The sequence below is a fragment of the Artemia franciscana genome, chromosome 16 (assembly GCF_032884065.1).
Source record: "Artemia franciscana chromosome 16, ASM3288406v1, whole genome shotgun sequence".
In the NCBI taxonomy this organism is placed as follows: Eukaryota; Metazoa; Arthropoda; class Branchiopoda; order Anostraca; family Artemiidae; genus Artemia; species Artemia franciscana.
Window position 1 is genome coordinate 25,374,562 of NC_088878.1, and position 72,089 is coordinate 25,446,650.

The 72,089-nt window shown below is 34.1% G+C and overlaps 3 protein-coding genes and 1 long non-coding RNA gene across 4 annotated transcripts in view; 3 read left to right on the forward strand and 1 right to left on the reverse strand.

Moving 5' to 3' along the window:
- The first annotated feature begins 257 nt into the window (after nucleotides 1-257).
- LOC136037268 (glycogenin-1-like) lies at nucleotides 258-39,264 on the forward strand. Its single transcript, XM_065719903.1, has 7 exons — nucleotides 258-572; nucleotides 6,408-6,582; nucleotides 9,541-9,703; nucleotides 18,076-18,202; nucleotides 22,006-22,159; nucleotides 28,118-28,537; nucleotides 35,923-39,264. The coding sequence occupies exons 1-7, from the start codon at nucleotides 433-435 to the stop codon at nucleotides 36,145-36,147; spliced, it is 1,404 nt and encodes a 467-aa protein (XP_065575975.1). The 5' UTR covers nucleotides 258-432; the 3' UTR covers nucleotides 36,148-39,264.
- Nucleotides 39,265-39,459: 195 nt separating this feature from the next.
- On the forward strand, nucleotides 39,460-42,543 carry LOC136037269 (ras-related protein Rab-18-like). The gene has a single exon (XM_065719904.1). It carries the CDS (start codon nucleotides 40,969-40,971, stop codon nucleotides 42,031-42,033), a length of 1,065 nt encoding a protein of 354 aa, XP_065575976.1. The 5' UTR covers nucleotides 39,460-40,968; the 3' UTR covers nucleotides 42,034-42,543.
- A 20,233-nt stretch (nucleotides 42,544-62,776) lies between these two features.
- The window catches only part of LOC136037272 (transcription initiation factor TFIID subunit 9-like), an 18,098-nt gene continuing 8,785 nt past the window's right edge, over nucleotides 62,777-72,089 (reverse strand). The window contains exons 3-4 of the mRNA XM_065719907.1: nucleotides 68,271-68,402; nucleotides 62,777-63,161 (exon numbers count right to left, since the gene is read on the reverse strand). Coding sequence (XP_065575979.1) covers nucleotides 62,829-63,161; nucleotides 68,271-68,402 — 465 coding nt within the window. The 3' untranslated portion in view covers nucleotides 62,777-62,828. The remainder of the gene's footprint in view (nucleotides 63,162-68,270; nucleotides 68,403-72,089) is intronic.
- On the forward strand, nucleotides 68,761-70,382 carry LOC136037270 (uncharacterized). Its single transcript, XR_010619898.1, has 2 exons — nucleotides 68,761-70,052; nucleotides 70,146-70,382. It is a non-coding gene; the product is annotated as an uncharacterized LOC136037270 (long non-coding RNA).

Below are 72,089 nucleotides of genomic sequence, written 5' to 3' on the forward strand. Positions count from 1 at the left end.
GCAGTAAAAAAAAAGTCCTGCAGAATGCTTTTTAATTGCGATTTTCGTTATTCAATTTTGGCAAAATTCAAAGAGTATATCAGAGCCAAAACCTTATCTGAAATATCGACGTATCGAACTAAAATACCGATACGACAAAATGTCGGTCAGTCAAAATATCGCCCGTGTAGCAATCATAAAAGACCCAAAGGTCAGCATTTTGTTATGATACTTAAATATTACTGCATACATTAGTTCTAATACTGACACTAAGATATTGGAATCTGACTTTTATTTTGAGATTATTTTTTAAATCCTATAAAATTTGAAATTATTATTTCTTGTACATATTAGTGCGCATCATCATTAAACGCTTACTATATAGAATAAAGCCCTTTGAACAAGTTCACTACATTCCTTGGCTATTTAACAGAATTCAATTATAAAGCTATAATGGCTGAAGGATGGGTAACCTTAGCTACAAATGAAACCTACTGTGTTGGGGCTCTAGTCCTAGCAAATTCTTTAAAAAGGGTTGCCACGCGAGGGCAACTTGCTATCCTTATTACTCCAGATGTATCCCAACTTATGAGGTAGGCTAGGTTTATGTTCATTATCAATTTTCTTTGTTATGTTAACAGAATTACAATGCATGCATCAAACTAACAAATGGTCAGTAAAACAGAAAAACTGTGTTTCTCTATTCATATCCTCTTTTAGGGTCACTTCAAATATTTTTTTGGGGGGAGGGGGATTCAAAACTGCAAACACCCCTGTCCCCAAGGACACAGTGTTTATTGGAATTATGTATTTGAAACTTAGGGTAAAGTTCTAGACAAGCTACTGTTGGCTCTCTTGGAAAGAGGTTAGGCCTAAGTAAGAAAAAATAATTTCTGTAATGAATTCAGGGCCAAAAATACACTCAAGGGAGGTATTGCCAAGCTATTATGTTAATTTCTGATTTCTAAGTCTTGGAAATTTGCCTACTAGCAAGGTATATACCCAGGCCTATTGAATTTGGCAAAACAATATAATCCCTTAATTTTCAGTTTCCTAGTTTTCAATTCTCAGTTTCTTTTAGTTTTGAAAATACAATTCCTGTTACTTGAGAACTTTAAGCCATATGAATGGATTTTCTTCTAAATTTAAGAAATGTATTTGCAGATTTTTGAAACCTCTCATATTGGGATTAAACATAGCTGTGAAACTAAAAGTACTTTTTTGTAGCCTACTTCCTTTAACCAGAGGATTTATTTTGCAAGAATTTGCTTTTATAAAACAAATGTATAAAGGTCAGTGCTCCCCAGTGGGAAAAGGAGTGGAGATAGGTACTTCAAAACACCTACCCTTGGCACACTTTTGTACATGTCCATTATTCATAAAACCCAAGAATTTGGTTTGCTATATCAGACAATAATTGGTTTGTTGATGTCTGATCTAAGTATTTAGTTGGTGTTTTGATAACATTACTTTTTTGCATACAGCCAAAATTACACATATCCTATCTATCTTCCAAGCATCTCAGTTGTTTCAACCCTGTATCTATAGATTAAATCAACTTGGGCACCTATAATTCAGTCTATAGATCCATCCCTGAAAGTTTCATTTTCCTAACCTAAGCCCTTTCCAAGATAGCAAAAAGAAGCTTGTCTAGAATTTTACCAAAACTTAGTATCAAAGTTAAGTGGACTCAAACCAAAATTTAGAGAAAATTTTTTTCTAAGTGAAGACATTTAGGCTGTAGATGCGTTTTCTTTTCAGTTCTCTAAGCCTGAAAAGTTGGGAAACAGCAAAGACAGAGGCATGAAAACATCAAGGCACAGTTTATTCCTAGAAATTTCATTCTCCTGGCCCAACTACTTCAGAATATTACAAAAGGTCAAAAGCCTCTTGTCTAGAATTCTACTATTTATTATAGGGTAGGAATAAGAGAAGAATAAAAGATATAGGCTACTATTACATTTTCCATTCAATGCTCTTTCCAAATATATTAATTTGTAATGGTACAATTACATTCTGCAATGATTTCTTTGATGTACTATTCAGTTAATACATATATTTGACTCAAGCACCCATAACAAAAGCATAATAAGGCAACTGCAAGCAAGCATTAGCATTAATATATAAGCAAAAGCAAGCAATAAGTTCATTTCATCTTCCTTCTTTTCTTCATGTGATTCAACAATGTTCTTTTATTGAATATGTTCAACTTCAACTTTGTTGGGGGTTTCACCTGACAACCAGAACAATTTTTTTTTTTTTTTTTTTTTTTTAGTACAATAAGTTCATTTCATTGCATTTTTTTTTTATTTGGTACAATAAATTCATTTCATCTTTTTTTTTTCAGTACAATAAGTTCATTTCATCTCCCATCTTTTCTACAAATTCAACTTTGTTGGGGGTTTCACCTGACAACCAGAATGAGTTGCCATTGCCCTTCTTCCATGGTTAATCTGCTCTGCCTGAGCTGGATCCGTGGCCTCCACCTCTTTGTGTGTGACACCTTGCTTTGGTGTTGGAGACTCCACTGTAGGGGGGTCCGTAGTCTCTTGGGAATCAGCTAAGGGATTGGGAACATTTTTTGATGGTGAGATGCTCAAAGTTTTGACTTGGCAACTAGCACCATTGTGCAGGTCAGTCACCATTGGGTCTTGTCTTGATTTGATGTTTATTCTGTTGTGGCAGAACGTCCCTCCTTCTTTGAGATACACATAGTATGAATGAGGGCTGTTGCCAGTCTTGCAAACTGTTGCCTTCTTCCAGGTTCCCTGGTCAGTCAACTGAACCCACACTTTCTGACCCATTTTCAGTGGTTCCACATTCCTTGCATGCTGATTATAGTGTTTACTTTGTGCCTCTTGGGCCTTCTCCCTCTGTTGTCTGAATTGGTCAAATTGGAAGGCTCCTGGTTGCAATGTTTGTGTGATGCTGGGCAGGAGTGATCTCAGTTGGCGTCCCACCATTATTTGAGCTGGGGCAAATCCATCAACGGGTATGTTCTGATACTCCAATAGTGCCAGATACAGGTCACTCTTGCTCTCAGCAGCCTTCACCATGAGTCTTTTAGCTATTTGAACAGCCTTTTCACTTAAGCTGTTGGACTGAGGGTAGTTTGGACTTGAGGTTGAGTGTAATATTCCTCAGTCAGTCATGAATTGCTCAAATTCCTTTGCACTGAACTGGGGGCCATTGTCAGTTGTAAGTCGCTTGGGAATCCCATATTGGACGAAGTGAGATTTCAGTTTGTTGATGACCTGCTGTGACATGGTGTTTGTCAGGCAATCAACCTCAAAGAACCAACTCATGTAATCAGCAGTGACCATGTAATCAGTGGGTAATAATTTCTGTTCGTTTTAAGTTTTAATGTTGCTCCTTACTTCCAGCTGAAAAAAACTGGAGCGACATTAAAACTTAAAACGAACAGAAATTACTCCGTATATGAAATGAGTCCCCTCCGCAATCCCTCGCTCTTTACGCTAAAGCTTTTAATTGTTTTAAAAAGTAGAATTGTGGCAAAGAGTAAAACTTTAGCGTAAAGAGCGAGGGATTGCAGAGGGGACAACTCATTTCATATACGGAGTAATTTCTGTTCGTTTTAAGTTTTAATGTCGCTCCTTACTTTCAGCTAAAAAAATTAGTTTTTTTTATTTAATTTCTGAACGTTTTTGAATTAATGCATGTTTGGTTTTGGCTCTCCGCACATAAATTATTAAAATGAAATTTGTATATTAATTCTTTTTTTGGTTAAATGGCTTTCTTTTAGTTTTGATCAGACGATTTTGAGAAATAAGGGGTGGAGAAGGAGGCCTAGTTGCCCTCCAATTTTTGGGTTACTTAAAAAGGCAACTAGAACTTTTAATTTTTAACGAACGTTTTTATTAGTAAAAAATATACGTAACTTAAGAATTAACTTACGTAACAAACTTTCATAACCTTATATTTTTATTATGTATACAAGGGGGTTTGTACCCTCGTTAATACCTCGCTCTTTACACTAAATCGTAAGTTTTGTCCCAATTCTTTAAGAATGACCCCTGAATCAGAAAGGCCGTAGAATAAATAGTTGAAATTACTAAAAATATTTTAGCATAAAGAGCAAGGTATTTATCTCCTCCTAAATACCTCGCTCTTTATGCTAAAGTATTTTTAGAACCCCTCATATGCGTAATAATCTCTGTTCGTTTTAAGTTTCAATGCTACTTCATCCTTTCGTTTGAGAAAACGTTTTCATGTTTATTTTTCATTGTTTTCTTATAGTAATGCTCGAGAATCCTGCGCCCTTGTCATTGAATTTTTCTTCCCCCATGACAGATTCCTCCAAGGAAAGATCCTCCAACATAGCCCCCTCTCCTCAGCCCTACCCCCAAACAAAATAATATCCCCCTGAAAACGTCTGTACACTTCCCAATAACCATTACTATATGTAAACACTGGTCAAAGTTTGTAACTTGCAGCCCCTCCCCCAGGGATTGTGGGGGAGTAAGTCATCCCCAAAGACATAGTTATTAGGGTTTTCGACTATGCTGAACAAAATGGCTATCTCAAATTTTGATCGGTTGACTTTGGGAAAAAATGAGCGTGGGAGGGGGCCTAGATGCCCTCCAATTTTTTGGTCACTTAAAAAGGGCACTAGAACTTTTCATTTCCGTTAGAATGAGCCCTATTGCGACATTCTAGGACCACTTGGTCGATACGATGACCCCTGGGGAAAAAAAAAACAAATATTTTACCCGTGATTTGTCTTCTGGCAAAAAATACAAAATTCCACATTTTGGTAGATAGGAGCTTGAAACTTCTACAGTAGGGTTATCTGATACGCTGAATCTGATGTTGTCATTTTCGTTAAGATCCTACGACTTTTAGGGGGTGTTCCCCCCTATTTTCCTAAATAAGGCAAATTTTCTCAGGCTCGTAACTTTTGATGGGTAAGACTAAACTTGATGAAGCTTATCTATTTAAAATCAGCATTTAAATGCGTTTCTTTTGATGTAGCTATTGATATCAAAATTCAATTTTTTAGAGTTTTGGTTACTATTGAGCCGGATCGCTCCTTACTACAGTTCGTTACCACGAACTGTTTGACTTAACATTCTATTTATTGTCTTAGACAATTTCCACAAGTTTTTTAGTTTGGCCAAATATTTATAAATTGATTCCTAATGTTCTGATTCCTTTTTTTTCTGTCCTTTTTTCCTATACTGATACTATAAGTATCAGTATAGTTTTATAGTATTGAATTTCCTTTTCTTAGTTTATAATTTAACTTAACATTTATTTCCATTTTTTTTTTAGTTTGGCTAGTCAAATATTTATAAATTAATTCCTGATGCTCTGTCTCCTTTTTTTTCTATGCCCCATTAAGGCTATTTAATAATCATTTCTCTTACTTCAAGTATCAATATAGTTTCGTGTATTGAATTTCCTTTTGTTACTTTATTATTTAACTTAACATTTTATTTCCTATTTTAGACATTTTTCCCCAATTTTTTTATCTGGGCTAGTCAATTGTTTATAAATTAATTCCCAGTGTTCTGATTTCTTTTTTTTTCTGTCCCATTAAGGCTTTTTAATAACCATTTCTCTTACTTTAAGTATCAGCATTTTTTTATACTATTGAATTTCCCTTTCTTAGTTTATTATTTAACTTAACATTTTATTTCCTATTTTAGACATTTTTGTCCAATTTTTTTTCTTGGGTTAGTCAAATATTTATAAATTAACTCCCAATGTTCTGATTCTTTTTTTTTGTCCCAATAGGGCTATTTAATAACTATTTCTCTTACTTTAAGTATCAGTATAGTTTTATATTTTTGAACTTGCTTTCCATAGTTTATTATTTATCTTAACATTTTATTTCCTATTTTAGACATTTTTTCCATTTTTTTTTATTTGGGCTAGTCAAATATTTAGTAAATCATTTCCCAATATTCTGATTCCTTTTTGTCCTGTCCTATTTTGTCTATTTAATAACCGTTTGTCTTACTTCTACTACTACTACTACTAATAACTCACTGCAGCACCAAGCCGCCTGAGGCCAACACAGCTACGCACACTCCTCCTCCAACCTAATCTATTTAAAGCCTCCCTCTTTACACCTTCCGAGGAAGTTCTCATTTCCTTTAAATCTTTATTCATGACATCCTCCCAACTCAGACAAGGACGACCTGCTTTCCGTGTAGCCCCAGATGGTTGGCCAAAAAGGACAATCTTTGGTAATCTGTCATCCTTCATCTGTAGAACGTGGCCTAGCCATCTCAACCTTTCTTTCATTATAGCCCTAGAAAGCAGGATTGAACCACATTTTTCGTACAACCTACTGTTAGAAATATGGTCAGTCAGCCGGGTACCCAGAACAATCCGTAGGCAATATTATTGAATTTTCTTTTCTTAGTTTATTATTTAACTTAACATTGTTTTACCTACTTTAGACGGAGGTTGCAAGAGGCTTTTGATGTTGTGGAGGTTGTTGATGTCCTTGACTCCCAAGACTCTGCACACTTAGCCCTCCTTGCTAGACCAGAACTTGGTATCACCTTTACAAAGATCCATGCCTGGAAGCTTACACAATTTAAGACGGCCGTTTTCTTAGATGCTGACACTCTGGTATTTCTTTATTTTAATTAGGAGTCATATGTACTTTCAAGCCTTCATAGAATAATTTAAGTTTTGCAGTCATTTCGATTTGCAATTTAATGTCTTGACAAATTAATTTTATTTGGTAAATTTTTGCATGCTCTGTCAGTGTTTAGAATTTTCTTTTTCTTTCAGCTCAGCAAGTTTTTTCTTAATTTTATTTTTAAATAGTTTTGCAAATTTGTGTTCTATTGCCTAAGTTTTCTTTTGGAATGCACTATTTTCTTTTATAGAAAGGAATACAATGCTCTATTTAAAAAAAAAGACACATTTTGTGCATGAACGAAGCTGGCCTGGGCATGATTAAGTAGGATTACTCTTGACAATAATTGAAACAGAACAAATATTTCTCTTGTAATTGAGAAAAGGTAATTGAGAAAAAAAATTTTAGCTTGGATTTATTTTAAAATTGAAAAAAAATACTTAAACCTTCAAATTCTTCTTAACATTTCAGCATCATAAATGTTAGACACTTGATATCTCTGTAGGAAACCTCAGAGGACTTACTGTCCATCTTTTATTTTCTCGGTTCTCACTTTGGTTTTACTCTTTATTATTAAAGTTGGATTAAAAACAAAACGCCACTTAAAGGTACTTCAGATAGGAAAACCTTTTGAGGTGGACACATTCTCTATTGTAAGGGGTTGTTGTCTGTAAATATATAATACGGGCAATGTATTTGGCCAAGGTTGGAAAAGATAGGTTAAAATTGAATTTGCAACAGAAATAAATGTCATATTTGTATTTAAGAGGAAATTCTGATTCTAGCTGTAAGTTTGTTTCTTAGCTAGCAGAATTATTTATTAATATAAATATTTAATGTTTTAGTATTTTGGATAGTTTAAAGGTTTACCCAGTTTCAATATTTTCATTTTATTCAGTTATAAATGGATAGGTAGGGTGATTTTATAATGGCTTACTGTGAGCTCAATGTGTGATTTGAATTTGTGACCGCCATGAGCTTTCTATGTTACTTAAGCGTCAGTCAAGAAGCAAAAACAGAGGTGTCGTTCTTGTAAAGGATTGCATTGTATGCCAAAAAGTGATCTATTTAGATCACAGATCACAAAGTGATCTAAATAGATCCCAGAAGGGATCTATTTAAGAATAAAAATATATACACATTTGATAAAAAATTCCATGCGTTTTTGAATTTACTGGATTTTTTGGTTTTATCTTTGAAAACATCTTTTAATGACAAAGTGTTTTGTATACTGTGTATTATGAAAAGAAACATTTAGACATTAATATGAATATACAAAAACGAACTCAAAATTCGTAATAGATACCTATGGGATAATATAACATATAGCTTTCAGGAGTAACTTTAATGTACATAGTTTTTTTTTTGCAATTTCGTAGTCCAAACTCCCTTTTCTCAAATTTCCCATGCTTCATAAACTTGCTGATACCTGGGCTAACCATGATTCCTTTTTTCAGCCTATTTTCCTCCTCCTTCGAAAACCTAGAAGCCTTTCTAACAAACATTTACAATGCTTGCCGTCTTTTGAAATGAACTTGAAAACTGCTTCAATACACCTTATCTGTGTGCAGAAGCAATGGTAGTGCCCAAGAAAGATTGTTCTATTTTTCTTTTCGTAAACTAAACATGGGCTTGATATCTTAATGTTAGTTTAAAAAATTACGTTTAGCTTCTGAGCTTTGTAATCCAAATGATATAACTAGCCATTTAGTATCGAAACATTCCCTCATTAGTGGTGTTTTTATTATCATTATTATTATTTAAGCGTTGTCGAAATGGGATGTAACATCATTTCAGAAACTATTTAGCTCTCATAAGTGAACAAAAATGATTAGATCTCAAAACAAATTCCTCCTTTAGAACGTTATTTTTGCTCTTTTGTGAAAACATGAAAACATTTCAGTTTTTTTGAAAATCGATACAGCAATCCTTATTACCAACTGAGCATTTGTCATGCCATTGAAAGTTTTTAGTACAAACATTGAAACGAACTTTACGAGTGATGGACGTTACAAGAGATGAACGTTACGAGAGAGGGGTCAAGGGTATGACAAGCCTCATTTTTATGGCAATTATAAATCATCTAAGCTCATGGTATAAGGTTTTAGACTCCTTTTCTTTGTAGTTTTACACACAAATAGCAACAAATTCAACTTTTAAAGCAAAAGTATAAAGAAAAGAATTTTAAAGCGGATTTTATCAATTTGTTATGTGTAACAAGGACGATTTATCTCTACTCACTGCTAACCTTCGTGAAAAGTCTGATTATTAAAACGACCTAGAAACCTTGGAATAATTAAGAGCTCATTTCACATGGGTCAATTCAAATAGGCTCACGAAACGTTAGCTGTCTGCCAATATCTCGATTCTTGTTTTCCCTTATCTAGAACGCCATGTGCTATAACAAACCCATAAAGTACAATATGCATCTGACCAAAAATCTTTTATCTTTGAACACTTTAATTTTTTTTTCTTTTATTGTTTCAAAGAAAATGGCATATAATTGAGTTTTGCGAAACATCCGTTTTCCTTTTAGAATTTTTCGCATAGCTGTTTTTTAGCACTGCACATTTCTGTAAGAAAATGACAGTTCTTTTGAAATAAATTGCAATTTTACCATTGAAAAAAAATTGGCAATTTTATAGTTTTCTCAAGGAAATACCATTAGAACGAGTTTTTGGAAAGATCAGTGTTTCTGTAAAAAGTTTTTGTATTGCGAATTTTAACGATGCACACAATTTTTGCCCAAAAATGGCTGTATCTTCGGCAGAAAATGGTAATTTTGTTATGTCAAGAAAAGCAAGTGTTATATTCTTATAACAAGAATCCATAGTAAATTATTTCTAATAATTTTAAATTTATTAGTTTATTTTAACTTAAAATTAATTTTAATAGTAATTAAATTTAACGATAATAATGGTTTTAATAATCTAACTTTGATGTAGGTTGTACAGAACTGTGATGAGCTATTTGACAAAGAAGAATTATCTGCAGTGTCGGATCCTGGATGGCCAGATTGTTTCAATTCAGGCGTTTTTGTTTTCAAACCCAGTGAGAATACCTACAATGATCTCATCGGGTTTGCCACAAATAAGGGCAGTTTTGATGGTATGTTTTCCACTTTTGAGGTACAACATATACTGCCATGATGATGTATATTACATTGGTGGGGGGGGGGTCATGGGTATGAAGTGCTTTCCAAAGTTTCTAAAAGTTTTCCCAAAGGAATATTTTTAAAGTTAGTACTCTGAATATGTTTAGTGTCTAAAGTTGATGAATTCAACTTTAAGAGTAAAAGTTAAAGGAAACAATTTTAAGGCTTGCAGCTGAGATAGAAAACCACGTAAAGACTGAATTTTAACAATTGAATACATGTGTATGTATGTTTTAAAACAATAGTTTTAAATGAAAAACAAAAATCAAAGCAAGCCGATGAAAGAGGTATAAATAAAAGAACGTCATGGACTAAATCTTTTTCGAAGGAAAGTATCACATGTAAATTTGACCTAGTCGAGTTTTCACCTTTTTTAAGGGTTTACAATCCAGGCAATTAATTGACTCATTTCGTAAACGCGCCAGCATATCCCCCTCCCCCAGTTTAATATCCCACCAGCAATTCAGTTTGACTCAGTTTTTATTATATATTAAGAGTTGTACTAGGATATGACTGATTCACAAGCCAGGAGCCTTGGAATATGTTTTTTTTTTTTTTTTTTTTTTTTTTTTTTTTTTTTTTTTTTTTTTTTTTTTTTTTTTTTTTTTTTTTTTTTTTTTTTTTTAATTGATTTCCGCGCGATTACCTTGTATAATATGCAGGATATACACATTTGTCTACAAAATCTTATACGTATATGCATACGTTTAATGAAGGAGAAAGAGTGGAATCTAGTACCTCTCCATGACACACTGGTCGGTGGAAATCTTCATTTTCCTAACCTGGTCCCTATCCAGGATGGCAAACAATGGTTTGTCTAGAATTCTATTAACCAATCTTTCACAAGGTATCAGTTTAGTAGGGGCCTCCCCAGATCTTTCAGCGTGTCCCCAGGTGGTCATAGGAGACCGCCCCACAGATATGTAGGTACCTCCACAGGAGGCACGGACCAAGAGGGACCTTGTCCCTGGGGACTCATAAAAGAAACTGAGGTGCCCTCGACTGGGGCCATAAATAATGGTGGAAAAGGAGGAAGAAGGCGCCTCAAAAGTATACTCGACAGAGCCCACCGCTGTGTTTACAAGTCCCATAAGTTACAAACCTTCTCCCAGTAAGGACATGAATTGCATGGTGACGCAGAACACCATCATGGGAGGATCCTCTATAGGAGTACAACTGTGGCAGGGCGTTTGATCCAGATCTATGGACAAAGGCCTCTGGAAAGGGCTGCCTCGACCTTTTCGGGGTACCTGCAGGACTAGGGACCTCGCGGTTAACTCTATTTTTAAGGAGTGGCGCCCCTCGAGGAAATTATAGCCTAATAAGCGACTCAGCATTCGCACGGGATTCTGATTAATGGATAATTCTTCGGGGCTTAGTCTGTTTTGACGGGTGTTTTCGGGCTTCAAAACCTTAGCTAATTTATCTACTAAGGTTTGTCTCCCCGCAGTAGCATAATATGTGTGAATGTATAATGAGTTGGAGATAATAGGCTTGAGACTGTCTGTGCAGGATTTCAACTCTTGTTGATAGAAGAGCATCGCCAAATGCTGAAAAGCCTGTTGTGACCAAGAGGGGCTCGGGATTGCCCGAAGCCTCCATTCGTACTGGAGGTCACTGGAACTTCTTGCTGTCTGGTTCTAAGCCAACTTAAGTGCTTTGGTGTAGACTTGAGAAGATATGTTGATCCCCGTCCTGCACTGGTATCTGAGATGACGAATTGACGAATTCAGACGATTCGAACTGGACTTATTAAGAGTTTCAGAAACTCATATCCTAGGGGTAGAAAGCCTAAAATAAGGTGATATAGAATTTGTTTACTCAGGCAGGAAGGATGGGGTATTTAGACATGAAGTAGGGTTCATGATGAATAAGGAAGCTGATAAGTCTTGTTTAGGCTAGGAAGGCATTAATAGTAGGACACTAATTGCTTATTTTGTGATTGAAAAGTTAAGGCTATCAGTTGCAGAAGTGTATGCCCCTGTTGAACCGACTGACGGAGATACTAGTGACTCAGATGAATTAACTTACAGTTACAGGAGCGAATAGACCTGGTCCCAGGTAGAAATATGGTGTTTTTACTCGGAGATTTTAAAGGCCCAGGCTGGTAGAAATAGGGATAGATGGTATCCTAGCCTTGGTAAATTTGGTGTAGGAAAAGGAAATAGTAATGGCTACAGACTTTTGCAATTTTGTAGGTATAACAATCTAGTTATAACCAACATGGTGCTTGGTCATAAAATGGCCCATAAGCTGACAGGGTATCCATGTGATGGTATGACAGCAAACCTTTTCGATTATATTATAGTAAACCGAAGACTGACAGGATCAATACAAGATACTAGGGTATATAGGAGTGCTGTTATTGATGTTAAGAAGTAAAGATCGCCATCTATTAGTGTCTAGGGTTGATTTAAAGCTGAAATTTCGGAAGGGTAACTACCTCCTGAGAAGTTATGATGTTGGTAGACTCCAGGATGAGAATTTGAGAGAAACTGTCCAAGAACAGTTGAATACTAAACTTGAGAGTTAAAAATTTGACAATCTGAAAAATGGTTGAAATAATTTAAAAAAACAATTTGTTAAGTTGCTGATGGTGTCTTGGGAAGAGAGTTGAAACTGCAGCTAGGAATATTAGTGAAAAAGCTTTATGTTCAATAGAGAGGAGAAGGAGTTTGTACAAGAATTATATGGGTGATAGATCATATGAAAACAAAAGGAATGTAAAGAAAGTGGAGAAAGCATTAAAATATGAACTAAAGAGCTGTGAAGTGGAGGCCGTGGATCAAATTGCCGAGGATCTGGAAGATGCAGCTAGACGCCATAATAGTAAAATATTGTACTGGCGTGTTAATAAATTGAGAGGGAGTATTCAACCCAGACTTCTCCTAGTTAGATATAGGAACGGGGCCAAAAACAGTGATAAGGAAAGAGTTAAAGAGAGATGAGCAGAACATTTTGAGAATGTGCTAAACTGAGATGGAGTTGGAGGAAAAGACATAGAGGAAAATGAAAAAGTTTGTAATACCTTGGATGTGAAGGAGGATTTGTTTTGCGAGGAAGAATTAGCGACAGTACTAAAAGGACTAAAAAATAATAAGGCTCCAGGCGCTGATAAATGAGTTTCTTAAATATGGTGGCTCTGAGGTAGGAAATAAGTTACTTGAAGATTATGAATATGATTTTTTGAAAAAAGGGGAAGGACCTAACGATTTTAGGAAAACCTTAATTAAACCAATGTATAAGAAAGGTGATAAGAGCAGGTGTCGCAATTATCGGGGCATTAGTCTGGTCTTTGTAGGTATCAAATTACTTAGTAATATGATAATTTTTAGACTGAGAGATGCTGTAGACAAAGTTTTAAGAAAAGAACAGTGCGGTTTTAAAAAAGGTAGAGGACATGTCGACCAAATTTTCATTCTTAGGTTAACAGTTGAGAAGTGCCTTAGTTGTCAAATGCCTTTGGTCTCAGTTTTATAGATTATGAGCAAGCGTTCAGTTATATTGGTAGAAGCGCTTTAGGAAAGGTCTTACCCTTGTATGGTATACCATACAAATACATTAAGTGATTAGTACTATGTACGAGAATAATACTGCTGCGGTTAAAGCAGGAAATGAGGTTAGCAGCTGGTTTTGTATTAAATCAAAAGTTAAGCAGGGTTTTATCCCCCTTTATGCGGATCATTTTGATGGACAGTGTCTTAAGGAGCACAGGAAAGGTCAAATGGGGAAGAAAAACTCTCCTGGACTTAGATTATGCTGATGATTTAAGCATCCCAGATGAAAGTGTGAGCAAAATGAATGAACTTTTTGATGTTTTGCGAGTTCAGGGTGCTAGAATAGGTTTGAAAATTAACGTTAAGAAGACTAAGTCGCTAAGGCTAGGAATAAGTGAAGATGAAAATGGGCAGCTTCACTTATTTTGGTAGTATTATTAGTAAAGACGGTAGGAGCAGTGAAGAGGTTAAAAGTAGAATAGCAAAAGGTCAGGGTGTTTTTTCACAGTTAAAAAAATGTCGTCTCTGAAGCATGGGCGCTCCGAAAAGCAGATGAAGGTTTACTAGATGTTTTCCAGAGAAATTGCCTACGGATTGTTCCGGGTACCCGGCTGACTGACCATATTTCGGACTGTTTAGTTGTACGAAAAATTTGATTCAATCCCGCATTTAGGGCTATAATGAAAGAAAGATTGAGATGGTTAGGGTACGTTCTGCGGATGAAGGATGACAGATTGCCGAAGATTGTCCTTTCGGGCAACCGTCTAGGGCTAAACCGAAAGCAGGCTGTCCTCGTCCGAGGTGGGATGATATCATAAAAAAAGATTTAAAGGAAGTGGGAACTTCCTGGGAGGGTGTAAAGAGCGAGGCTGTGAATAGATTAGGATGGAGGAGTTGTGTGCGCAGCTGTGATGGCCTAAGGCGGCTTGGTGCTGTGGTGAGTTATTATAGTAGTAGTAGCATAAGCTAGGAGCCATGGAATATGTCAAAGTTTTTTTTTATTTTTTTTTTTAATTAATTTCCATGCGATTGCCTTATACAATATGTAGGATAATACAGATTTGTCTACAAAAGCTTGTACGTATATGCATACGTTAACGATGCCTCCATTTTCAGTTGCTTATGAATCTGTTTAGCAGGATATGGTAGTAGGCACGTCCAAATGATCCAGATCCTCTTTATCATAGGCAGTGCAATAGAGCTGCCTAAGTACAGAGCGATTTGGGCATAAAGCATTATTTATTTATTTAATTTTTTTTGGTTTTAGATCAGGGCACTTAGTATTGAAGCAGTTGTCGTAGGAACTTCAAAAGAACTCATTCAATTAAAAATTGGAAGGGTTAGTGCACTTTAAATGGTCGGAAGTGATTAGAGGGCAACTAACCCTTCTCCCACACCCACTATTTCCTCAAACACATCTAAACAAAATTTTGAGATAGCCATTTTGTTTAACGTTGTTGAAAGGCCCAGGAATTTTGTTTTTGAGGATGACAATCTCAGCCCTCAGGGCAAGGGTTTTAATTTATCCCCCGGACCATATAGTTAGTTATGTTTATTAATAAAAATAGAACTTAACAAAATGCATACATATATATATATATATATATATATATATATATATATATATATATATATATATATATATATATATATATATATATATATATAATATAAAAAACAGTCAGTTAATTAAATCTCCTGGCTTACCCATGAACTTGCAAAGGCAAGTTGTCCTTGTGGCGGGCCAAGAATAGAAGAAAAAAGCGGCAATTTTAGTGCGATTTATAAGCACAAATGAAATATACAAGAAAGAGAAGAATAAAAAAAAGGACGAGTAATAGCTTAGTATTCACGAACAGGATCCATTTTTTCTTTGATTTTATTTCTAAATTTTCAAACCATTTTGTATCATTAATTATCATATTATTACTAGTCCATAAATTTATAAATAAAATATAAATAAAAATGACAAATAATAACTTTAAACTCGTAATTAGAATATATTTTTTCCTTAACCATATTTCTAAATTCTTCAAACCTTGTCATGTCATTAATTGTCTTACCATTACTTATGCATAATTTTATTCCTCGATAAATAAAGAAGAACTTAGACCTTGTAGTGATGGCAATCGGAGCAGACAGGGCCTTGCTTGTTCGAATATTATAATTCCGGCAACCAGACCTAACCTGAAACATTCCTGAGAAGCATAAAGCTAATTTATTTTTATTATACTTGAAAATAAATAACTGGTGATGAAAATCCCGTAAGCCAGCAGCTGATAAAATTTTTTTGTCTTCCATACTCCAATCTCACAGGATCACTATAAGATTTATTGCACAGTAAACGGATCCCATTATTTTGGAGAACTTGAATTGTATTCACTAGTGACGGAAATGTCCCTAACAATACCGAAGAACTATATAAAATATAAGCATGTATTATAGAGAAATACGAGAACCTTAGAATGCGATGCGGGACAAAGTGTGCGAGTTTTCTAAGATTCGGATATTCCTTGATAAAGTCGCTGACATGTTCCCAATATGCTTCCTAAACGAAAAAGTTTCATCAAGTGTAACACCTAAATACTTGACGCAAGACTTCCTTTCGATCTCGCCATAAGTGTATTTTAATCGAGTGTATTTATATTGATAATATTTAGCTCTTCTCGAGAATATAATAAGACTACTCTTAGCCGGATGAACTTGTATTTTTTTTTACGCGCATCCAAGTTGAAACTCCGTCTAACGATTGTTTACTTAATATCAAGTAATCCCTATTCAGTTCTTGCAAGACAAACAAGAGACGCGTTATCAGAAAACATCGGTACTGTCACTTCTTGTGGATCATGGAATAATTCACTGAAATTGTTTTTGTATTAGACATGGTTTAACTTAGGTCATTTACAAAAATCAAGAATGATAATCGTCCAAGAACAGAGCCCTATGGAACTCCACATGTAATAGAAAAGCTTAATGAACGCTTTGAGTCAATCTGAACACACTGTAGCCGCACTGCTAAGAATGCACGTAGAAAAGTAAGCCCATGACCTTTTATGCCGTAAAACTCACACTTTAAAAGCAGGAGATCATGATCTACCTGGTCGAAAGCTTTAATTATATTTATAAATATTGCTAAGAAACTGTAAATTTCATTCATCGCTTGATCGACTACACTACTGATATAGGCAACTGCTTGTTCTGTTGTGGAACCATGCCGAGATCCAAATTGGGTAGGATTTAACACATTACGACCTTTTAAATATGCATAAAGACGGGCATCAAAGTACTTCTCTAGAACACGTGATAGCACAGGAAGAACAAAAATAGGCTGATAATTCCCTGAATTATTTATCTCACCACCTTTATGAACAGGAGTTACATGTGCTACTTTAAAACAAAACAGGAAGAAACCCTCTTTTAATGCAGAATTAATTAGGGACAGAGGTAGCTTCTTGACTTGTGGCAGGATAAATTTGACCACTCTTAACGGTATGACATTACTACCAGAGGCATTACTTTTCATTTTGTAGATGACCTGTTTCATCCCACTTAATGATACAGGTTGTGAGTACATCCAAACCTCAGGTCCAAAATGACCAAGGTAGTCAAAAGTGGTTGGATCTTGCAACATCGGACAGATTCCTTCAGTAATACGCTTTCCTGCCTCTGAGAAGTAATATCCGAGTACGTGTAAAACATCATCAGCACTTTTTGGCATTCAACCTTCTTGGTTAACTATTTCAAGTGGGATCATTTTTGTTGGTTGTTGAAATACTTCTTTAATCATGCGCCATGTTTCTGCTGGACATCCCGATACTTCCTCAAACTTCCTGGAGCAAAATTGTCTTCTTGCTTTTCTTAATAATCGATTCGGAGTATTTATATAATCGTTATCGCTTTATGGTAACATTCTTCTTATGTTCAGCAGTTGGTTCTTAGAGAGGTCCCTTTTTTGACTAGAAAGAAGTCCCTAAGTCTCCCCATTTTTCACCACTTGAACCCGTGGCAGCCCTGTATAAGAGTTTTGACGTTGTTTTGTAAACTTTAGATGGTTATAGACCTAGTGCGAAAATATTGGTAACCTCTTTCTTAAACATAGAAGAATTCTTGCTTTCCGTTAATTGTTTCTAACCCGGTTCGTAATAAGCATTGACAGTTTGTGTTACTTGGTCTAAAAAAAAAAACAAAAAAAACGGACTAGTTTACTTTAAGTAGTACTTTTCTACCTTAAATTGAAGTTTACGATGTATAAGAATACAGTTGACCATCATATAGCAACAAGTAAATACTCATGTATAAAAATCACATTGTGTTTTGGACCTGAGTGAAGCATGTTTTGAATAACTTGTAGCAGTGGCGATGGAAGAATTTTCCAGAACCATCCTGAACGCTAATTGATTGCACGTGTCTTTCTGATTTGTCTCCCACAAGTAACATTTTTGGCTATTAGGGAGCGTAACGTCAAGATAGGCAATGTACTCATTTTGTAGAAAAGAAGATCTTCGGTTTATTTGATAGTTCTCTGTGGTTTAAGTTTAGACTCCTTATAAAAATGGTGTTCTGTTCTAAAGACTATTTATAAGACCAAAAAAAGTTGACCTTTTTTTGCTAGCTTTAGAACATCTTTTTGGGTTTGTTCGCAACCCTTTCCTGGCACGTACGATTTCGGAGGGGGGGAACAACAAAACGCATTTTAGGGACAATCTTAGTAGGATATGCTCAGAATATCGGGATAATATAGTATTTTTTTTTCCTGAAGGGGGTCCAAAGGCCCTTCCCTTGTGTATGTGTCTGACCCAGCCTATATTTACACTTTTATTCTTTTTCAGGTGGTGATCAAGGACTATTGAATTCCTATTTCTCAAATTGGCAGTATAGTGATATAAGCAAACACTTGTCTTTCATTTATAATATGGCTTCATCTGCTTCGTATTTCTATCGTCCTGCTTATAAAGAGTAAGTAAAAAATAGGAAGAGGTGCACAAAATAAACACAAAACAAAAAATAAGCACGAAACAAAATAAACATATATACACAGGAAATAGTAAAAATAAAACCCTTATTTTAATAATTTATCTCTAAAATTTGCTTGTAGTCATATTTGGATTGTTTACTGCAAATTATGCCGGTAAATCAAAATTTTATTGGAAAAAATTAGCAGCTGTTCTCTGCGCTCTATGGATAAGTATTGGGTGCTCTAGACTATTCTGTTTATGATATATACTATTCAGTTTATATATACTATTCGGTTTATGATATACGATATAGACTATTCAGTTTAAGGATTCATAGAGTATATGAAAATTATAAGAACGAAAACTAGCACTATCATTGAAAAGAAAATCGCTGGTGCCATCTCGCGTTTGGCAATTTTTGTTTCTTTTTTAGCATACCCTACACTGCTGGTTTCTCGGCGCCGGTTTGTTGCTAGTCTTTTATCCAGGTTTTAGACGACAGTGGATTCTTCTTTTGAAAGAGTCACCAGAGGAACTTTTAGGGGATAACTTCTCCAGGATTATCATTCTAGACCGATGTGCAGCGTCGAATGCAGCTGTTCTTCAACTACTGTGTTGAAGAACAGCTCAGGATGATTGGACCAAGCTGTGGGCCTTTGTGTCTGTCTTGTCGGTTGGACAGTTAGGGGCACAGCACGAGAAAGCGCTAGAGAAGGAGGCGAATTTAAGTACTTAAAACAGACGTTGATACTACATCAAAACTCTCACTAACAAACTGGAGAGAGTTGTGGGGACGACTAAACCTGCCCTATTACCATCATTTTGATCTTTCGGAGTGATGCTAACAATGTTTTCAGAGCACCAGCATACAGCGGGCATTCATACTCGGTGACGGGTCTGATTCTTGTCTTTTTCATGTATTATAAAAGGTAGGGATGAGTATAGAAAACAGAATTATGTCACTAGTAGATCTAGCAGCTTTCAACTAGCCCACTTTACATGCCAAAATTTTCCCAAGCTAACCTAAACCTACTCTGTTCAATCTGGATTTTTACTTTATTCTGATAATTTTTATATTGAGTTACATGATTTATTGTTTTATTTGATATGATCTTATTTGACTTAATTACAGACTGGATTTTGACTTGGAATTCAAAAACGATGTTTAAGTATCGCTTACAGAGAAATTTTAGCTTTAATCCTATAATCTTGCGGTTTAATTATATAAATTATTCAATTACCTCTGACATTTCAAAGTTTGTAATTTTTTTTTTCTTTTTTTGAGACACCGTGATTAAACGCTTCATATAACACTTAACACAGAAAAAAAAAATAGCAAAATGCTAGATGTTTTTGGGGATTTGTTTTGTTGATGCCAATGCCAGTTTCCAGTTTCCAGTCTGATATCCTTTACCAACTCTACCTTTTATTACCGATATCCTTTTATCCAATATTACCGATATTTTTATCCGATATTATCGATATCCTTTTATCCAACTCTTATGACAATCCCATTTTCTTTGATCAGATTCTCAAAAGAAATATTTTCAATGTTGACTTTTTCCTCCTCTGCGGTGAAAATGTTTGAAAAAAGGCCTTGACTTTCTTGACTGAAGTATCATCCGTCCTCTAAGGTCTTTGTGGGACCTCACCTTTCACCAGTTCATTCATACTTCTTGCAAGAGCTTCTGTCGGCTAGACAAATGATTTGTGGTAGGCTGTGGGATGAAAAGTTTTCCTTACGCCGCTTAAGGGTTTAGGTGCGACTACCGTTTACATGTTCATCGAAGGCTAACTTTGGGGAGATGAATACTATCCACCTATTCTATATACCCTAGCTATTTGAGTCATTGTCCTTTTTTTTACCAGTATTGTATGTTATACTTACAAACTATGAACAAGATATTCAATCATATGAACATATTAATATATAAGCAAACAAAATGAAAATATATAAAAACGGTTATAATATTTCAAATAAGACAGTGAAGAAAAGATAATAGCAAAAACTTTTAAAAATGCGAAAAGAAATATTTTGGATCGAATAGTCTTCACGGCCGGAAGCCTTCATCGACAGGAAAAGAATATATAGAAAAAAAAAACAATTAAAAGTAAACAAACAAATGGAAGGAGAAAACACAAACGAAAAACGTAATCTCGTATTTTATGCATTTCTACACACTAACGCTCCCTTTTATTTGTATATTCACTTTAATGTAGTTTAGTTCATTATATATATATTTTTTTTTCTGTTTATAAAGGCTTATGGATAATAAGTGTAAAATTCGGACATTTCTAACTATTATCAGATTTTCTTTTGCTTTTCTATGGTCTTGTTTAAAATATTATACCCGTCTTTCTATATAAAAAAGCGGTGTGGTCTAAGGAATCATGAACAGATGAGCAAGACATGAATATGTAGTACAATTTGCTTTTGGGAACCGAATTATCGCTTCACATGTTATAGCCGAGATTATAAAAACGAGATAAAGAAAGGAATTTCTGGCATTGGTATTCTGACTGGAATAGGAACACAATTATTGAGGCATTTGGGGAAAAAATTATTGTTTCACATATTCCACCCAAGATTATGTAAACTGATAAAGGAAGGGGTACCTGACAATAACTAATATTAGTAATTGTGTACTCAAGTCGGGAAAAACCAATCCTATGGGTTGTGAACATTTCTATTTTCAGCTACCACAGAAATTCCAAATATCATATTTGGGAAAAACCAATCATCCAAGGGCTACACTTTGAGTTCTCCCACTGCACTCTGATTTAGAATTTATCATTTACAAAATTAACTGTTTAAAATGTTGTTTGTTCACTAAAGTATTTACACATGAAAATTAAATATATTAATCAAGCTCGAAATGTGAAAATTTCAGCAGAATAATTTTTTGACCATAGGCATGAATTTGGAGTGTAAAAATCAAAACAAAAATGTGGAAAAAAAAATCCAAGCAACAAAAACTGGAAGTGTGACGTCATGAAAACAAGCGTGCATGAGCCGAAGCTACCGACTGTAGGGAATAGCGAGGAGAAGTAGGTGGCAAAAATACGGTAACCTAACCTAAAAATGTGTATAAATATGGTGAAGCTTTTTTCAGGTATGTATTTGAATAATCTGGCGTCCGTTTATCTGTTTGTTCGTTTTTTTTGTTTTTGTATCAAAAAAAGGTTATACTAATCAAGTTAGAAAAGGGAAAGTTTCGCGGAATAATATCAGAACCGTGAAAATGGCTTTAGGGTATAGAAGTCCCCAAAACATCATTGAAAAAAGGGAGAAAACTCGACTTGGAATGACGTTCATGATTGCGCCATGATAAGTCCGAAACGGCCCGAGATGTCGACCATGGCGAGCGGAGGGAGAGAGAAAATGCCCGTGAAGTGGAATATTTAGGCGAAACTGCCTCTTTTTGATATATAAAAGAAGGGGGGTCTTAATCTTTTTGTTCGTTCGTTGGTGTACTGAAAAATTAGCTAGTCAACCTAGAAACGCGACAATTTTACAGAGTAAAAAGTTGGAACAATTTGTCGATAATTGATGATAATTTTACAGAGTAAATTGTCGGAACAATTTTACAGATCCATGGGAAAACCAGTACACCGTACAAATCTAGGTAAAGAAACAACCACGGAGAAAGATTTGACTTGGAATAACATCACGATTGCGTTTGTAAAGGCCGAAGGACTGAACACTGTCCGATGGAAATGATTGAAAGCCCTAGCGGCTGACTGAAGTGCCATCTCATATTATCCAAACATTTTCTTTGATTGTATTTTTAATAAACTTTTTAGGTTTGGCGGTAATGTGAAGATAGTTCATTTTATTGGATCTCCAAAACCATGGCAGCAAAACTTCAGCGTTGCAGGTCAACATCAGTCTGAGCACCTGCAGCTTTGGTGGACTCTGTTCTTCCGCTATGTGCAGCCTCAGCTTAGTGAAGACATGGTATGTTCTTTTTTATTTCCTTTCTTTTATCAAATTATTGAAGAAACTTTATGTACTGTTTAACGTCAGCTTATATTGGCATGTTTCCAAAAATGACGAGATGCTCTTATGACATGAAATCGAGTTCCTTCGACAAGTAACGCGTTTTTCTATGTTATTAATATAGACCAGTTCCATACAAACAATATAATGCGACCTACAGATTCGCAAATAAACGTACGAAAGTAGGCTTAAGTAATTTGCTATAGTCTTAAGTAATGAATCTCTAATAAACATTGAGAAAAAACCCCGATTATCCGTACTTTCTAACTTGTCTAATATTTTCTAGTTGTCTAATTTTGTTGCGTTTGAGTTATTAATTGATGCGGAAATTCGTGCGTTTCGACAGACAGGACAGCCTGTGTTTCCTTGGATGTTAACTAAAGTTTATGTATAAACACTCACAATGTTTCGCCTGTTAGCATAGGAGTTAAAAAAAAAGTAAATAATCAAATAGAAATAAAAGCGATGAAAAGAATAAGATAATAAATAAGAAAATAAAGTACTAAATAAAGGGAATAAAGTACAAAAATGGAAAGTACAAAATAAATAAAGTACAAAAATGGAAGAGCAAAGAGAGAATGAAGAGATTTATGGAGTATTTGAGAAATTGGAAGTGTTTATTAATGAAGATTCATACGCTATAAAAATTTCCAGAAATAGTAGAAATGAACTTGCTATTAGAGCGAAAAAGCAACGCCAAAATCTTTATTCTTCTCTCGTAGGATATTGCGTCTGTGTGATGGACTAAGAGGGGATGAAAAATGATGCAATATAATAATTATGTTAAAAGCTGAAAACCATGTGAAACGTCTTTGCTGAGTGGTTAGGACGCTAGACTTAAAATACTATGCCTGCGAGACAAGGGTTCGAGTCCTGGTTTCACTGGTTATTTGGTTTGGAACGAAGTCAGTGGCGTGACACTGCAAGCTCAGCCAGAGTCGAACCAGCTCTAAACGGGAACCTAGAGAAATCTGGGGAAGGTAAACAAGAAGGATATGTTAAAGTACCGGCTATGAAAGGGTTAAAGGGATATGAAACGGTGATCAGTACTGCCGGTTTGGACTTTATTGTCCAATGTCGCATCATTTACCTTACCTTACCGTCCTTTTTAAAAGTGGTCCAGTTATTTACTTTTTTTTGCCCATGAATAAAAAAAGACTGCAACTGGACTAGGCGTCTTTTAGAGCATGTTTTTACTCGATGGTGTGAGAATGATGAGTTATTCAATCCAACTTGGTATAACCACCATAGTTGAATATTATCAACAGCTAATGGTACAATGGAGTCAAGCAGTGATTGAAAATAACAAAAGACGCGATAAGGTCGTATTCTAACAGTTCTAGGTCGATTAAAAATTCAACTAGATGGCTACAAAGGCCGAAATGGCTACTAGACGGCTGAATTTCTTTTATCATGAAGTCAATAGTTAACCGAAAGACATGTGAAAATCGTTGCTAGACATAAAAAGTGTTTCGATTAAAATATATTGTGGTCTTTTTTTGAAATAGTTTTATTAAAAAAAAAGCTTTAGGCCCTTGAAATGACTTTAAATTAACTGTCAGGATCCATCTACTAAAGTACTCTTTTTTTTATTACATAGAATATTATTATTACTAATTGTTTTGCTGTTAGGTCAAATGTTACTAATGTTAATTTTATTACCAAAAAAGCTTTTTGCATGTTTGTCCTTAAATTTGATACAACTGCACCTAGATAAGAAGTATCAGGTTACATTTCTTCTCAATTGATTTTTATTTTTATATTGTAGTTTCTTCTAATTCTGAACTTTAGCTTATATTTCGTTTCTTAAATTCTGTCCCTAAATCTTTGTAGTTGATTGACTATGAGTTTTAAAATATTCTTTTTTCTTGCAAGCTTACCGTAAATTTACCTATGCAGGAAAAATTGCATATCGTTGATAAGGAATCAGGTTTGATCACGGTATTTTTAATACACCCTTTTAAGGAGTTATTAATAGCTTCCCTTTATAGTTATCAATAGCTTCTTTCTTCATTTTTATTTTGTTGTGTTTTAATGCTTTAATTTGTGTTTTCTGTCTTCAGTTTCTTGAGTTGTATTAAATTTATTATCTAAAGTTATTCAAATAAGAAACAGAAAGACAGTAGTCCAAATAAACTAATGCGAACATTTCGACTATGTGACTGATAGCCGTCCTCAGAAAAATCGAAGAACGGCTAAAACAAACAGATTGACAAAACTTAAGCGAATGAAATTTAAACTAAAAATTTGACGAAAAACTTAAACAATGTTTCGGCTATACGACCTATAGCCGTCCTCAGAGAAATAGACAAACAAGCTAATAAAAATTTAAGTGAATAAAACAAGCTAAATATTAAATGAAAAACTTGAGCAAATTTTTCGGCTATATGACTTATAGCTCAACGAAATAGGAGAAATGTTAAAATAAAGAAACTAATAAAAACTTACGCGAACAAAACTTAACGATAAACTTCATCAAACTTAAGCGAATATTTCGGCTATATGCCTTGCAGCCATCCTCAACGAAATAGAAGAAAGGTTGAAACAAGAAACTAATAAAAACCTAAATACTTAACGAAATAATTCGACAAGAATTTCGGCTATATGAATTATTACTATCCTCTGGGAAATAGAAGAAAGGTTAAAACAAACAAATTAATAAAAATTTGGGCGAATACAACTTAAACTAAAAACTTGAACAAGCATAAGCGAATATTTCGGCTATATGCCTTGCAGCCATCCTCAGCGAAATAGAGAAAAGGTTAAAACAAAGAAACTAATAAAAACTTCAGTTAATAAAATAAACTAAATACTTAACAAGACGCTTAGGCAAATATTTTGGCTATATGACTTGCAGCTGTCCTCAGTGAAATAGGAGACAGATTAAAACAAACAAACTAATAAAAACATAAGCGAATAAAACTTAAACTGAAAGCTGAACAAACTGGAGCGATTATTTCGGCTATATAACTGATAGAAGTTCTCAGTGAAATAGGAGAAAGGCTAAAACAAACAAACTAATAAAACTTAAGTGAATAAAACTTAAACTAAAAACTTGAACAAACTTAAGCGGACATTTCGGGTAGGCTATATAAACTGAATCATCCTCAGTGAAATAGAAGAAAGGTTAGAACAAACTAATAAAAATTTAAGTAAGAAAAATAAATTAAATACTTAACACAAAACTTAAGCAAATATTTTGGCTTTATGACTTATAGCTGTCCTCACCAAAATAGAAGAAATATTAAAACAGACAAACTAATCAAAACTTGAGCGAATAATACTTAAGCTAATAACTTAACAAAAAACTTAAACAAACTTCAGTGAAATATAAGAAATGCTAAAACAGATAAACGAATAAAAAATCAACCCGTGATAAAATATAAACTAAGGCACAAAATAAAAAGAAACTTGGTTTCATCACTTCACGAAACTGAGCCATTTAACTTTAATTTACTTTTGTTAATTGATGAAGCTGGGTCTTTTTCAATTCTGGTTTATATTTTTTTTTTACTAAGGAGGTTTTTATCGTGAGCCAGGTCTTCTATTAGTTTCATTTTCTTTTCCCTTTTGTCTTTCTTCTGTTTTGTTGAGAACGGCTATTGGTCAAATAGCTGAAATGATATCTGAAATTTTATTTTAGTCAGGGTCTTTGAAAAAGTTCCAATCTCATATAACTATAAAATAGAAATGAATGACAAAACACAAGAAATAATAATAAAAAAGAAACTCTAAGCACTAAAAGTTTGTTTTGTGTAAAAAAAAATGAATGTTGTACAAATACTAAGATTGTAATATTCTTCTTGTTTTGGTTTCCAACAATCATTGTAAAGGTTCAATATTCATTCAAAATTTTAATAATAATTTCTCTGCCAAAAGGAGGCTTGGAGGGTTTGGGCCACCCTCTCCTTGACATCCTAAACATACAAATACATAAGCTTTGTCTGCTAAATAGTTGCTTTAAAAATAATATTTTTACAACTAACTCCCTCCCCTCTCATTTGAAATAGATTTTATCCCTATTGAAGTAGAAATATGGCTTTGTCCCTAATACAGACACATTGTTTGGGATTCTTATATATTATATATATAATATATATATAATATATATTATATATATAATATTATATATTATATATATAATATATATATATATATATATATATATATAATATTATATATATATATATATATATATATATATATATATATATATATATATATATATATATATATATATATATATATATATATATATATATATATATATATATATATATATATATAAGGACAGGTTTTATTGTGATTTTTTTGGTAAACGTACATTCAAGTATTTAAATATATTTCTAGAACAGTGTGGAGAAGCTTTTTAGTATCACGAGGAGATAACCATTTTAAATTCTCTTACACGTGGATGACACACTCATTTTGGTAATACCTTTTTTTTATGTTTAGCATGTAAACGCAAGTTTGCTCAGGCTAGGGGAGGATCAGGGGAATTAGACCAGGGAAACTTGGATACACCTGGTAAAAGGAGGGGGTCTCTTCCTATCCCTATGTTTGGGTATGTGAATAGTCAAGATATAAATACAACATGTCTAAATTACATATTGAAAACAGAGAGCATTCTCGTTTAATAATTGACAGACACTAAGTTTTATGCTTTCACATTAATAATAATTATTATTAATTAATGGAAATTAATTACATGGATGTTGAAGCCCGGCTTCAGTGTAAAAAAAAAAAATTATCGTAAATACTGGAAAAAATGTAACGGAATACAAATTGTGATTGTTTATTATGCTGAAAACTTTGGATTTGCTGAACTTAAAGAACTTAACTCTTTAAAGAACTCTTTAACTCTTTAAAGAACTTAACTTAAAGTACTTTAAAGTATTTATCATAAAGTTTATTGCTCTTGTATTCCCAACAAATTCGTATGAAAATGTGGAAAGTAAGCAGTGGTTCCCCTGCGCTTCCGCTCAGGCCAAATTTTTTGTGAAGTATTTTTTTTTTTTTTTTTTTTTTTTTTTTTTTTTTTTTTTTTTTTTTTTTGATCAATCGCTTGACAAACTTGATTTGATATTAAAAAAATAATTAGAGCCAATTGAGTTTTCGAGAATCAAATAGTGAAAATTTTCGAAGGTTTTAATGACACCTGACTCAACTAATTGCTGTTAAAATATGAAAGAAATATATTCCAGAATGCGTTTACTTACAATATACTGGCAAAATCATCTGTTTCCAGACCTGTTCGCGAGTTCCAGACCTTCAAAAACGATCGGTTGATTGGTCAAAATGAGTTTATTAGGCCAAAGATTTAACAGTTTATTTTAGGGGGGTGGGGTTATTTGGACCTGTTCCTCCAGGCGGAGGAAATCTACCGTTTTTGTACTTGTTTGTTGGTATAGGAGGCTTAAAATAAAATAAAGGCGTCCAACAGCTAATTAATGGAGGCTATTAATCATGGTGGGCTTTAATACAATGGATATAAGACATATGCAAGGGCGTATCCAGGATTTTTGTTGGGAGAGAGGGGGTATTTTTCCCGAAGGGGGTTACAAAAAAAACTTAAAATTTGTTTATATGCATTTTTGTCAGGTTTTTACGAGTCGGATGAAAATTTCGTTTTTTTTTTTTTTTTTTTTTTTTAGTGAACTATAATTGTCTGATTTTTTTTTTTTTTTTCAGTAGTTTACAATAGAAAAATTAACCTATTAACGATAGAAAAAACGAGTGTTATATTCAAATTGTATACATAACTGCAGGCGAACTAATATATCCAAAATTAAAATTATTTTACTGCCTGGCAGATTATGCTGGTGGGCAAGGTTCGCCACACCCCTACTCAAGAAACTGAAGACTTTGCACGTTTCTCTTCTTTTTTTCCTTCACTTTCCTCTTTGCTTACTATAGGAAGAAGTAGTATGCAATCGCCATTGGCTTCGTCTTACGCCACTTTATACCCTTTCTCAAACCCCACGACCTCTACCTGATATCCATCATCCTAGCTTAGATCGACCAAGCGCAATAACTGACATAACGAACTATGTGGTCTTGGAGCAACCTCGCACACTTGAATCACTGCCTCAGTTTGAAAAACTACCTCAGTTGACTCAAGATACCCCGGCTGTAACATTGCCCCTAGAAAATACTCTCATATTACAAATCGATAATGCTCAACCTGAAGTAGTTCAAGAAAATATTCTCGAAGTTATCCCCGAAACTTTACCCAGTGTATTTACCGAAGTAGAAAATGCAGTACCTGAGACGCACGAAGTAAGTTTTGAGGCATACGAGGTGAAAGCCCATGAAGAAGGAGACGAGTTTGAGGATGTAGGCATTTCTTTTCTCTTCTTTTTTTCTGCCTTGGCTTTGAGTAACTATATGGTTATGGCTATTGGTGAGATAATGCTTTTGGTGGTGACTTAGATAGGCCAATGTGTGAATTGTTTTTGGTGTTATTTTTTGTGTGTGGAAAGAATGGTTTTGTCCGAAAATAAATCTCTCAGTAAATATGGCCAAGGCTAATTTACCCCAGATGAAACTTTTATTTATAAATTAGATTGTTTGTTCACCATTTTGGTACTGTTATATTATATTTGATGTGTCCAAACTGAACAGTATTATATACAAAAAAAACAGGGTTTTGAGCTGTTATAGCATTAATTTTCTAGAATATGTGGAAAATCGTGGTAGACTTCGAGTTCGTAATCCATTCTTATTGAAAAGGAACACTGACCGATCCACCGGTCGTCATCAATCGATGCAACCGTCAGCAATTTTGGGGTCTATCAAGTCAAATTATTGAAAAAAAATCACATAGTGTGTTTTGATTTCAGACAGCTAAATGGAGTTCAAATATGGGATATAAGATTCGATAAAAAAAATTCTTTTTTTCTTATTTTGTGTTTAATTGTTCCGTTTTATTTTGTGTTGATTCTGTTCCGTCCTATTTCACTTCAAATTAGGCACATTAAATAATTTGACTATTATACCGTGCATGTAGTGTATGTTTTTGAAGAGTGACGTTTATCACGCATCTTTCTCATAGACCGTCCAACAATTCTAATGTTTTACTTTATATGTGTGGTTTAGAGGGGCTATTTGCAGTGCCTAGTAAAATTGGGTGTCAACTTGAAGCGTATGTTTTCAATCACAAGATTGAAAATTTCTAAAGCGTACAAACTATTAAAGTAACCACCCTAAAAGTTGTATAATTATTTCATAATCACAATAATTATAAAAGAAATTAAAATAACATATATAATATAAATTATTTTTAGGTCATCTGTTCTTTTCTTTCTTTCTTCATTTGTTGTAAAAAAAGTTGATTTTTTTGTTAGGTTTATTATGTCACATAAAAATCTTGATTTTATTGATTAACTATAAATTCTTTCGTAGTTCCAGTTTTACCTCCAACTTAAAATTCTACTTTTGAATGATCTTATATTTTACAGGCATCATTTTCTTCATTTTCATCATTTTCTTTCCTTTATCTGTCTACCGAAATAAATTTAGATCAGTGAAGTTAATTTTATTAACACAGTTGCTATAAATTAATTATATTTAATTAATTTTTACAATAATAATATCCGGTAAAATTGGAGCAAACAGTATTACTGGCTTTCATATAAAGTGAATATACCACTCGATGCCTTTTTTTATGCTCTTTACAAATATAATAATCGCTTCTACCAGAAATTCAGATTTAAGCACTTTTTGACCTCTTAAAAATGACCTATATTTCTATACTTTTATTACAGATTTGGTCATTACAAATCTGTAATAGTTTAGAAACAAATTTGGGCAATATATTTGCACATCAGGGGGGTGGGGGTACAGCATAGCATATATTAAATACGTAAACTAACCATTGCTGTTTTTTTTTTTTTTGTCTTTGCTGTTGCACTGGTGATTTCTCTTCTCATTAAAATTCGATGTGCACAAACACATAAAAAAAAAAAATACAGCAATAGTTAGTTTACGTATTTAATATATGCTATGCTTTACCCCCACCCCCCTGATGTGCAAATATATAGCCCAAATTTGTTTCTAAACTATTGCAGATTTGTAATGACCCCATATATAAGTCATTTTTAAGAGGTCAAAAAGTGCTTAAATCTGATTTTCCGGTAGAAGCGATTATTATATTTGTAAAGAGCATAAAAAAGGCACCGAGTGGTATATTCACTTTATATGAAAGCCAGTAATACTGTTTGCTCCAATTTTACCTAATATCCAACCTTGCTCCTTTGTTTTCTCAACTTTTTTTAACATTTCTAATCCATAATGTTTATATGTTTCGTATTATTATTAGTAATTAACGTTGTCAGCAGTTTGGCTGGACCGATTAAATTCATAAAACAGAGATATAAAAAAAAACTTCAAAAGCTTTTTGAGTGCGCTTTGATGCATCTTATGTAAAGTTCCGTTGAATTAGCTTAAAAAAAACAATAATCAGCATTTAATTTTTTTTTTATCTTTAATTTTAGGGACCTTTCCTATGAACATAAAAATTAAATTCGATTTAAAATTGGGTCTTCTTTCAAGTTACAGGAAGATCAATAGTATTTTTATTTATTTTTTTAAGGAGAATGATTTGTTTGATTTTAGCGGAAAGGCTACTATGACTCAGGATTTAATTTCCCAAAAAACTGGGAGTCACAGAAAAAACTTGTATGAAGAAAATTGCCGATTTGGTTGTCGGCAATATTGTTTTTGTAAAATTTGATTTGAATCTTACAACGTTGTTATTATTGCTGCTGTCGAGCTTTTATTTTTTGTGAGAATTAACTTTCTTCTATTTTTAAATTCGCTCTTAAATCTTATTAAATTTTCATATAAAAAAATCTTCTAACTAGTTACTTGTGAGTTAAATATAATGTTTGTTAGTAATAATTTAATACAAGTCATTATATTTAAGCTATTTTTGATTCCAAAATATGGTATTATTATATGCTAGTCCTGATTTTAAGAACATTTAATGCGTTTCCCGGAAAAATTTGCTACTTCTCGCTACTAGTGTTCTGAAAGAAAAGGGACTTCCCACATAAGGCTCTTATCAATAATTGAAAAAAATGATACTAGCCTTCCTTGCTTAAATTGTCGGTTACTGAGTGGTCAAAATTGGATAGATGAGGAAGGGGGGGGGTACCTTTTAGGGATACTTGTATATATCTTTTTAAGCTATAATATATTTTAGTTTAGCTGACACAATGTCAAGTCTCGGTAGATACGCATGATTAACAAAAACTAACATTTATTTATTTGGACTAAGTTTTACTAAAACGTAAATTAACTCCATTTAGTATTTATTTTGTCTTTTGCCTATGTTTCGGTCTTTTACTAATTTTTGCTTGGTTTTGTTTTTCTTTTGGATTTTTTTTTATCTCTGTTTTTCTTGTTTTTCATCATTTTTCTGCCTCACAGTTCTATATCCCTCAGTAAAATTATAGAATTTCTGAACTAGCGTTTAAGAAAATGTTTTATAAATTATGCATTCACCCTTTTGGCATTGAATGTGTTTCAAAGGCTAAAAGATAAATAAATACTAAAAATAACTACATTACGGAAAAACACCTAGTAACAATTTCACTTTTTTTGCGCTGAAGCTTGGACTTTACAGTCCAATAGTTCCTGCGATATATGCTGGGTTGTTTTTCATCAACGTCATCACTTACGGTTATATTTACAAAGAAAAGAAACCCTGTTCGGGTAACTTCTCTTTTGATCAGTTGTAGAAACATTGAACATGATAGCATACATAAAGTAATGGCAAAATTTTAGAAAATAAAATCCTTTATATTGAGAAAAAAACGCAAAACGCCCTGAATGTAGTATAGGATGCAAGCCATTGATCGCGACCATAAAGCTGTTGAATTTGTTTGTTGATTTTATCGAATTTAGTATGTGAATATAAAACAATATCCTGTGTCTGCATGCTGGATACCCCAAAACAGAAAGAACAAACAAAAAAAAATACAAATACCAAATACAAAAAAAATACAAATACAAAAAAAATACCCCCCCCCAAAAAAAATATTCGTACTTATTACACCCTCGCAAACAACAACTACGCAAGACGTTACCCAATCCAAGTACTAAAGTAAGAAAAGACAGAACAAGAAAAGACATCAACTATAAAATCATCAACTATAAATCATTATCCATATATAAATCATCAACTAAAATACTTGGAAACTTTACTACTTTTATACAAGCTTTCAATCTTAGCCTTCGTTCAGACAATAATCGTTATGGTAGATCATACATTTATATGTATGTATATAATACATATAATGTATTGTATGTTTTCATGTTGTATGTTTCATAGTTTTCACACTATGAAAACTCTAAATCAACAAATCTTACACTGTAATTACTATAAAAACTCAAATCACATGGAAACTACGAAAAACCACGCTAACCCAAGTTTCATTCATTCACAGAACGAAACAAAAGGTCACCTCCACATCATGCTAGCTATTCTGTAATTCTAAGACCTTTTCAATTCATGCAATACGTTCTTGACTTTCGACGAACATCATTTATCTCCTTTGTTTCTGTCAAATCAGGCGACGGTTTATTCCAAACTTGTCGTCCTCTATTTTGAACAATGCAAAGACCTTATGGTTACTAGGGTTGAGATCCTCGTAAGAGTAGCACTACCTGAATTATAATCAGGTGATGATTCAAAATAAGCAGGGTGGTGACCCTGCTTAAGAATCTTGTTGCTTTGATCTGGAGAACCCTAAGAAGAATCAAAGACTTATTAAGATTAGCTGTGTGAATGAACCAACAGCAAATATAAATGAACCAGCGAAAAATAAAGCATTCTTAAAGCTTTTAATGAAAAAGAAGGTCTAGTCTCGGAAACTTGGCAACTAAAACAGTGAAATACTTCACACAGCGCGTTCTAGGAAGTTGCCACATTCAAGCTGAATTCTCCTTGTCCGTGGGGAGTAGTAAACTCTGAATTCACATTATCTATTGTATTTTCACCTATCATGTTCATTAAGAACTACCGCCCAAAACTCAGGAAAAATCACCAATCATTCTCTCAAGTTCCCTCAGCCTATCCTCACTCAAATCAACCATTATCAAAATAAAAAGAGAATGAGAGAAGAACAAAAAGTAAAGTAAATTACCGAAAACTTTTTATTCAACAATAGTTATCAGTGTAAGTGCCCGCACGTAGTGTAAAACCCGGCACGTAGAAAAAGACAAGAAAAAAAATTTGACAAAGACACAAATGCAGCATTTATGCAATAGTTGCTTTTAGCAATTGCCACAAAAAAAAGAATATTCACTTCCCAGCACAGTTATCAGTCCTGAACCATCATATAATTACAATATTACCCACTCTACAAACTGAGCTCCAAACCTAATCTAAGGATAATAAAAGATAACAAAAACGATTTTATTTAATACGAAACATGCAAGGAATAATTAAAATTTAACACATATTTAAGATCATTTTGACATCACCATTACATCTTGTTTTGGTCTTCATCTTCTTTGGAGCTAAGCTTTAGACTTCCGATTATAAATTTAAATTTAGTGCCAAATATACGTATATTTATGTGCCAAATTATATGCATCACCGTGTAGATTTGTAGAAAAAGCATTTTTATATTCTGTTTAGATTTTCCTATCCCACAGCGCACAAATTAAGATTTCATCTTTCCTTTTAAGTTTTATGTTTATTTGGTCGCACGAAAGCATTTTGTAGTTTAAGTAATTGAATTCGAGTTCACTTCTTCTTCAATCAATCAATCAATCAATTTATTAATACTAAAGAAAACTATTACAAAAGTAAATCAATTAATAGGCCCAAGAAGCTATGCTTGTAATGGGCCATCTTACACCAGCACATTTTAGCAATTGGTATTAACTTAATTTATAGATTTAAAAAAAAAAAAAAATTAAATTATAAAAGTCTTGCAGGTTCAAGATGTACAAAATTGAGCCATAAAACCAGAACTTCAACGATCAGAAGCGATAATGATAAAACTGATAATGAAGAATAAATCAACTTGTTTTAGCGCTTAGCCTTACTGTCTAAAATTAAAGCCTATTATAAAGGTTTCGATTCAAGAAACTTTGGGGGGGATTTTATTTCAAATACAGGTTTTTTTTCAACTTATCATGTATTTTGGAAAATACCAAAAAATGCATTTCCAATGAACATACTAAAAAAGGGTGTTTTCAAGATCTAAGGAGGGAGGAGGGACGTCCTGCCCTTTAGTTGATGCCTTTGATTTATAGAAAAGAGTAAGGGTAACAAGAGAAGAAACTTTGGTGCTAAAAACATAAATTATTTGGAATCGAAAATACTCCTCGCTAGACATTAATAACCCACTAGATCTAGGCAAATTCTGAGCAGTATAATTTTAATTCGTCAAAATTTGGATTTCAATTGAAGTTTTAAGTTTATTTGGATTCAACAAGAAACATTCTGAAAGGGAGAAGAATTATTTTGAACTATTTTTCATTGATGTGGAAGTATTTGGGCCGTGTTATCATTTGGAACAAAATTATTTAAAAATATGCATAAGAATAATATGCGTAAGAATAAACCTATTTTCCGCTCTCAGAAGAAGTTTTGCTCTGTTTGATGTGAAAAATTTATTTTCTTTTTAAATGACAAGATTTTTGTTATAAAATTTGTATACAGTTTTTCTGTTAAATTTAGTTTTTCCAACAATAGTTCAGGGGCTTGAGTTTTTTGCTAGTGCCACAGAAATAGGAAGATAACGATCTTTTAATATCAATATATGAATAATGTTCTCTTTATGGCCCTAAGGAAGGGCGGGGAGTTATTTTGCTTTAAAACTTAAAAAAGAATACTATTGTTTCGATTCTGAAAGGATATGCTCGCATAACCCCTCTTGAAGTTAAGGAGATGGGAGAAACTTTTATCTCCTTAAGTAATATCCAAGGGGCCTCCTCAATAAGAAACTTTTGCGGGAAATTTCTTAAAATAAAATAAAAGTTTCTTTTTCCTTAAATTTTATCTTAAGTTTTGTCTTTCAATTTTATCTCCTTAAGTAATATCTAAGGGGCCTCCTCAATAAGAAACTTATATTGTAAAATAAAATCCTTAAAAGCTGGATATAAAGGCGTAGAAAGTAATTGGAATTATCAGACCTTGAACATTAAACTTTTGGGATTAACTTATGCTTTAAACCCTTTCCGCTTAAGATTGTCCGGATTATAATTGTCAGCGTTGTCAAATGTTTAATTTTTCTTCACTTTATATTTTTTCGATTTTTGTTTAGAATTTCGTGGCTTCAGCTGCAAAACGTTCCAAATACTACTAATCAAAAAGTGCAGGTATTTGAATTACTTGGATATTCCTGAACTCAGGATACATACATGCATTATAGAAATGACCTAAATTGTATAAAATGTAATAGTCATAGAATATAGTATGACTCATATTATAAGTCATAAAATAGTAAAGTAGGCAAGATTTATTTAAAAAGAAATATAAGACGGGTAGAAATATATTGAGAACAAAATTATAATTGGCACAACAAAATCGGACGTGAATCGTCCGCTGATCATACTTGACAGAAAAATTAAAGCTCTTCACTCTAATTTATTCCGTCTGTATTGCTGAAAGGGTTAGCTGATATAGAATCTGATATTCTGTGATCTCTGTTCAAAAGAAAAGCTGAATTTCTTTGCACTAACATATTCGGTCTGTTTTGCAGAAAGGATTAGCTGGCTGCCTTTCGCAGCTCCCTATGCCTACCGAGCTTGAATCTCCGCCCACAGTGGCCGAGGAGCAACCAGAAGCTGTCCCTTCATGGAAAACCAACGAGTTTAATTTTGACCGTATTTTGGCAAGAATCAACAAAACGTTGTCTGAGTTAGGTGAGAAGGAAGTGACCCCAGACAGCCCTGAAGTTGAAGCCACTTTGGATTCTGCAGAATAGATTTAAGCTTTTGTCTATAAATCGCACACGTCTTTCAAAAGTGAAAAGTAAAAAAAAAATATTCTGTAAAAAACAAAAGTTTACTAGAATTGTGAGTTTTACTCTAAAAGTGACTTCCAAATTCTGCCAAGCTCACTTTTACGTTTGACAAAAACCAAGAAAATGTAAAAAAGAAATACATATGATTAAAAATAACCAAGATAGCAAGGGGAAGTTTCAGCGAGTAGAAAAAAGCGGAGTGAAAAAAACAAAAGCAGAGATTTCGGCAAGGACCTTCGCCAAGCCGTTCCCAGTGCTAAAAAAAAAAAAAAAAAAAAAAAAAAAAAAAAAAAAAAAAAAAAAAAAAAAAAAAAAAACTTTGGTGAACATAAAAATAGTAAAAGAAACTGAAAAAAAAATGAAACAATCTAATTCTTGAATAGCCTTAAGTTTTTTCTGCCTTGGTTTTTATTTGTTTGTTTCAGTGTGTCTTCTGATTTGTTGATGTTCACTTCAAAAGCTTAGTTTTTTGTTATCTTTTTGTGTGTTTTGTTTTGAATGCTGAGGATGGCTTGGTGGAGGTACTTAGAGGTGAATCGTTTCCCCTGAAGAATCTCTAGTTCTTGTAGTTTTGTTCGTAATGATTTTAGTCAAAGAACTAGGATTTTGGTTGAATTTTTGTAATTATCGACATTAATTAAAATTAAACAGCTAGCATATGTTTTAAAACAGGGACGGCAAAAAAAACTAAAAAAAAATTCTTATCTTACTAATTGCCTTGCACTTCTGAAAAACCGTGTGTGAAGTAAAGGACATATTCTTGTCAGTTGTGAACGCACCTTTTATTGTATTGTATTGCTGCTTACTAACTTCGGTTTTTCTTCATTGTTGCTTTAAGTTTTGAACTGCCAGGTTTAATTCTGGGAACAAGAGGAAGATTTATTTTTCTTTCTGAACAGAGGACAATGTTTTGTGATATTCAATTTCAGAAATACTCTTTAGGCTGGTAAATCAATATAATTGATAATCAAAGAAATTAAAATTTACGAAATGTAAGAGTTAACTCTAACAAACAAAAATAATGGGTTGTTATTAAGAAGATAAGAATCATTTGACAGAAAGAAAGAGAAATGTACGCCGGAAATTGAAGGCTGGCAACTCTGCTTTAATTGAAGTTATGTTTACGAAGTTGTTGTGTCGACAATCTTATGTTGTGTTTTTTGCCATGTTTATATTTGACAGACTAAATGATAACCGTTCAATATTTTAACGATTATGTAACGGATAACCGCTTAGCATTTTGCAGTAAGATCCTAGACACTGTCAATTTTGCCTTTTTTTCATTTCTGGACCTTTTCCTGTTTTACCTAAAACAATATGCCTACAAACTTGGATGAAAATTTTAAGTCTAACAACATAACTAGATGTTATATTACTGTTGTTTTTGTTCCTGTTTCTGGTCCTCTCCCTCTATTTAAAAATGTAACCGCACATGTGCCGTGAGAAGTTTCTAAGGTTGGAAGAATAGTGATTGTTTAGAATAAATCAGTATTGTAGAATACGATGCTGCCATCTATAACTGCCTGAATATTTACAAGCACTTAGGGGTTTTGAATGGGATAACGAGATCGTGGGATGTTTTGTATATCATACTGCTAAAGAAATATTGCTAACGTTAAGCAATAAATATTGCTTAACAAAGTATAATTCACGAACGTCTAGTTATTTTAACGTGTGTGAAGACGGCAAGCTCCTACCACTTGCCTAGCAGAACTTTCTTAAGATTATCGAATGCCGATGAAATTTAGAGTAGCCCATAGTCTATGGATAACTTATAGGAGTGGAAACTGGCGCTAGTGTCGGAGAAAACATCAGCGTCACTTATGGTTTTGTGTCCCTGGGCTTTTTTCAAGCTTTATAATCGTTTTCCTGTCAGGAACTGAAATCAGACACTTAATACTGCTCTAATTCTTACCAATTACATCAAATAAACTAATTATTCTTATTATTAAACTAAGAAATGCAAAGAGATGGCGTTGATGGGGTCTTTTTGCAGAATGACCTTAACATGTCGCCTATAAATCCCACATGCCTTTCAAAAGTGAAAAGTAAAAAAATTGTTCTTTAAAATGAAAAGGTCTTCTATTCCTTCCTATGTTATCGCTTGACCTTTCTATAAATTATCGAATAGCTCTGGAATTTAGGGTAGTCTTTGCGAGAATCAATAATTGGTTCTGGTTAAACTTGGAAAAAAGTATTAGGCTATCTGTGATTTCCAAGTTCCTTATACTACCATTCAAGTTAATTAAAATCTAATAATGTTTGGATTTTTCCAAGTATTTCCAAGCTTGATGTGATTTATGATTTATATTTCCATCCTATGATTTATAATTCCATCTGAAAACGACGGCCAAGTCAAGAATCTATGAAAGGTTGTATTTGTCTATTCCCTTGAGTTCTTTTGTCTTTATTTCCCTGTAGCATAGCCTAATGCCATCTATATTGTTACCGATCCCAGAAACTACTCATGGCTCGTCCCTGCCTTCGAACATGTGACACATTTAAATCTGTGATTCAGGGTATCGTAGAAATAAATGATCCACTCTGCTTCTTCATTACAACCAATTAAACTGATTTAGTTGGAAGACCAAGTTGGTATTTATGCTAATAAGAATGTAATCTAAGTTTGGATTTGAGCGTGCTTTTTTTATGAGGGCGTGGATGTTTCACCTTCTTTTTGCAGGTTTTTTTTTTCTATTTGGTTAACATTTTGTAGACTCAAAACTTTATCGGAGCAATTGCATTCTCGCATTCTCCCTTTTGCTATTCATGTGAACATTAAATAAGCTAAAGAAATTGTCTTTTAAAGAAATTTTATCTTTAATTTGTTTTCCATGTTCTTTACGATCGAGTCCAATCTTCCACATCAACTTTAAAAGAAGTCAGCCAAGTGTTGATGAAAAGGAGTGCCTTAATATTGATTGATTATTTGTGGTTTATCGCTTTGAATCTCATGTGGATTTTCTTTGTTTTGCTCGATTATAATGGTTGATGTTATATTTTCTCTAGTCTTTTGTCTAAATTTTTTCTTTATTTTTCTTCTTTTGTGAGTTTAGTAAATACAAACCTAAGAATCTCTGTTGCCTTGTATTTTGGTAGCTAAACGTCAAGAAGATAGATTTAACGCAAATAGTAAAAGGTAAAGCAACGACAAATTTTACACAAATAATTTCAAATTTTTTTTTAGAATTTGAATAACAATGATTAATTAATAAATAATTTATCATTTCCATACAATTTATATTTTATGTTTGATATATCGCCAAATCGCCATTTAAAGAGGCATTATTACTTTTATCTTAAGTTTATTTTCTTTGCTTTATTTTAATATATTTATCTGTAGCTGATGACGGCTCTTTGATATACAGCCTAGATATCCATTTCGAAAAAACTATTCATTGTCTTAAAATAATTTCCGTTATTTTATCTTTGATTATTTGCATTATGGAAAGGCAGTGTGATTTTCATCGTTATTTATATGGTGAAACCAAATGAAATCCTATTTCTGTAACAGAAAAATGTCTCACATTATTTAGTCTGTTGTCTGGATGGTGTGAGTCAAGCTAACCAGTAAGAGTGACAAATGAAACAATATTAGGAAAGCAAAACTGCTTCATAACTCACCCATTTTGTCGCTTCCTGTTAAGCCAATTGAAACTCATAGGACCCAGAACCATTCCAAGGAGGGGAAGGGGAACCAGGTTAACTGCCCTGGCCGCCACCATTGGGGGATTGCCCAGTTTGATCAAATTTTTCACTTTGATTTGGCTTTTTCTTATCCTTATATTTGAGCTGAGAGGGGGGCGCTGTAGTTAATCTTCCGTGGGCACCACTAGTCCTAGGAAAGGCTCTGATAATACGTTTTTGATTTAAACAGAGTGCTATCTACCTATGAAAGTAGAAGATGAACTATGAAGATGAAAAGTAGAGATTAGGGAAGTGGAGCTTATCGAACATGTAGCACAACAGAGAAGGTGTCAGCCACTTGAAAATTTTCAAATGCGGCTCTTCATGAACGATTTCTTTACGAAAATTGAGAGTTAAATGCTTTAAATAGCTGTTTTCTAAGGATTATTGCGAAAGGCAATAATGTTACACATACAACACGTGCCAGAGTGAGGTCAGAATTCAAGATCTAGTATAACTATACGCTAATAACAATAATTATTTTTATTATTACCATTGAAAGGCCTTTGACCTTATTCGTCATTTCGTAACAATCACGAATTCGCTTACCAAAAGAATGCACACCATATATGTTCTCCTTTTATTGATTATTTATATATACAGATTTGTTTACGCAAAACGGATACGGGTGTGTCTATAGCCTTTTCACCGGAGACTTTATCCGCTCATTTTTATTTTATCGTACGTTTCACTTTACTTTTTTTTGCAACAGTTTCGTTGAGAAAGAGTCTTCATAGAACTGCTGGCAGTATTCTCTAGTGTAGTATGGTGTCACCAAGCTTTTTTTGGAAGAAATAATAATAGTGCTCGTTAGCATTTCCTTTTCAATAATGAGCCAGCTCAGGTGTATTACGGTGCCACATTTTTTTTTTTTTTTTTTTTTTTTTTTTTTTTTTTTTTTTTTACCGAAATAATAATACGTTAGCATATCTTTTTCAGTTATGAGGCCATTTTAGATTATGTAAATATCATAATAGTGCAGATAGAATGACGTCACTTTTAAAACAACATCATTGCGCCGAATCACTCATGACGTCATTGTCAGCATATAAACGGGATTTCACAGGCAACGCCAGTTAGTTTTAAATATCATTTATGCCTAAAATGACTTCTACAGAAGAAACCATTAAGGAGCAAAATCTTAGTGACGCAAAATTTTCATCAGCTTATCTTCAAAGTGAAGCAATGCCTGAAATAATTTACGAAAAAACAGTTACTGCACACAACAAGAACGCTTCTAGTGAAGTATTAGTTACTCAAAACAAAATAGAGGAAGACTTTATTCCAACCTATAAAATAGCAGTAATAGGCGATGTTGGTGCAGGGAAGTCAAGTTTGATTGAAAGATTTAAGAACGACAAATTCAATCAGGAATATAAACATACAAACATATATGCTCGTGTATATGCACGAATAAAGATAGATAACAATCCTTATCGCCTGTGTATATGGGACAAAGATAATAAAGTAAGTAATCTGCATACTTGCTATCAGTGTTTCTATGGTGCGCTTGGGGCAATAGCTGTCTATGATGTCACTGAGAGGAGCACATTCGAGAACCTCAAAGACTTGCTGTTTGAATTAGATCATCGGTACTCACATGATCATCTTGTAAAAATACTTGTTGCAACTAAAATTGATAAGGAAGGTCGCCAAGTTACCACAGAAGAAGGTGCCAAGTTTGCTCGATACCACTCTATGTTATTTATTGAAACTTCTGCTAAAACTGGTGACGGGGTTCACCTTTGCTTTGAAACACTAATGAAGAAAATAAGGAAAGAGCTTCGCTTACGTCTTGGGATACTAGATAGTTCAGAAGAAAGATTCACACATAGGCCTCAGGATGCCTATAAAATAATTGATGAAAACATGAATAATACTGCCTTACCAGACGCGTCTGTGAGTGAAAGTTCCGCTCTTGTGCTACCACACAAGAAAATGGCAAAACATTTACAGAATTCACAGGGAATTGAAAACCCTATGGATGACAGTTGTGCTCTTGCGCCACTGCACAAGAGAAAATATAACAAGCTGAAAGTGAAAAAGGTTCGTAAGTCTTTGCGCTGTGCCCAATTCTTTGAAGTGTCAAATCTCGAAAAAAAAGCTTCAATTTACAATTGGCGGTGCACTTTCTGTTATGGAAACTCTCAAAGGAAGTAGCTAAATGTAGTATCAAAAGGCTATTTCCTACGCTAATCCCAGTATCAAACACCAGTTCCATGATGATAATTTCACGGTCAGTTACAACTTCTAAGCTGTTCTCATAGATACTTCTACCAAAACGTAGGCTGGATTACTAGATAACCGTAAAGTTCGGGCAGCAAATACAGGAGACTCTGGATTATGCATGACAACATATGAACAATTTAGACAATTTCTGACATATTAAGTCTGAAATTCTTGCTCATTTGGATTGACACATTTCTGATCCTGTGTTAAAACTACTTTCAACATTCTTGGGTTCAATGTAATTACTTTTTTGATGCGAGCAAAATTTTGAAGCTGTCAAAAATGTTAAAAAAGGAATAAAAAACGATATAGCAGAAATGTATATTGTAAGGTTGATTCTATTTTCTTTACTATGTTATGTTAATTTTTTGTTTCTGTTGTTAATTCTGTCATATTTAGAGTAACATGTTACGCTCAAAGAATAAATTTCACGATTTTAAACATATGATTTATATTTAGACATTAGTTTTCAGAAATAATCCATGCGACTGCTCAACTAAATCTTCACATGCATCCTTGAATATGTTTCTGAAAAAGACTGCTTCAATTCTTCTGTCTAATATTTAAGATGAAGTCAAACAACTTTATGTTATGCCATTATTTTTTGGCAAAGTAGGTAATATGCAAAAAAGAAATCTGGAAAAGTATTGCAACCCAACTGCCGAAAAAAATGGATGATTTTTTTTTTCAATAGGGTCGACCACCAATAGGGTCGTCTAGGCTTTTTGTGGGGTTAACAATGAATTGGGTTTAATCGAGAAGGGTTAGTCTAGAAAAGTTACGTTTTACTGCAAGACCCATATTATGCTTTCTTATATTATCTTCAAACTATTGGGAATAACATTTAAGTTCAGACCCTGACCCGTGTCCAGGATTTTTGTTTGGGGGGATATTTTTTCAAGACGGTACAAAACCTTTATAAAACGCATCAAAATCTGTTTATATTTATTTGTTACTTTAATACTAGTCGTAGAACCCTCAGTCAGTAAAATTGATTTTTTGTCACAGTTTCTAAAGAAAGAAAAATGCTCTAATAGTTACGTCATCGCGGTATTCCTTTTAGGGTTTTCCACCGTCCAAGCAAAAAACTGTTAGCTAACAATTTTCCCAACAAAAGCATTTTCGCCGTCGAACTAAAAACTCGTAGCTAACGCTTTAGAGATCTTTAATAAATCGAATACTTGCTGAAGAAAATTTTGGAGAATTTATTTCTGTTAACTAACAATCCTGTTTCCACCGTCCAAACAACTACCTGCTAGCAAACAGTTGGAAGGCGGAAAAACCGCTTTTGTCATTTGCGTATGAATAGTCTGCTGGGTTTTTTACTAATTAGCGTCTTGCTTGATACAGAAACCGTTGTATTATTAATAAGCTGTCATCATTCGTCTTTGACAGGTTTATTTCAAAACATATATTTGCCAATTAATTACAGTTTTGTTAAACAAAGAATTTTAAACAATGCTAACCGAATATTTAGTTCTTTTTAGATATTAATGTAATAGAGAAAAAAGAAAATATTCAGATAAGTATTTAAAAATTAGATTGTCTGCTGTTGTTAACAGCGTCAGAGAGAGCCCAAAGTGTGGTTGATGCAATACTATTCTTGGTGCCAAATCTGTACATAATACGTAAAGCTCAAACGTGATTTAGAAAGAAAACATTACGAATTTTTTCTATTTAAATGGGACATTTTTGGACACAATATATATTCGTGTTGAACTTATAGAAACCTTCAATTTATTTGGACATAACAGCTTTTTCTTATTCCACGAAAGGCATCATATACTACCTTACTCCAATTACCCTGTTTACTTGTTTGTTTTTTTTGTTTTTTTTTTTTTTTATCATGGTTGCAGTATTGCAGTATGGTTGAATTAGGGAAGAGGATTTAAAAAAAAATAGCCTGAAAATCCTCAAAAATGGTGTCAGGTCAGACAGGAAACCACACCATTAGAATCACTACAGCCAAAAACCACACAGGAGAAATATGGTCCACCATCTTGGATCAAACATACCCCACCCCTCCCAATATAAAAGCATACATGTAAAAAAATAGGCGAATGACCACCCGCATACATATTGTGTGTTTTGAGTTGGTTCAATATCCTCCTCAGTATTTGCTGAAAATTTCACCCTTACTAGCAGTCCATCTAGCATTAGCAATAGTAGCAGTAGAAGTAGTATGCATATAAATGCTTTTAATTGGTTCAAAACCCCCCTCGAAATGCCCTGAAAATTTTGACGTCGTACTCTATTACTTCTGAGATTAATTTCAAAAACTTTCCGAAAAAGAAGTTTTTCAAATAAAAGTAAAGGCTTTATTAAACCCAAGGTCAGCAGTCACAAATAACTGCTAAAATTCAAACTATAAACGACAAGAAATTACTATTAAAGAATAAACGATACCCGAAACGAACAGAAATTAAATAGCAATCATAGCAAACAAACATACAATAAGTACTAATATAAATGAATAAATAAATCTAAACGAGCGAAACTTCAATTGAATATACAAAGCTTGAAACAAACAAAAATCACTACAAACAAGAATTCGGGTTTTGCCTCCTTCTCTCACTACAAAAGTCTAAAACCTACTGCGAAAGTAGCGAAGGGGCGAACATCTCTGTAGATCTTCATTTTCCTGTCCTATTGACAGAGTACTAGCACAAATTTGAAGCAGATGGGAGTAAAGAGCCTGTCTACCTTTTTGTTAAAATGTTGGCGACGAGGAGCAGCGCTGAAGGAACTCGGTCTGACTTTGTTCAATGATCTTACATACTGAAGTACATGCGTGATTCTAGTTCAAGCACGGTACACCATGCCCTTCTTTTAATGACCATCGGGAACTAACTCATTTTTGGCACTAAGTCAGAACTTGTATCGTTTTCTTAGTGTGTCACTGGAATTCCACTAGTTGGACTTCTATCGTTTTACACCGAGTCAGGAGTTAGTGCCTTCGGCACTACGTGTCGACTTAGCGTATTTCTGTGCCGAATCAGAAATTCGCAAGTTTTAGGATGGAATCAAGATTTTGCTCGTTTTCGCACCGAGTCGGAATTTAGCTCATTTGAATTAGCTTGCCTGTCACAAATATGAGTCATGTATTAGCTTACTTAGCTTGTTTCTGCACTTTATCACTAAAATCCTGTGTTTTGGACTTACTTGTTTTTTGAACTGAGTCAGTTCGTGGCTCAGGATTAGTTCATTTTTGAACCGAGTCAGGACTTGGCACGTCTTAGCAACGTTTTTAACACAGCGAGGATTTAATTCACTTCAACGAACCAAGACCTTTTTTCTGAAGACTTATTCTGACTAAGGTTCTTACAACAAGTCAGAATTTAGCTTGATTTTTGCATCGAGTCCTTCTGTAGCTTGGACGTACCACTTTTTTCCACTAATCAAGGGCTTAACAGTATATTTTAAAACGGAAATAGTATATAGCTTAGATTTAGATCTTGTTCATAGTGAGAAGTAGCTTGGCTCGTTTTACACTGAGGCATGAACAAGCTGATGTTTGCAATGAATCAAGACCTGCCTCGTTTTTGCACCGAATCTGAGACAGAACTCTGAGGTTAAGAATCCTTGCATGATTCTAGTTTAAATAAGGCACAACATACTTGCGTTTCAACTAAAAACTTAGTGGCAGAAGGAGAGAGGTCAGGGACCGACCTGTACCTCCAACAATACAAATTTTAAGTCTTTGCATGATCACGGTTTTAAAAGGGTACAAAATTCCCAAATCTCCTAATAAAATATATCTGTCAAGAATTGACCGAGTGTACTGTGCGGAATGACCGCACAGGTCATTCCGCACTGAGGAGGTTTGATATTTTCAAGAAACCTCAGTCTCAAAACCTTGATCCACTGCCATTGGGGCTACGTAATGGCTGGGAAAAAGAGCGCAACATGGGGCTATTCTCGTCTGATTATATTTGGCTCTCAAAAAGACCACTGGAAAAGACCACTCAACGGGTGGGGGAATTCCTTCCCCCACCCGTTGAGACTTATCCCTGGAAAACTGTCCTTCCCCATGGAAAGGCCTCCCTCTGGCAAGTTACCCTCCAATATTTTCTGTCACTTAAAAAGGACACTTGACTGATTTCTATTCAAACAAGTCCTCTCCCAATTTTTTAGGACCATTGGCACGATACGATTATCCATGGGAAAACAACAGAAAAAAAAACAACACCCAAGATCTTCATAGACAACAAAATCCCAAAATTCCAGGCATAAACAACAAAATCCCAGATTTTTGTTGAGCGGAGCTGAAAACTATTCAGTATCTTCAGTATCCCTTGTATGCCGAATCTGACAGCATGATTTTCATTTGGATCACTTGACTCGGTAGGGATGCTTAGTCCCTTATTCAAAAATCAGGTAATTTTTCTCAGGCTCGTAACTTTTGATGGGCAACATTAAACTTAAGTAATTTCTTATATTTTTGGAATCAGCTTTAAATTCCATTCCTTTTTAAATGTTAATTGCTATCAAATTCCTTTTTTTTAGTTTTTGTCACTAGTGGGTCGTGTTGTTCCGTATTGACAATTCGTTACAACAAACTAATTGAAAAATCATACGTAATACACAACAGACTCAATTTTTACTTGAAGCAAACCTCTTATATTCAAAAAATTTTTATTAATAAAATTCTATTTTATTAATAAACTAAGAAAGTCGACCAAGACTTCGATGCTGTACATAAACAAATTTTTAGGAAAATCGAAGTCTTAATTTTTCCAGTAAAATTATGTTTAATTTATTTTGGTAAGGATAAGGAAACAAAAAGAAACCACTTTGGTACTCAAATGTAATATAAAACCTGGACATTGGTATCAAAATACAATTTCTAAAGTAGGCAGAGTCTAAATTCATAGATCGACAAGAAAAAATGACGTCATGTATGATCGAGAAAAAGCTGCGTAGAATTACTGAAATGATTGGGCCGAGTAAAGATGACGTCAGATAAAAAGGAGTCGGGCACTTCAATGTTCATCATAAAAACACTAGAGTTGTACTGAGAAACATCAAACGTAATTTTTATGCTACGGTATTATGAAAACTGAAGGATCAAGTTCTGAAAAGCACTTTAAGTTAGCTGCAGAAGAGTTAAAAAGAGTTGGCAAGCGAGATATGAAAGGTTTCCAGCCTGTGTTGAAGAAAAAAGAATTTATTTTCCAAGTTGGAGCAAGAGGCTATTCAAAAATGAGCCGAAGAAGTATATATACTGAAAAGAATAAAGTGGCTGATGAGCGTAAAAAGGGGGAATACGTGCCAATATTGGAAAGGGAGGAATATATGTCCCAAGGAAGAAAAACCTCACATCAAAGGCAAAGATATGAAGAAAAAACTTCAATTCATCCCCGAGACAAGGTATTCAAGGCCGATAGAAACAAAAATGAAGTTGACTGGCAAAAAGAGAAGAGACACAACCCCTGCAGTGAAGACAAGGTTGTTACATCTGAAAGGGCTCTATAGCGAAATCTGGCAGCCCTCAAAAAAAAAGAAGGGTAGCCCAGCCAAGAGAAATAGTGCCGGTCTTTCCAGAAGATTTTCGATTTGCAGTAAATTTTCCTTTCGGCCCTTTTGATGTGTACAATTTGTGGATGGCGAAGATACAACCTTGGAGAATTGAAGAATTCGGAGGGTGGTATTTGTGGAAATACCAAGATGGCTTCTATCTTTCTTATAGGTAATATAAGCTTCCACCAGTTTTTTTCTTTCTTTTTGGTAATATCTTTGTTCAGGACTTGGAAAAGGGATTTTTTAACTCTACCTTTTTATTATTTGTTTATACCCTCTGCTATCTCATATATTTCTGTCGCGTTTTATAGGCCAATTTAATTCATCTTAAGATTCCCATTTCTAGACCACTTTCAGATATTAAGAATAAGCAAATATACCGAAAATACTCACTACGTTTTTTCAACTTCATTTTTAAAATTAGAACACATACCTCCCTCCTCTCCCTAGCTCTCGAGAAAATTTACCGCTGGTGCAGATGACTATATCAATCTATTAAAGCCGTAGTTTAACTGAACATAAAAATTAAAATTTAAGAATAAAATATTACGTGAAAGCACCTTTGGCGAAATCAGCTAGCGGGTTCTGTTGTAGAACAATTAGTCATTCGCGCCTCTCTGGGGTCATTCTTTATTATTTAATATATATTTTTTTTTGTTTAGTAGAAAAGAGTGAGAAATTGTTGTTGGGTTTAGACTTACTGTTCAAATCCTAAGCCTAAGTTTATGAATTAAAAGTTAGTACTATTAATGTTATATAATTTATCGCGCAATAAGTTATAAGTTATAGTTTAATTAGTTTAAATTTAGAAGTTTAAATTCAAACTTTTGTTATAAGTAATAATTTCACTTTCTATTTTCATAAAAAAAACCTTTAACCAGTAAAATACCAGAAGATGACTTCCTTGAAAATATAGAAGTAGTATTCTCAAAATACTGGAATACCCGAAATCTTTTTAATATGCAAAAATAAAAATCAACAAGAAGGCTATTGAAATGCTTGGAGGCTTTCCTTTTTTCAATCAATATACAAAAAGAAAAAAAAACTTTCGAATTATAGTAATATGGATTATTGCTGCACAGTCTACAAAACTATTATGCAAAAATTATTGCTGCGCAGTTTAGGCAAAACATCTGCAAAACTGGGTCAAATAAACTGACGCGTAGTATCGCCTTAAGTTTCTAGAATTGTGAAAAACGAGCACTTTTCTGATAACTAACTTTACGAAAAAGTACCCCAGTTGGACCTGAATAGCTTACCAATGTCTTCATTGAATATCTATGTGGATTGTTTTTCTTTGTCTGTTTTTTAGCTACTCTGCTATTTATACATATTTTACACTGGGCTAAAAATTAATGACTATTATTATTACAGGGAGAAACAGTGACTTGCACTCATCCAGACATAAAAGATCCTGTTGGCTCAGTTTTTATAAAAATAAGCGGCGTAAACCTGCTGGTCAAACAAGACATTCCTTGCTTCGAATGCTCCTGTACTGGAAGAAATTGGCAGAACTCTGATTGCTGTTATGCTGCTCTTTAATTATCCAATTTGAGAGGAAAGAGTTGCAAAATACATACAACTAAAAATTATTGGTCAGTTCGAGGATGAATTGTAAAATTGTTATATGTTTCTGAAATTATTATAATAAAAAGACAAAAAGGACACATTGATATTAAGTTTGCTTTAATATAGAGAGTAGGGCTATGCACAGTTTTCTTTCTGGAGATGGTGAAGGATTAAAATTAGATGAAGGATTAAAATTAGAAGAAGCTATTTTAGGGTGCCGATGTTAATTCTACTATTTTGCTCAGTTACATCTTTTTCCTGATAGACGTGACATGCATCAGTGAACTGTCTTGTGGCAAAAAATACAAAATTCCACATTTTTGCAGATAGGAGCTTGAAATTCCTACAGTAGGGCTCTCTGATACGCTGAATTTGATGGTGTGATTGTTTTTAAGATTCAATAAACCTTATGGGGTGTTTCTCCCTATATTCTAAAATAAGGCACATTTTCTCAGGCTCGTAACTTTTGATGGGTAAGACTAAACCTGATGAAACTTATATATTTGAAATCAGCATAAAAATGCGTTTTGTTTTGTCTAACTCTTGGTATTAAAATTCCGTCTTTTAGAGTTTCGGTTACTATTGAGTCGGACAGAACATTTGCTGATTGTATTTTACTGGAAATGATTCCAGCTTACTACAGATTGATCTCCGGCTTTACTTAATCCCAAGCAAACATTGTTTCCCTATCTGCTCCTAATCTGCTCGCTAAAATTAGACTCTTTCTCTTAACTCTACTTTTTAAAACGGTAAAAAACTTTAGCATAAAGAGTGGGGCGTTGATGAGCAAGCAGCTGCTTTCATATACGAAGTAATTTCTGTTCGTTTTACGTTTTAATGCCGCTCCTTACTTTCCGTTTAAAAAACTTTTTTTTTATTTAATTTCTGAACGTTTTTGAATCAATGAATGTTTTGATTTTGGCTCTCCGCAGATGAATAATTAAAACGAAATTTGCATATGCCTAATATTTGCATATGGCTAAATTGCTTTCTCATAGTTTTGATCGAATGATTTTGAGAAAAAAGGAGCAGGGGAGGAGGCCTAGTTGCCCTTCGATTTTTTGGTTACTTAAAAAAGCAACTAGAACTTTGATTTTTTCACGAATGTTTTTACTAGTAAAAGATATGCGTAATTTACAAATTAGCTTACGTAACGTACTTCTGTATTCTCGTGTTTTTATTACGTGTATGAGGGGGCTCACCCCCTCGTCAGTACCTCGCTCTTTACACTAAAGCTTAAATTTTGTCCCAATTTCTTGACAAAGACCCCTGAATCACAAAAGTCGTGGAATAAATAGTTGAAATTACTAAAAATACTTTAGCGTAAAGAGCAGGGTATTAAGAGGAGGTAAGCCCATCATATGCGTAATAATTTTTCGTTTTAAGTTTTAATGCTTCTCCTTACTTTCAGTTGAAAAACTTTTTCATATTTATTTTTTCATTGTTTTTTTTTTAAATAATGCTAGAAAATCCTGCGCTCCCTCCATGAAAATTTACTTCACCCATGACAAATTCCTCCAAGGAAAGTTCCCCCAATATAAACCCCTCTTCTCAATACCCCCCCCCTCAACCTAAAAAATCCCCCTGAAAACGTCTGTACGCTTCCAAATAACCATTACTATATGTAAGCAAACAAAGACATAGTTATAAGGTTTTTCGACTACGCTAAATAAAATGGTTATCTCATAATTTTGATCCGGTGACTTTGGGAAATAATTAGCGTGGGAGGAGGCCTATGTGCCCTCCAATTTTTTTGGTCACTTCAAAAGGGCACTAGAACTTTTCATTTTCGTTAAAATGAGCCCTCTCGCAAGATTGTAGGACAACTGGGTCGATACGATCAGAACTTTAAAAAAAACGAAAAAAAACAACAAATAAACACGCATCCGTGATCTGCCTTCTGGCAAAAAATACAAAATTCCACATTTTTGTAGATAGGAGCTTGAAACTTTTACAAGAGGGTTCTCTGATACGCTGAATCTCATGGTGTGATTTTCATTAACATTCTATGATTTTTAGGGGTTGTTTTCCCCTATTTTCTAAAATAAGGCAAATTTCCTCAGGCTCGTAACTTTTGATGGGTAAGACTAAACTTGATGAAACTTATATATTTAAAATCAGCATTAAAATGCGATTCTTTTGATGTAGCTATTAGTATAAAAATTCCATTTTTTATAGTTTTGGTTACTATTGATCCGGGTCACTCCTTACTACAGTTCGTTACCACGAACTGTTTGACAAGTATTCGTCATCAAACTACGAAGATGTAGTTTTTTGTCAAAAAAGGGTTTCCTTTTTAACATTATTATTTGTTAATTACAGAAGTTCAATAAGGTAGTAATTCAAATGACTCATTAATTATCCCTCTATAATGCTCTTGTGCCCCGTGAGCATTGGATAAAAAGTAAGAAAATAAAAGTGCTACCCATGCAAAAAAGTGATTTTCTTTGCTTTTCGAGACAGGGGACCGTAAGTTTCCTGAATAGGGTAGTTTAATTAGTTTAAAGTCAAACGAGATACAGTAAAGTTGTCATAAGGGATTAAAGATTGATTATTATTAACTTATTTTTTATTAAAAAGAAAGGCACAGCAGAAAAATGATAGGCTAAGAGCGAACTTTTTCTTCAAAAATTGGGTCAAGTGTTGCAGCAACCTTTGGTCCACCGACGAATGTGTTGTTGAAGTAACACTCTAATTTTGAACTTTTGCTACCAAATAAATGCTGTAGTTATCAATGACTTAAATCTTTTGTTCCAACAATTTTTTTTCCTTTTTTAAAGGAAAACAGCAACTGGTCCTTTCAAAACGGTTTCACAGTTTCTCGTTGCCATTTCTCAAAGAACTTTTGAATGAAAATTGAGTTTGGTTAGCTTACCAAATGGATTACACTTATTAGCGATAGCTTCTTTGGTCACCTAAAAAGGCACTACAATTTTTGAATTCCGTTCAAAAGAGCTCTCTCCCGTCTCAATATGATTCTCCGTGGGGGGAAAGGCAACAAAAAACAAACACGCATGCGGGATATTTCTTCTGGCAGAAAATTTGAAATTCCGCACTATGTAGATAGGAGTTTGAAATCAGTAGGATTCGCCAATATCCTGAATTCAATGGTGCGATTATCATGAACATCACTTGGATGTTTTTCCACTTTTAGAAAACCAGACAAATTTTATCGGGCTATTACATTTTGATGAGACCATTAAACTTCTCATTAATGAAATTGTTAATTCTTTTAAAATGAACATTTAGTCTTTTACAAAAAGATTCCTGTTTTGTTGTTCTGAAACAAAATTAAGCTGTCTTTTCATAAAAAAAAACATGAATTTTTTGAGTACTTTCTTTGAATAAATTAAATTAAACTGCCACAATAACAACAGTTATTTTTGCTAAAAATTCCACACACGATTATTTTAATTAAACACACGAAATAATTTCTCATCCCGATCTTTAGCAAAAGTTTCTATGTTAAGAAATTAATTGCGATTGTTGCATATAGATCGACCAGGAAACAGTTTTAATGCTGTTGAAGATGTGTGTGTGGGGGGGGGGAATCAGCCCATTTCCTGTCGTGGACTTAGACCTAAAAGTTAGACACGACTTAAAACTTTTTTAAGACGTAACCTAAAAGTTTGAAGTGCTGATATTCGCTTGGTACACAAGTACAACCAAAAAAACAGACTTTCTCTAATAGATTGTAATTAGGCGCCAATTAAATCAAGAGCAGATCCCAGCATTATCACACGGAACATTAGGTGGGCTCGGAAGTGGTCAATGTCTCTGAAATCCGTGTTCTCGTTTCCATTTCCCCATAAGTTTCAAGAGGACCAGAGTGTGCTTAACATCAAAGAAGGGGCGAAGATCTCTGTAAACCATCATTCTTGTGTATTACTAAAGAGCACTTCGCAATTTTGAAAAAAGATGGGAGTAAACAGCCTGTCTACCTACCTTTTTGTTGAAATGTTGGCGACAAAAAGCAGTGCAGTCCGTACGCCATTCTAGTCCAGGCACGGTGAACCATGCCCTTCTTTTAATGACCATCTAGTTAGTCCCAGGTTTGGACCTAACTCCTTTTTGCACTAGGTCAGAACTTATATCATTTTCTTATCGCCTCACTGAGAAAGTCGACCAAGACTTTGATGCTGTACATACAAAAAATTTTAGGAAAATCACAGACTTAATTTTCCAGTCAAATTATGTTTTATTTATTTTGGTAAGGATAAGGAAATAAAAAGACACCTCTTTGGTACTCAAATGTAATGTAAAACCTGGACATTGATATCGAAATATAATTTCTAAAGTAGGCGGAGTCTAGATTCATAGATCGACAAGAAAAAATGACGTCATGTACGAACGAGAAACAGCTCCGTAGAATTACTGAAATAATTGGGCCGAGTAAAGATGACGTCAGATAAAAAGGAGTCGGGCACTTCAATGTTCATCATACACACACTAGAGTTGTACTGAAAAACATCAAACGTAATTTTTATGCTACGGTATTATGAAAACTGAAGGATCAAGTTCTGAAAAGCACTTCAAGTTAGCTGCAGAAGAGTTAAAAAGAGTTGGCAAGCGAGACATGAAAGGTTTCCAGCCTGTGTTGAAGAAAAAAGAGTTTATTTTCCGAGTTGGAGCAAGAGGCTATTCAAAAATGAGCCAAAGAAGTATATATACTGAAAGGAACAAAGTGGCTGATGAGCGTAAAAAGGGGGAATACCTGCCAATATTGGAAAGGGAAGAATATATGTCCCAAGGAAGAAAAACCTCACATCAAAGGCAAAGATATGAAGAAAAAACTTCAATTCATCCCCGAGACAAGGTATTCAAGGCAGATAGAAACAAAAATGGAGTTGACTGGCAAAAAGAGAAGAGGCACAACCCTTGCAGTGGCGATAAGGTTGTTACATCAGAAAGGGCTCTACAGCGAAATTTGGCAGCCCTCAAAAGAAAAAGAAGGGTAGCCCAGCCAAAAGAAATAGTACCTGTCTTTACAGAAGATTTTCGATTTGCAGTAAACTTTCCTTTTGGCCCTTTTGATGTGTACAATTTTTGGATGGCGAAGATACAACCTTGGAGAATTGAAGAATTCGGAGGGTGGTATTTGTGCAAATACCAAGATGGCTTCTATCTTTCTTATAGGTAATATAAGCTTCCATCAGTTTTTTTTTCTTTCTTTTTGGTAATATCTTTGTACAGGACTTGGACAAGGGATTCTATTTAACTCTACCTTTTTATTACTTGTTTATATCCTCTGTTAACTCATATATTTCCGTCGCATTTTATAGGACAATTTAATTTATCTTAAGATTCCCATTTCTAGACCACTTTCAGACATTAAGAATAAGCAAAACATACCGAAACTGCACACTAAGTTTTTTCAACTTCATTTTAAAAATTAGAACAAATACCCCCCTCCTCTCCCTAACTCTCGAGAAAATTTACCACTGGTGCAGATGACTATATCAATAAATAAAGCCGCACTTTAACTGAGCATACCAATTAAAATTTAAGAATAAAACATTACGTGCAAGCACCTTTGGCGAAGTTAGCTAGCGGCTTAAATTGTGGAACAGCTAGTCATTCGCGCCTCTCTGGGGTCATTTATATATATATATATATATATATATATATATATATATATATATATATATATATATATATATATATATATATATATATATATATATATATATATATATATATATATATATATAGTTTTGTAGAAAAGAGTGAGAAATTGCTGTTCGTTTTAGATTTATTGTTCAAATCATACGCCTAGGTATATGAATTAAAAGTTCGCACTATTATTATAATATAATTTATCATGCTATAAGTTACAGTTTAATTAGTATAAATTTAGAAGCTTAAATTCAAACTTTTGTTATAAGAATTAATGTCACTCTCTATTTTCATTAAAAAAAACCTTTAACCAGAAAAATACCAGAAGATGACTTCCTTGAAAATATAGAAGTAGTATTCTCAAAATACTGGAATACCCAATATCTTATTAATATACAAAATAAAAATCAACAAGAAGGCTATTGAAAATCTTAGAGGCTTTCCCTTTTTCAATCAATATACAAAAAGAAAAAAAATAATACTTTCGGATTATAGTAATATGTATTATTGCTGCACAGTCTACAAAATTATTATGCAAAAATTATTGCTGCGCAGTTTAGGCAAAACATCTGCAAAGCTGGGTCAAATAAACTGACGCGTAGTATCGCCTTAAGTTTCTAGAATTCTGAAAAACGAGCACTTTTCTGATAACTAACTTTACGAAAAAGTACCCCAGTTGGACCTGAATAGCTTACCAATGTCTTCATTGAATATCTATGTGGATTTTTTTTTCTTTGTCTGTTTTTTTTTTTAGCTACTCTGCTATTTATATATATTTTACAGTGGGCTAAAAATTAATGCCTATTATTATTACAGGGAGAAACAGTGACTTGCACTCATCCAGACATAAAAGATCCTGTTGGCTCAGTTTTTATAAAAATAAGCGGCGTAAACCTGCTGGTCAAACAAGACAGTTCCTGCTGCGAATGCTCCTGTACTGGAAGAAATTGGCAGAACTCTGATTGCTGTTATGCTGCTCTTTAATTATCCAATTTGAGAGGAAAGAGTTCCAAAATACATACAACTAAAAATTATTGGTCAGTTCGAGGATGAATTGTAAAATTGTTATATGTTTCTGAAATTATTATAATAAAAAAGACAAAAAGGACACATTGATATTAAGTTTGCTTTAATATACAGAGTAGGGCTATGCACAGTTTTCTTTCTGGAGATGGTGAAGGATTAAAATTAGATGAAGGATTAAAATTAGAAGAAGCTATTTTAGGGTGCCGGTGTTAATTCTCCTATTTTGCTCAGTTACATCTTTTTCCTGATAGACGTGACAAGCATCAGTGATCTGTCTTGTGACAAAAAATACAAAATTCCACATTTTTGTAGATAGGAGCTTGAAATTCCTACAGTAGGGTTCTCTGATACGCTGAATTTGATGGTGTGATTTTTTTTAAGATTCAATGAACCTTATGGGGTGTTTCTCCCTATATTCTAGAATAAGGCAAATTTTTCCAGGCTCGTAACTTTTGATGGGTAAGACTAAACCTGATGAAACTTATATATTTGAAATCAGCATAAAAATGTGATTTTTTATGTAGCTCTTGGTATTAAAATTCCGTTTTTTAGAGTTTCGGTTACTATTGAGCCGGACAGAACATTTGCCAAATTGATCTTTGGCTTTACTTAATCTCAAGCAAACATTATTTCCCTATCTGCTCCTCAAGAAGCATTTATTGAGGCATTTGTTTTCCGGACAAAGTAATAAAAGTTCACATCGGTGACAATTAATTCTTAACCCCAACTGAGCTCAAATTAATGGAGGGCTTTGACTGTGATTTAGTATGGTGGGCCCCATGTAAGAATTAGTATGAATCGTGGTTGTTTTTTTTTTAGTATGAACCAATGCTGCAGTTTGGTTATCGCTTCAGCCTGATATTAATGAAAAATACATGCATTTTATTTTACTTAGAAGCCATATCGTTCTTATTTAAAACAAGCATTCATCATCTTACATACGAAGATGTAGTTTTTTGTCAACAAAGATTTTCCTTTTCAACATTATTGTTTGTTAATTACTGGAGTGCTATAAAGTAGTAATTCAAACGACTCATTAATTATCCCTCTATAATGCTCTTGTGCCCCGTGAGCATTGGATAAAAAGTAAGAAAATAAAAGTGCTACCCATGCAAAAAAATGATTTTCCTTGCTATTTGAGACAGGGGACCGTAAGTTTCCTGAACAGGGTAGTTTAATTAGTTTAAAGTCAAACGAGATAAAGTAAAATTGTCATAAGGGATTAAAGATTGATTATTATTTACTTTTTTTTTATTAAAAAAAGGCACAGCAGAAAAATTATAGGCTAAAGAGCGAATTTTTTGTTAATGATTGCGTCAAGTGTTGCAGCAACCTTTGGTCCGCCGACGAATGTGTTGTTGGAGTAACACTTTAATTCTCAAATTTTGCTACCAAATAAATGCTGAAGTAATCAATGCCTTACATCTTTTTTTCAATAAAAAATGTTGTCCTTTTTTAAAGGAAAACAGCAACTGGTCCTTTCAAAACGGTTTCACAGTTTCTCGTTGCCATTTCAAACAGTTCGTGGTAACGAACTGTAGTAAGGAGCGATCCGGCCCAATAGTAACCAAAACTCTAAAAAATTGAATTTTGATATCAATAGCTACATCAAAAGAATCGCATTTTAATGCTGATTTTAAATATATAAGTTTCATCAAGTTTAATCTTAGCCATCAAAAGTTACGAGCCTGAGAAAATTTGCCTTATTTAGGAAAATAGGGGGAAACACCCCCTAAAAGTTGTAGGATCTTAACGAAAATGACACCATCAGATTCAGCGTATCAGAGAATCCTACTGTAGAAGTTTCAAGCTCCTATCTACAAAAATGTGGAATTTTGCATTTTTTGCCCGAAGACAAATCACGGGTGCGTGTTTATTTGTTTGTTTTTTTTTTTGTTTTTTTTTTCCCAGGGGTCATCGTATCGACCAAGTGGTCCTAGAATGTCGCAAGAGGGCTCATTCTAACGGAAATGAAAAGTTCTAGTGCCCTTTTTAAGTGACCAAAAAAATTGGAGGGCATCTAGGCCCCCTCCCACGCTCATTTTTTTCCCAAAGTCAACGGATCAAAATTTTGAGATAGCCATTTTGTTTAGCATAGTCGAAAATCATAATAACTATGTTTTTGGGGATGACTTGCTCCCCCACAGCCCCTGGGGGAGGGGTTGCAAGTTACAAGCTTCAACCAGTGTTTACATATAATAATGGTTATTGGAAAGTGTACAGACGTTTTCAGGGGGATTTTTTTGGTTTTGGGGGTAGGGTTGAGGGAGGGGGCTATGTGGGAGGATCTTTCCTTGGAGAAATATGCCATGGGGGAAAAAAATTCAATGAAAAGGGCGCAGGACGAATCTGGTCACGTTAGAAAAAAATGTCAAATTAAGAACTTAATATACAATGCTGGGTGTTCGGAGCCTCTCTATTATGGAGTATAATTTGAAAATAACACAACTATACGAGCGATAAAACATGTATACCACAACCATAACTCAACTAACGAAAGAACTGCTAAGAGATAACACAACTATAAAGCGAAAACAGGTGAAAACTAACGGGAAAATAAACGAACTAAGAGGTGGAAGGGGCCCAGAGAAAAAATATAATCCTTTTTCAATTTTGAGCCTAACTTCCGCAAAGGAGTAATAATGTCAGAAGCCCCGAAATACCGAATTATTTTCTTTTCAAACACTTCGTGGTAAGGAACTGTAGTAAGGGGCGACCCGGCTCAATAGTAAACGAAACTCTAAAAAACGGAATTTTGATGCTAAAAGATACATCAAAAGATTCGAATTTTTACGCTGATTCTAAATATTAAGTTTCAATTAATTTAGTCTTTGTCATCAAAAGTTACGAGCCCTGAGAAAATTTGCCCTATTTTGGAAAAAAGGGGGAAACATCCATTAAAAGTCACAGAATCTTAACGAAAATCACACTATCGCATTCGGTATATCAGAGAACTCTATAGCAAAAATTTCAAGCTCCTATCTAAAAAATGTGGAATTTTGTATTTTTTGCCAGAAGACAAATCACGGGTGCGTGTTTATTTATTTTTTTGTTTTTTTTTTTTTGTTTTTTTCCCAGGGGTCATCTTATCGACCAAGTGGTCCTAGGATGTCGCGAGAGGGCTCATTCTAACGGAAATGAAAAGTTCTAGTGCCCTTTTTAAGTGACCAAAAAATTGGAGGGCAAATAGGCCCCCTCCCATGCTCATTTTTTTCCAAAAGTCAACAGATTAAAAATTTAAGATAGTCATTTTGTTCAACATAGTCGAAAACCATAATAACTATGTCTTTGGGAATGACTTACTCCCCCACAATCCCTGAGGGAGGGGCTGCAAGTTACAAACTTTGACCAGTGTTTACATATTGTAATGGTTATTGGGAAGTGTACAGACGTTTTCATGGGGATTTTTTGGTTTGGGGGGTGGGGTTAATGGGAGAGGGCTTTGTGGGAGGATCTTTCCTTTGAGGAATATGTCACGGGGGAAGAAAAATTCAATGAAAAGGGCGCAGGATTTTCTAGCATTCTAAAAATACTTTAGCATAAAGAGCGAGGTATTTAGGAGGAGATAGATACCTCGCTCTTGATGCTAAAATATTTTTAGTGATTTCAACTATTTATTCTACGGCCTTTTTGATTCAGGGGTCATTCTTAAAGAATTGGGACAAAACTTACGATTTAGTGTAAAGAGCGAGGTATTAACGAGGGTACAAACCCCCTCGTACACATAATAAAAATATAAGAATATAAAAGTTTGTTATGTAAGTTAATTCTTAAGTTACGTATATTTTATACTAATAAAAACGTTCGTTGAATATTAAAAGTTCTAGTAGCCTTTTTAAGTAGCCGAAAAATTGGAGGGCAGCTAGGCCTCCTTCCCCACCCCTTATTTCTCAAAATCGTCTGATCAAAACTAAGAGAAAGCCATTTAGCCAAAAAAAAATTAATATACTAATTTCATTTCAATAATTTATGTGCGGAGAGCCAAAATCAAACATGCATTAATTCAAAAACGTTCAGAAATTAAATAAAAAAAACTAGTTTTTTTAACTGAAAGTAAGGAGCGACATTAAAACTTAAAACGAACAGAAATTACTCCGTATATGAAATGGGTTGTCCCCTCCGCAGTCCCACGCTCTTTACGCTAAAGTTTTTAATTGTTTTAAAAAGTAGAATTGTGGCAAAGAGTCAAACTTTAGCGTAAAGAGCGAGGGACTGCGGAGGGGACAACCCATTTCATATACGGAGTAATTTCTGTTCGTTTTAAGTTTTAATGTCGCTCCTTACTTTCAGTTAAAAAAACTAGTTTTTTTTATTTAATCTCAATAGAACTTAACTTTTGAATGAAAATTCAGCTTGGTTAGCCACACTTACCAAATACACCACACTTATTAGCGATAGCTTCTTTAGTCACCTAAAAAAGCACTACAACTTTTGAACTCCGTTCGAATGAGCTCTCTCTCGGCTCAATACGATTCCCATGGAGGAAAAGGCAACAAAAACAAACACGCATGCGGGATATTTCTTCTGGCAGAAAATATAAAATTCCACACTATGTAGATAGTAGTTTGAAATCTCTACAGTAGGATTCTCCAATATCCTGAATTCAATGGTGCAATTTTCATGAATATCACTTGGATGTGTTTCTACTATTAGAAAATCAGACAAATTTTATGGGGCTATTACATTTTGATGATAACATTAAACTTTGCATTAATGAAATTGTTAATGATTTTAAAATGAACATTTAGTCTTTTACAAAAAGATTCCTGTTCTGTTCTTCTGAAACTAAATTAAGCTGTCTTATCATAAAAAAAAACATGAATTTTTAGAATACTTTCTTTGAATAAAGTAAATTAAAGTACCACAACAACACCAATTATTTTTGCTGAAAATTCCACACACGGTTGTTTTTATTAAACACACGAATTAATTTCTCATCCCGATCTTTAGCAAAAGTGTCTTTGTTAAGAAATTAATTGCAATTGTTGCATATATATCGACCAGGAAACAGTGTTAATGCTGTTGAAGGTGTGTGTGGGGGGGAGGGAAGAGGAGTTATCAGCCCATTTCATGTCTGCAATCATGCAGCGCAATCATAAGGAACATCTAGGCTACTGAGGGTCAATACTTCAGCCGAGCTGTGAAGCTGTAGAGCCAATTAGCTGTGATCTATTACGTGGTAGAAAAAAATTAGACTTAGACCTAAAAGTTGGACGCCGCTTAAACTTTTCAAGACGCAACCCAAAAGTTTGAAGTGCTGATATTCCCTCGGTAGACAAGTACAACCAACAAAACAGACTTTCCTTAACAGATTGTAACTAGGTGTCAATTAAATCAAGAGCAGATCCCAGAATTATCACACGGAACATTAGGTGGGCTCGGAAGTGGCCAATGTCTCTGAAATCCGTGTTCTCGTTTCCGTTTCCCCATAAGTCTCAAGAGGACCAGAGTGTCCTTAACATCAAATAAATGGCGAAGATCTCTGTAAATCATCATTCTTGTGTCGTATTAACAGAGTACTTGCGCAATTTGGAAAAAGATGGGAGTAAACAGCCTGTCTACCTTTTTGTTGAAACGTTGGCGACGAGAAGCAGTGCAGTCCATGCGTCATTCTAGTCCAGGTATGGTGAACTATGCCCTTCTTTTAATGACCATATGGTTAGTCCCAGAAGGAGAGGTCAGGGACCAGCCTGCTCCTCCAACAATGGAAATGTTACGTCTTTGCATGATCACAGTTTTAAAAAGGTACAAAACTCCCAAATTTTCTAATAAAATATATCTGTGAAGAATTGACCGAGTGTACTGTTTGGAATTTTCTCTCAGGGGGCTTTGATATCTTCAATAGGAACCAGTCTCAAAACTTTGATCTAATTCCACTGAGGCTACATTAGGGCTGGGACATTGTATTAACGTAATGGCTGGGACGTAATGACATTATATGGCTTTTTGAGGATGTTTTTCCCCTTTTAGAAAACCAGGTAAATATTGGCGGCCTATTACATTTTGATGGATAACATCAAACTTTCCATTAATGAAATTGTTAATGCTTTTAAAATCAACATTTAGCCTTTTAGAAAAATATTCTTGTTTTGTTGTTCTGAAACAAAAATAAGCAGTCTTCTCATACAATAAAATCATAAAATTAAGAATAATTGCTTTGAATAAAGTCTTTAAAAGTATCATACCAACAGTTATTTTGGCTGAAAATGCGACGCAAGATTATTCTTATTAAACATGAGCATTAATTTCTCATCCAGATCTTTTGTAAAAGTTTCAATGTTAATAAATTAATTGCAATTGTTGCTTAGATATGAACAAGGAAACAGTGTTAACACTGTTGATGGTGTGTTCGTGGGGGGGGGGGGAGGAGGAGGGGGTAATGTAAGAAGAGTTACCCCTCCTTTTATGTCTGCAATCGTACAGGACAATAATAAGGAACAGCCAGGCTAGAGACGATCAATTCTTGAGCCGAGCTGTTAAGCTGTAAAGGCAATTAGCTGTGATCTATTACGTGATAGACAAAAATTGGACTTTGATCTAAAAGTTGGATAGACTTAAAACCTTTTTAAAATCCGACCTAAAAGTTAATGTGCTGATATTTGCTCGGTAGACAAGTACAACCATCCAAAGGGACTTTCCCTGACAGATTGCAACTAGATGTCAATTAAATCAAGAAAAGATCCCGGCTTTATCACGCGGAACATTAGTGGGCTCGAAAGTGGCCAATGTCTCTGAAATCCGTGTTCCCTTTTCCATTTTTCCATATGTTTTAAGAGAATCAGAGTGTCGGTAACATCAGAGAAGGAGCAAACATCTCTGTAAATTATCATTCTCGTGTTCTATTGACAGGGCAACACTCATACGTTAACTCTGATAGGACTATTCAGGAAGTGAGCAGCTCAATCCAAATCAGCTATGTAAAGCCATAAATGGGAATATAATATTGATAAAATAACTTAGTATTATGAAAACCATAAAAAAAGAAATAAAAAAAATCAAACATCATAATTCATGTCTTCCCTTTCTCGCTTAATTCCACGGGCATCGGTGACATACTCTTCATTTGCAACAGATAGTTCCGCCAAGTTCATTGTCTGTGGTTGACCTGTTGAGCTTCCCAGCTTAACTACTGCTCTGGGAATATTTTGGGGTCGCCCAGAAAATCCCATAGTTTGTGTTGTCATTTTTGAAGGCCCTGGAGGTTTGATAACAACACCAGAGGGCGTTCGAAGGGTAGTACCAACAATTGGACGGGATTGCAGTGGAGTTCGCGTCAAGGGTGAGGATTTTATAGCAACAGGTTGTCCCAAACTAGGAGCAATTACAGACTAGAAAAGAAGGTAAAAGATATTATCGGTATAAGAATATATAAGACCAAGAAAGACATACGCAAGACTTTTTTGAGGGTGGGGAGGGGTATTTTTATAGGAGTGGTATAATTTAAGCAATTCATTTAGGTAGATGAGTTGCATGGAAATTGTAACAAATCTGGAAAAATCAGAACAATCCTGAAACTTCAAAGGCGCCAGGTCAGACATAGTTCTTTTCTTTGATCCAGAAGCCACTGCATCTTATTTCTCAAAAATAAAAACAAACTTTATGCAAAAAAAAGTTCAAGCAAATACAGCAATCAGTACCTAAGCGGCTTTCGCTATCATACTTTTTCCAAAAGTGAGTTATCGTGTTCCTATGAATACGTTGTTCTGGGTCTCAAGGATATTTGATTTTAAAAAAAGTCTGTGTCTCTTACTCAATGATTACCAAACATAACTTTAATTACTATGTTTACACCAAAATGAAATGGCTAACTTTACATGTGAAAGAATGGTTTGTTAAAAATTACTAAAGTAATTTGACAAAAATATAACCACAGAATGGGAGCCCGAAGAAAAAAATATTACAAAAAGAGACAGTTTCAACACTAGTATATTAATACAATGATTCTTTCTAGTGTAATTTTGCACGCACCATAGACACTAAAACGATAAAACCACTACTGAGGCAAATATGACATAGGGAACATAGTGTAGAACGGGGTAGGGGTGGAACGGGGTAGGCGATTTTTAGATTCACGGTGCAGTTTTCATGTATTTTTGCATTTGTTTAAGTCGTTGTGATATCTCAAAGAATCATACTATCTCGTCCATTAAGAAACTTTTTAGTTTTTCTGACCAAACTATTTACAATTGATGGAGTGGTCTTGCTATAGCTTGTAGAGCTCATAGCATAAGAGATCTGAATAAACGAAAGAAAACTAAAAGCCGGCACCTACTTTCCTGAACATCTTTCAACTTCCGTTCAACTTCTCCCGTTTTGTACCAAAAATACCAATATATTCTGATTTAATGAAACTTACATAAGTGCAAATTTTGTTTTTCTGGTTAAATGGAGAATAATTTTCTTTTTAAATTTCAGAAATAGGAAGTCCTATAAAATGTACTAGCCTACCTACTAGAAAAACGTTAAAAATATACTCAAAGGAAATATCATTGGAGCGATTTGACAATTTTTTGAGTTTTCTGTGGTGCTACCCGCTTGGACTAAAAACCTTGCCGAAAAAATGGATGCATTATTTATGCTGTAGATACACTGAATAGACAGCGATTTGTTTACCAATTAGCAAAAGATTAAATTTTCCCTTATTTCAAACAAGCCTCTCGTTAGCTTTTTGAGCTGTTGATATATTCAAGAACTCCTATCCATTTTTACTAAAATCTTAAGGAAACAGAATATGAGGAATTGGGCAGGTTTGGGAGTTCTATGTGGGGCTGGAATACTTTGGTAATGATCCTTTGTCTTTGAAACGGTCAGTCGACGTCGAGACTCCCAAAATGATTTGTAAGGTGTCGAATGGTGTTAAACCCTAAAAAAAAGCGAAAAGGAAACGAGAAAATTATCAGTTTTTTTATTACAGGCTTCACGGCTCCATCACAGATGATGATTTGCCGCTAGTCCTCGTAAATACCTCATTTTCGAACACTGAGGTATTTGTTATACCTTCTCTTGAAAGAGTCAAGGGAAGGATTTTCCAAGATTACCTCTGCCGGCAATCTATTCCATGTGGCAGCCGATCGCAGGACAAAACTCGTTTCAGATATTCTTGGCGAATATCAGAGGCCTTTGAAGGGCTTTGCTCTATCAGGAACGAGCTTCGATAGCTCCTCTGATGAAAGGTTATACATGTACTTGTAGAAAACCGACATGGACGCCCCGTCGAGGTGCTCCTCGATCAAATGTGTGGACAATACTCAAGGTATTGTATTGGTAAAGGGTCTAATTAATTACACTTTCATAAACTTTACCTAAGCAGGACAGCAGACTTATTGGACGATACGATCCTACATTAGCAAGGTCGGACTCTGCCTTCGGAGCAGGGTTCACATGAGCATTTTTTCAGGCTTTTGGGAATTATTCCCCTATTAAGCATTTCCTATACAGACAGACAAGAGGACCAGCAAGTTCAGGGGCACATCTTTAAGGATGAGACTGGGAATCGTGTCGGGTCCTGAAACTTTGGTGACATCCAGCTGGCTTAACATTCTGAGCACCTTACTAACAGTTATGTTGACGCTGGCGATTTTTGCATCGGTTTGTGGCGGAAAGGGGAGGGGAGACTCCATTTTCATCAAGTTGGGAGACCTTTGAAAAGGCTCGAGCAAGAGCATCTGCCTTTTTCTGGCCTGGCTGGATCATCGTCCCTTCAATATGAAGCGAGGAAACTGATATTGATTTAGATGACGATAGAGCTTTTTGACGACCCTCCGCCACCGCTTTGCAGTGGCACTTTTCAGTTTGTCCAAAAACTTGTGTTTGTAATCGGCTCTAAATTGACGTGCAGCTTTAACAGACTCGTTTCAAGCGCTAATAAAATGAGCCCGGTACTCGTCGGATTCAGTCGAACGCCATTTCTTGTCAGCCTTTTTTTTCTGGCCCTGGTTACCTTTCCACAACCAGCATTGAACCAAGGCTTATCTCGAGATGAGACTTACAGTTTTTGATAGGATGGATTGCTCAATGGCCTCTGTAATCGCTTTTTCGTAAAGTGCCGCTGCTTTATCTGAGGCTTCTTTTAAAATTTACTCCACTGCTTTGCCGATAAGAAGTTAAGCAAACAATCCAAGTCTGTGCGTTGATACTGCCTGATGATCCGTTCGAGCTTTACAGGTGTAGGTATTTTGAAATCTCCACGAGTTATAACTGCCACATGGTCGCTTTCAACACTAAAGGAATCTGAATGATCAGTTAAGAAGAGATCAAGTCGGGATGATCCATTAGGGTCAATATAAGTGTCAAATTCAACAAGCTGTTCTGGGCCATAAGCAAGACTCAGGTTTAGCCTTCCACATTAGTCGTACGGCTTTTCAGCCAGTGAACTCTGACAACATATCTCCCTTTATTCAAATATCGAGAATTACAATATTTATTTGACTAAGACATCAACTTGAATTGGAACATTTTTTCAGGAGTTTAAGTTGACCTTGGGGGTTAAGCCACATTCTTCCACACACTCGAATTATTATATTTGATCCTCACAGAAAGGCTCCCAAGATCTTTTCGAAGAACTCCTGTATTGATCTAGGATAATGCTTTGAAAGCAAATAAAACACAAAAAATATCATATGCGTAAGTCAAGCTATTTTTGGAAGGTGGTTTGACTACGAAAGGTATCTTTTTTAGCGAATAAATAACCAGCGAATGGATATTTCTTAGTGCGTTATTGTTTTTTGGGTGGAGGAGAGGGTAAAAATAGATAAACCATTTGCTCTCCCTGGTCATTGCCCTGGATAAAGGAGTCCCCACAGACATCTTTACAGTACAACAGGCTCAACGAGGCCTTGTCCAGTTGAACTGGTAGTGGGAAACAGCTCTAAATGCAGCACTACAAACCAAGAAATTACACTGCCAAAAAAACCGACTAAACCAAGAGTTTATCATCCTTATTTGATTAGAATTCGACTGTCATTTTTTTTCTCTCTCTCTCTCTCTCTCTTATGCTACACAATATTTATATGGTGGTTCTATTGCTTTGTTAAAGTAAATGCTCGTTTGTTGTTATTGTCCTTTTTCATTTATTGCTCTGTCTTTTTTATATTATTGTAAACGATGTTTCAAATAAATTAATGAATTCACTGCAAATCATCAACTATTCCGAATCACTTGACAAATTTGCTTCCAAAAAGAAGATATTTCACCTTAATTTTGTCACCGTGGTCCCCAGTCGCAGAAAGGCTCGCAATTTGCTATTATTCTTAAAGGGTTTATCATCCACGTTTCAAAGGGGTTGAATTTTTTTTTACCTCAAGGGGCAAACTATTGTCTTCTATAACATATGACGGTTTAACAGTTAACCTCAGTTTTCTGGCAATTTTCATGAACTCCCACTTTGCTCAAAATGTCTAACTGAATGATGATATTATTCTGCCTTTTCTCCAAAACAGGAATGGAGGTATCTAAGGCTGCACGTTAACCGTTGTGAAAATGCGTTTCAAGTTACTTAATTAGAATTCCATTCCGGTTTTCTGGAGGACTTGCTGGTAAGAGCTACCTTCTAAGCCCTGGCAGCTACCTTCGTCAGATGTTTTATGCCAAAATACAATAAACAATCTACTAAATGCAGCATGCTCAGAAGAAGACAAGAACAGCTTAGACAATACATCCAACATAGTCAAACATATAAAATCATTTACAACAACATATACAATAGTAAACATGTTTACTGTAGCAGACAAAGTCTAGAAGGAGGAACAAGTATTGATGATTGGCTACATAACTTGGAAAACATAACTTGAAACAGACAAAGAACTTTATGAGGCTGTTTTGGTATACGGACTCAGAAGTGTTAGCAACCGCTTCAATATCTTTCAACCCAGTATGAGTATAACAACACTCCGCAGATAATTCGCTACACCTATCTACTCTCATTCACATGGATGAGAAAGATCACGTAACGTCACAATTCCTCCTCATTGTGCATATCACTATTCACTTTACTAAGTCACAGACTGGACTGGTAGAACAGCAGGTCTATAGACCTTTGTACTGGCGGCAACTACCTCAATACCTAACTAAAGTCAAAAGATTGCAAAAAATTACCCATAGACTCCAAAACCTTAGTGATTCTCAAGATCTCCTAGGGACAGAAACTAACAATGAATAAACATTCCTCCTTTTTCGAGACAGACCTGAAATAATCAACCCTTCCAACAATCCACATTACGACCTTCCTTCTTAAATCCTCTACATTAAGGAGTACCACTAATATACATATTGATTGATTTTTACTTTTCCACCCTTTCTTTTGTGTCTTGTTGTTTTATTGTCTTGATTAAATTGTTACTGTGATAAACCTTTGTCTTACCATTAAACAATACAGCAAGTAAAATAGCTTACAGCGATTCATCATAAATGTATCTTCAGTATAAAATGGAAATCCTTACCTTTTTTATAGGTTTCAATTTGTAATTACAAGCCGTTAAACAGTATCTGTCAGCTGGAAGTCTTAAACCACAGTGAGCTTTAACAGGCGGTAATGGAAGTGCATTTTTTGTTCTTGCAATATCCATAAGAACCTGAAAATAAAATAGATATACACATGAAAAGCAGCTTTCTTAAAGCAAAGAGAGAGAGAGAGAGAGAGAGAGAGAGAGAGAGAGAGAGAGAGAGAGAGAGAGAGAGAGAGAGAGAGAGAGAGAGGGTTACAGAAAGGCAGAGACAGGAGAGAAATGGCAAGATAGGGAGAAAAAATTGATAGAAGGAGAGACAGAGAGAATGAATGGAAAAAAGGGAATCGGACCTGAAAGTCTCACACATATATAAGTTACATACAGATATATATATATATATATATATATATATATATATATATATATATATATATATATATATATATATATATAATAAGTTGTCTGTGTGTGGATCTGTGGATGGATCAGGTGACGTCACCTGAAAAAACTGGATCAGGTGACGTCAAAACTGAAAAAACTAAAAAAAGGCAAAAACTACAAAAAAAACTAAAAACTAATAAAAAAAATAAAAAAGCTAAAAAACTAAAAAAACTAAAAAAAGGCAAAAACTACAGAAAAAACTAAAAACTAATAAAAAAGCTAAAAAACTAAAATAACTAAAAAAAGGCAAAAACTACAAAAAAAACTAAAAACTAATAAAAAAAATAAAAAAGCTAAAAAACTAAAAAAACTAAAAAAACTAAAAAAAGGTAAAAAACTAAAAAAACTAAAAACTAAAAAAAAGGAAAAAACTGAAAAATAAGCTAAAATAAAGGTAAAAACCAATAAAAAACTAAAAAAAAAAACTGAAAAAACTAAAAAAAGGCAAAAACTACAAAAAAAACTAAAAACTAATAAAAAAAGTAAAAAAGCTAAAAAACTAAAAAAACTAAAAAAACTAAAAAAAGGTAAAAAACTAAAAAAAATAAAAAATAAAAAAAACTAAAAAAAAGGAAAAAACTGAAAAATAAGCTAAAATAAAGGTAAAAACCAATAAAAAACTAAAAAGAAAAAAAGGAAAAAACTAAAAAAAATTTTCATCTAAAAAACTAAAAAAAACTAAAAAATGTAAAAACTAAAAGAACTAAAAAAGAAAAAAATAAATGACGACACTCAAAGAGAAAGCGACCAGGACAAAAGGAATGTTCGATTAGCAATCAACAAAGCACCGGGACACAGGGAGTATAAATGACGACCAGGACATAAGTAAAAAAAAAAAAACTATCTATATATATAAAAATAAGTTGTCTGTGGATCTGTGGATCGTGGATCAGGTGACGTCACCTGAAAAAACTGGATCAGGTGACGTCAAAACTGAAAAAACTAAAAAAAGGCAAAAACTACAAAAAAAACTAAAAACTAATAAAAAAAATAAAAAAGCTAAAAAACTAAAAAAACTAAAAAAAGGCAAAAACTACAAAAAAAACTAAAAACTAATCAAAAAGCTAAAAAACTAAAAAAACTAAAAAAAAGGCAAAAACTACAAAAAAAACTAAAAACTATTAAAAAAAATAAAAAAGCTAAAAAACTAAAAAAACTAAAAAAACTAAAAAAAGGTAAAAAACTAAAAAAACTAAAAACTAAAAAAAACTAAAAAAAAGGAAAAAACTGAAAAATAAGCTAAAATAAAGGTAAAAACCAATAAAAAACTAAAAAAAAACTGAAAAAACTAAAAAAAGGCAAAAACTACAAAAAAACTAAAAACTAATAAAAAAAGTAAAAAAGCTAAAAAACTAAAAAAACTAAAAAAACTAAAAAAAAAGGTAAAAAACTAAAAAAAATAAAAAATAAAAAAAAACTAAAAAAAAGGGAAAAAACTGAAAAATAAGCTAACATAAAGGTAAAAACCAATAAAAAACTAAAAAGAAAAAAAGGAAAAAACTAAAAAAAATTTTCATCTAAAAAACTAAAAAAAACTAAAAAAGGTAAAAACTAAAAGAACTAAAAAAGAAAAAAATAAATGACGACACTCAAAGAGAAAGCGACCAGGACAAAAGGAATGTTCGATTAGCAATCAACAAAGCACCGGGACACAGGGAGTATAAATGACGACCAGGACATAAGTAAAAAAAAAATTAACAAAACTAAAAAGAAGGTAAAAACTACAAAAAAACTAAAAAGAAAAAAAAACTAAAAACTAATAAAAAAAACTAAAAAATCTAAAAATCTAAATAAACTAAAAAAGAAAAAAAAAGGAAAAAAATAAAGGAGAAAAACAAAACTAAAAAACGAATGTATATACAGACCGGTACACCGGGACACAAATGACGACCGGGACACAGGGAATATAAATGACGACCGGGACACAGGGACACAACTACAACGGGGACACCGGGGGAAACAGGGGGATATAAATGACGACCGGGACACCGGGACAGGGAATGGTCGATTAGCAATCACCATCAACAAAGCTCAAGGGCAATCATTAGAATCATGAGGTATAGATCTGAATACAGATTGTTTTCCCATGGACCATTATATGTTGCATGTTCAAGAGTCGGTAAACCTGACAATCTATTTATATGCAAAGACAATGGGACAGCAAAGAATGTTGTATATTCGCAAGTTTTACGTAGTTAAAACCATATATATATATATATATATATATATATATATATATATATATATATATATATATATATATATATATATATATATATATATATATATATATATATATATCTATATTCACAGGTGGGACATAGGGACACAACTACAATGGCGCGTAACTATTATGGCGCGTAACGACTTACGCGCGCGGGGGGGCTTGGGGGGGCGCGAAGCGCCCCACCAACTAGGTGTTGGGGTGGCGCGAAGCGCCAACCCAACAGCTAGTATATATATATATATATATATATATATATATATATATATATATATATATATATATACGAGAGGATTTTATCTAACAGAAAATGAACAAATTTTCAGGTATTTTTCTAGTTTGAAATAAAATATTAGAATCATTGCTCAGGCATCGTAAATATTTTTGCAGTTTACATAATAACTTTAGCGATTCTGAACTGAACTAAAAAATTTGTTCTTTTTTTTCATCAGAGGCAACGCGTATTGTTACCTATCGTAAAGGCCATACGGCTCCAAGGTTTTCTTATTTATTATTTTCCCAGAGGCATTCGATATGCAAGGGGTCGTTGTATAAACTTCAAAGGGGGCTCATTCGATTGAAAATCGAGAGTTCTAGTGCCCTTTTTAAGAGGCAAAAGTGATCGGAGGACAACTATCCCCCACTCCCTTTTCCCCCAGATACATCCGATACAAATTTTGAGGTAGTCATTTAGTTAAAAATAGTTCAAAAACTCCGGAGTCGACAAAGCCCCCCAGGGGCAGACGTTGTAATTTATGCCCTGCTGTCAAATATATTGTCTACTACAGTCTCGGTATGTATAAAAAGCTCCTCCCATTCATTCTCCCACCAACGGTCCACTGTATATTTGCCAGTCACTGATTATGATGATAATTTTTATTATTCATAATTGCGAAAGCAGAAAGAAATGTGGCGAGCCAGAGAAGTGGTTTGCTACTATCCCATCTCAGAGGTATGACTTAAATGAGTGGCCATCCAGGATTTCTAAAGGGGGTGGGGATTAAATTTTTGGCACATACAGAAATTTCTCGTGCTAACTTCTAATCAACACAGGAACAGAGAAATATCCAGAATTCCGTAAATAGTAGGAGAGGGATCCACGAAGTTGCGGGATTGTTTGAAATTTGTCAGAGAATGTTATACCACAA

Bases quoted from the DNA above. Each gene is read 5' to 3' on its own strand.
- LOC136037268 (XM_065719903.1), top strand. From the start codon at position 433: ATGGCTGAAGGATGGGTAACCTTAGCTACAAATGAAACCTACTGTGTT. The intron at 9,704-18,075 runs GTATGTTTTCCA...ATTCTTTTTCAG, and splicing joins AAATAAGGGCAGTTTTGATG to GTGGTGATCAAGGACTATTG. The intron at 28,538-35,922 runs GTAGGCATTTCT...TCTGTTTTGCAG, and splicing joins AAGGAGACGAGTTTGAGGAT to AAAGGATTAGCTGGCTGCCT.
- LOC136037269 (XM_065719904.1), top strand. From the start codon at position 40,969: ATGCCTAAAATGACTTCTACAGAAGAAACCATTAAGGAGCAAAATCTT.